Genomic DNA, 72,089 nt, shown 5'->3' with positions numbered 1-72,089 from the left:
CCGGGAGCAGAGGAGAGGGGACAGAGAGGATAATGGGATGGAAAGATGATCAAACTTGGAAGTTCATCTACTGAAGTTCTAAATTTTAAAAAAGAAATAGCTTATTCTGGAGTTAAATATGAATGACCTTGGACTGGGAACACAAATAACAGGTTGCCCAAATAACATGTTCCAACATGGCAACAACTTCATGAAGTTTACACAGTAAAAGAACAAAGAAAATCATTAATCAAGGTAGTTTAAAAGCATATGAGTGAGGCTGGAGAGATGGCTTAGAGGTTAAGACATTTGCCTGCGAAGCCTAAGGACCCAGGTCCCATGTAAGCCAGATGCACAAGGTGGCACGTGCATCTGGAGTTTGTTTGCAGTGGCTGGAAGCCCTGGGTGCCCATTCTTTCTCGCTGTCTCCCTCCCTCCCTCTCTCTCTGTCTCTAGTAAATAAATAAAAATAAGTAAGTCAGAAAAATTTTTAAAAATCATATGAGTGGCTTATAACAAAGCAGAGAAATCTCTGCTATAGGCTCAGTCCTATCTGATGACATTCTTAGCTTTTGGGTTGGTGGAGGTGAAGTTAAGGGTCTGTGAACATTCCAAATAGATTAACTGAATAGTCACAGGATGTTACGTCACACACGGAGATGGGCAAAAATAGTGCAAGGTAATGTGGCTTTCTATCTGTAACATTCCATCTCCCTATAAGCATCGAGTCCCAGTTAGTCAATCAGCCTTGGAGGTTATTTAGCACAGGTGTAGCCTCTTTCAGAGACAGTGAAGCCTCTGACAAGCTAGAAATTTCCTGAGCTCTCTGAACCCCGGTGAGGGCCACGGGGAAGGATGCAGGGGGCAGTGGCTCGGGGTCTCGGGACCACACCTTGGTCTCCCAGCATCTTCATTAGTTTGGTCCCAGAAGAAGCTAAGGACAACCAGGAGTTTGTTCCTTGTGTCTCTGAGGGCTGGCAGAAGCCCCGAGGAGTGTCAAAGAACGAAATGTGACCCAAAGGCTCCCGGTGAAGGCATGGAGCAGGGCAAGAGGCACCTCAGGGTCCTGGCCACTGTAGCACTAACCTGCAGAGAAGGCTCAGCATTCGGTGTTATGCCTGCTTCTAGTCACTACTATCCTAAAACTCCTGGAGTTTACAGAGTGATAGGAGTATTTTGTTGTTGTTGTTGTTATTCATCATAATCCCTTTAGATAACACGGTTTATGCTAATGAGCTATCATCTTAGGGTGGGTCCTAGTTACCCCTGGGATGGGGTGACCTGTGGCGAGAGGATTAGAGTTGAACTTTCGGCCCCACCCACAACCTCCAAGAAAAGGGGAGGGGACAGTGGAGATTAAGCTCTAGAAACCGCAGCTGCTGTGACACTGAACACGTACAGATAGGTCCTGGAGGGTGGCGGGCCCTGGAGGCCTGGAAGCTCTGCCCCGCCCCTATCTTGCTCCATCAGCCACTTCAGCCGCCTGCTCACAGGTGTTTCCCCGAAGGCTTGAGTCATCCTAGCGAATTCCTGGAGCCCTGGGAACTGACTTGTAGCCGGTCTGCGGGAAGGTCAGTACAACCTTCTGCTGGCTATTGGCGTCTTCAGTGGAGACAGCTGGAAAAGCCACGTGCTTTGAGACACAAAGCCCTTTAAGGGGGAAGACATGCCCATGGTGTAACTCCAAGAAGCCCATGTTACTATCACCCCAGCTTCAGAACCTCCTGGGCTCTGCCTCTGCCAGCCCCCATATCCACTTTCTTTTGTTTGTTTGTCTGTTTTTCAAGGAAGATCTCGCTCTAGTCCAGGCTGAGCTGGAATTCACTAGTCTCAGGCTGGCCTTAAACTCACAGTGAGCCTCCTACCTGTGCCTACCAAGTGCTGGAATTAAAGGTGTGTGCAGCCACACTTACCACATCCATTTTCTTTATTGCTTCCAGAGTCAGTGTGTGTGTGTGTGTGTGTGTGTGTGTGTGTTACACACACACATGTATGTAGGCCACAGGAGTGTTCTCTGATTCTCTTCTACCTTACTGCCTTGAGACAGTTTCTCAGTGAATCCAGAGCTTGTCACTTTTTGGTTAGAGTTGGTGACCATTGATCCCCAGGGACCCTCCTGTCTCAGCCGGCCTCAGTGCTGGGGTTACAGGCATGTGGGGTCAAGGCTGGCTTCTTCCATCAGTGCTGGACATCAAACTCAGGTCCTCATGCTCACACAACAAGCACTCTTCCCTGGTGAGCCATCTCTCCAACCCCCAAATCACCGTTTAAAAACTGGAAATGAATTGTGTATCTTCCACAGCTGAGGATTGTGCAACACCCCCAATCTCACTTCAGAGATAAATAAATAATGACCTAAAGCTGGCCCACTTATTCTGCTACATGCCACATGGTCATGCATCTACTGTGCCTGCAATGGAGAGGGCAAGACCATCACTCTCAGAGTCATCCCAGTGAGAGCATAGCCATACACAATATGTATAAGAACAGCCTGGCTATTTCAATAAAACTTTATTGGTTTCATGGGCCATAGTCACCAACTCTCATGTTAAAGTCTAAATTTGCTCAACTCTCATCTTGAAACACCCTTCCTCAGTTGTGTTTTTCCCATGGACAGCCCCAAATGAATGACTCGGACATATATATTTGTTGAGTTAGTAAAGAAAAGCCTAAAAATGAGAAAATAATTTGGAAAGAATTTGATTTTAGATATTTCCATAAAAGCATTCAAGTACTTGCCACTAGTGAGAAAACAGAATTTTGTTGACGTTTGTACTTAAGGATCAGTTTTGTTTCTTTCTAATTGCTTGAGTGGGAGGGAGGGGAGACACCGTTGTCTCTCCATGTTTAAAGCCTGACCCTTCCATTCCTTCTGGTAAGCTCTGGCCCAAGGCAAGGGTTGCCTTTTCCAGGCAGGCTTCACAGATACCACAGCGTTGATATTGGCCTCCACCACCTACATATCCTGCTGTTTGAGTCTCTCGCCAAACCTCAGGACGAGCTGAAACCGCTGTGCTTATTCACAGACTTCCTGCTACACTCCTTCGGTAGGCAGGTCCCCTAGGCACAGGACTCCTGTCTGTCATCTCCCCCCTGCTTCTGGCACTCAGTGCAGGACACCCTGAGGCACGTAGGAAAGCATTTGTTAGTTGATTCAATGAATGAATGAAAAGGATGCCTAACTTCAGAAAGCAAGAGCTAAAACTGCTTCAAGAATGAGACCTGATTATAAGAGAAATTCTCTGGCCGTCCTTCATCTGGCCTTAAAAGTGATTTAGGAGACTAACTAGCCTGTAGAAGTGAGTCAGCTGTAGCTAATGAAGTTAAATCAATGAAGGCAAAAGCAAGTTTGTAAACAGAAGAATTTTAACCTACTTGATTAAATAAATGGTTGTACTTATAGGGAAAAAATTTAAATAAATATTATTTATTTATTTATTTATTTGCAAGCAGAGAGGGACAGAAAAGAGACAGATAGAGAGAATGGATACTCCAGGGGCTTATAGCCACTGCAAACAGACTCCAGATGCATGTGCCACTTTGTGCATTTGGCTTAATATGGGTACGAGGGAACTGAATGTGGGTTTTTAGGTTTTGCAGGCCTTACCCACTTGCCCTTTGCACTTGCCTTAACCACTGAGCCAGCTCTCCACCCACAGATTTTTTTAAGCTCTTTTTTGTCTATTAATTTGGTCTGTTTTCCAAAACAATGTTTTTCCTTCCTACTTTTCTTTGATTTTGATAAACTTGGGGAATTTTCTCCAGAAACAAAAGTAACAATTTAAACATCTAATAATATGGAATTTATTGAAATTAACCAAATTTCCTTTATGCCTACCATGAATATGGGAATACATAGGCATGTAGAATGTTTACCCAGTGTGTGGTGACTCGTGTCAGGCTTTGAGCTGGGTCCTGAAAATGCTGTGATGGACATGTTCCTGCTCTTCCACTCCTGGGTGATAGAGGAAGAAGGCACATCACTTAAACATATGAATAAAATTTCACTCGTGGGCTGGACAGATGGCTCAGAGGCTAAAGGCACTTACCTGCCAAGCCCAAGGACTCCAGTTTGATTTCCCAGTACTCATGTAAAGCCAGATGTACTAAGAGGTACATGTATCTGGAGTTTGTTTGCAGTGGCAGGAAACCCTGGCATGTCCTTACTTACTCTTTCTGTGTCTGCCTCTTTCTCTCTCTTTCTTTCTTAAATAAATGAATAAATTAAAAAAATATTTTTTTAAAGTTTAAGCCAGAGGTGGTGGCATATTCTTTTAATCTCAGCACAGAGGTAGGATTGCCATGAGTTCGAGTCCAGCCTGGGACTACAGAGTGAATTTCAGGTCAGCCAGGGTTAGAGTGAGACTCTACCTCAAAAAAAAAACCAATTACAACAACAAAAAGGAAACAGAAAAGTATTTTTTTTTTTTTAAATGTTGGTCATTTGTTTTTAAGACAAAGTCTGTCTCACTGTGTGGCCCAGGCTGACCTCAGTCTGTGGATCTTCTTGCCTCCAACTCCTGGCTGTGTGTGGAGGTCAGAGGATAGTATTAAATGTGTTCCTTAATTGATCTTCCTTTGGGTTTTAAAAAAATATTTTATTTATTTATTTGTTTGTTTGAGAATGACAAAAAGAGGCAGAGAGAGAGGGGGGAAGAGTGAAAGAGAGAGAGAGAATGGGTGCACCAGGGCCTCCAGCCACTGCAAACGAACTCCAGATGCATGCGCCACCTTGTACATCTGGCTTACGTGAGTCTTCAGAAATTGAACCTGGATCCCTAGGCTGTGCAGACAAGTGCCTCAACTGCTAAGCCATCTCTGCAGTCTACAGGGAGCATCTTAAAAGAAATGAGAAATTGACACTCTATGAAGGGCAGGGATATCCATCACAGAGAAGGTAAAAGGTTTGGCCTGTTTCAAGACCTGAAAGAAAAGTGGTGAGACTGGATCACAGTGAATAAAGAAGGCACAGAGGCCATGATGAGCTAGCTACACAGCCAGTGTATCTTAAAGAGCTTGAACTTTATTTTTTGTCTATATTTTTGAAACAAGGTCTCCTTATGTAGCCCAGACTGGCCTCAAACTCCCTGCTTTCCAGGTGCAAAGATTATAGGTAAGCTTTACCATGAGCCTTGAATTTCAAATGCAGGGGTTTCACCAAAAGAGAGTGGTTGTGGACTGGAGAGATAGCTAACCAGAGGCACTTGCTTGCAAAGCTTGATGGCCTCAGGTTCAATTCCTCAGTACTCACATGAAGCCAGATACACAAAGTGGTACATGTGCCTGACGTTCATTTGCAGTGGCAAGAGGTCTTGGAGCACCCATTCTCTCTCTCCTTGCAAATAAATAATCCATTAAAATGCATTTTTTTAAAAATAAGAGAGCCTGGTGTGGTGGCACATGCCTTTAATCCCAGCACTTGAGAGGCAGAGGTAGGAGGATCACCATGAGTTCAAGGCCACCCTAAGACTATATAGTGAATTTCAGGTCAGCCTGAGCTAGAGTGAGAGCCTACTTAAAATAATAAAAGAGAGAGAGAGAGAGAGAGAGAGAGAGATTAAGAGAGAGAGAGAAAGGTTGGTTGCATCTAATCTATGGCGCAAGTAGCTGGCTGGGCCTTCTGTGTAGAGAATGCCGTGCGTTGGGGTGGCCCGCAGGAGTCTGCAGAAGTCTTGCGTGTGGAGGAAGACGGCCAGCTGGGCTGGTGACGCGGCAATAGGGAGAGCAGAGGCGGCAGGAGTCACAAGCGACGGTGACTGGCAGGACTTGCTGGTGCGTTCTCTGCAGCCCATGAGGATGTATGAGCATATCGGTTGTGCCTAGCTGGAAAGATAAACTACTGGAGGTATTTTAAACAGGGAATTTGACATAAGTCATCAGTCATAAAAATGTTGGAAAGGTTGGAGGAGCAAGAATGGGAAGGTGTGGCAACGCAGGGATCAGTATCTACAGGAAGTCACTGTCACCTCCATGGCTGGAGGAATAAAGGGAGGAGTGATGCTATCACGGCCCAGGAGCACTTGGCCTCTGACGCTGGGCTGCTGGAGCTGGCCACCGTGCGCGCCCTTGATACTCATGTTGGAACAGCTGAAGGCTCCTGGGAGCCTACCACTGCCCGAGCCTAATCTCCCCTCATTTTGACCAGTTTTCTACCATTGGCAGCATCATGCTGGGCCAGCTGGCAAGGAACCCTGGGCAATGCAGTTCACAGGACTTTAGTCACCTCCAACAAAGCACGTGTCAGGAAGGACACCTTGCTCAGCACACAGAGGAATTAAAGATTTGTTTTTAAATAGAAAAAAACAAGTGTAGGTCCTTACATTTTCTCCTTTAGTTCTATAAAAGTAATATGTGCTCATGAGAATAAAAGTAGAAAGAACACATGACATCAAAAACTCATTATTTACCCACAGGCACTAATAATATCTAGCTCCCTCTGTCTCTCTCTCTCTCTCATAACACAGATGCATATCTGAACAAACCCTTACCTTATATTCTGCTTTGTAACCCACTTCATTAAGTGTATACAATAAAGCATCTGATAGACATGTTACTTTGTTCCAATTATCTCCCAACATTGAGTAGTATGGTCTGCTGCATTTTCTTATTATAAATATTAAAAAGAAATTGATGCCTGAAAACAGTCTGTGACTTAAGAAAATATGATAAGAATATAATGTGTGGGCTAGCAAGGTGGCATAGAGGTTAAGGCACTTGCCTACAAAGCCTAATGACCTGAGTTTGATTCCCCAGTACCCACGTAAAACCAGATGCACAAAGTGGCGCATGCATCCGGAGTCCATCTGAAGATGCTAGAGGCCCTGATGCACTCATTCTCTCTCCTTGCAAATAAATAAATAAATAAATAAATAAATAAATAAATAAGATACTTACAAAAGAAACTGGGCATGGTGGTGGACATCTTTAATCTTAGCACTTGGGAGGCAAAGATAGGAGGATCGCCATGAGTTTGAGGCCACCCTGAGACATGGTGAATTCCAGGTCAACCTGGACTACAGTGAGACCCTACCTTGGAAAACAAAACAAAACAAAAACAAAAACAAACAAACCAACTATATATAGAAAGAGAGTATGTGAATTAAGAAAATGTATGTAAGAATATAATCATAAAACACCTATTTGATGGTCATTAGATTCACTTAGGTAGAAATAAAAGACTAATGCTTTTAAACATAATGTAGAAAGCCAGGTCTTGGCGTGTCCTATTCTCTCATAGGGATTCTTGGACCCTCCGGGCTGGAGATGCTGTGTGGAGGTGAAGAGGAACATTGACTGTGTTTACTTGCCCACACCAGATTCCTTCTCCTCAGTCGTTGGTGAGTTTTTTCCCTCCTGAATCACACTTCTCATCCAAATGCCCGTTCTCCATAGTATGTGCGAGGCCAGGACCCGGACAATGGGTCTTCCAGCGTGGATGCTGCATATGACTACCATTACGGGTGATCATGTTTCTAGAGTGTTATCTGTCAGAATGCTCTTAACAACTAACAGCCGAAAACTGTGACTTAAATTGGTTTTTAAATGAGGAAATGTTTTATCACCCATAATCAGAAGTCCCCAGGTTAAGACAGGCTCCAGGAACTGTAAGATAAGTAGCTCAAAGATGTTGCCAAGGTGCCAGTTCTTTCAGTACTCTGCTCTGCCTGGCTTTGGCTCGGCTTCCTCCTGAGACGAGGCACCAGTGACTGCCACAGCCTTGAAGGTAGTCATTCCTTTCTGTGCATTTGACAGGAAAGAAAAGGACTTTTCCCTCTAGTGTAAATTCTCTTCTATTCTCACTACCACAAGGAAACTACTATATGTTGATAATTTTATTTAGATAATAATTTACTATGCAGTACTATTTATTTGTTTAACATTTTTTGATTTTCAAGGTAGGGTGGCTACTTACTTAGCTTTTAAATATTTTTTTTTAATTTTTTTTTATTTATTTGAGAGCGACAGACACAGAGAGAAAGACAGATAGAGGGAGAGAGAGAGAATGGGCGCGCCGGGGCCTCCAGCCTCTGCAAACGAACTCCAGACGTGTGCGCCCCCTTGTGCATCTGGCTAACGTGGGACCTGGGGAACCGAGCCTCGAACCGGGGTCCTTAGGCTTCACAGGCAAGCGCTTAACCGCTAAGCCATCTCTCCAGCCCCTTACTTAGCTTTTAAGGATTAAGCCCTACCTAGGCATAATCTCAAAAATATGAATTTAGGGCCGGGCATGGTAGTGCACCCTTTTAATCCCACTGGGGAGGCAGAGGTAGGAGGATCGCCATGAGTTTGAGGCCATACTGAGACTACATGGTGAATTCCAGGTTAGCCTGGACCAGAGTGAGACTCAAAAAAAAAACAACACCCCCTCTCCAAAATAAATGAATTTATTAATCTGGGATGGGGCCCAGCTGGGGGCCATTTTTAGAAGCTCCCAAGTCATTTATGAGTTCAGAGGGCTCTGAACCTCTGCTAGTGGAGGCCACCTGCACATTGTAGACCACCAATGTTCAGTTACCATGGAAACAGTGTCCTGAATGGATGAGGACAGTGGTTCTCAAAGTGTAGTTTCAAGCCACTCCTGGGATCTTGTCCGAAATGCTGATTACAGGACTACTGAATCAGTAATCTGTAAATTTTCACAGGCTTGCCAGGGTGTCTGATGGGTCCTCAAATTTGAGACTCTCGCTCTCTGTCTCAGATCAGTGGAGCTCCTTCTCTTCATCAAGGGAACAGGGAAACACGTCAGCCAAAGCAGAGCTCTGAGACAGCGACGCCAAGGGTTACTGGGCCTTCCACTCTCTGCCTTCCCTTCCTGTTGCAGCTGACTTCTACTTACTGTGACAACCCAACCAAATGCAGCGCATAGAGCTGGAAAAATGGCTTAGCAGTTAAGGCGCTTGCCTGAGAAGCCAAAGGACCCAGGTTCAATTCCCCAGTACACATATAAGACAGATGCACATGGTGGTTCATGTGTCTGGAGTTCATTTGCTATGGCTGGAGGCCCTGGTGTGCCAATTCTCTCTCCTTGTGTCCCTTTCTCTCCCTCTCTCTTTCCCTCTCAAGTAAATAAATAAACAAATATATATTTTTTAAAAGCAGCATATAAGAGGAAAGGGTTTATTTCAAAGAGAAGCTTCCTGAAGACAGAAAAATGGATGGCACAAGCAGGAAGCTGTCACATGTCAATGGGTGGAAATATTCTTAGCATTGAACTTGGAGCTGGGCTAATAATCCTCAAGGTCTGCCCTCAGTGACATACCTCCTCCAACTAGGCTCTACCTCCCAAAGACTCTCCCAGCTGGGGATTGAGTATGAGGCTTAATCACAAACACTTGAGTCTATGGGGGACAGTTCATATTCAACTATCACATCTCACTAGGCTAGGAGAAGGTCAGCTACCTGAAGCCCACAGATTCCTCCTGGCTATGTGTGGAGGGCCTTCCAATGGTTCTACCCATCCCTAGCCACCAAAATGAGCAGATGCCAGGAAAGCAGGGATGTGCTGTGGCTCCTCATTCCTCTCCACCCTACAGCATCTGGACCAGTTGCTACAGGATCTTCAGGGCTGGAAGGACATATTTAGTAGGTGCTTCTCTGGAAATGCGGCAGACTCCTTTCAACCTCTGCACAATTTCAATAGGATCCCGAAAAACAAAGGAAAAGTCACTACACAAAAGCAAAGGAAATCTGAGCAAAATAATGACTTAGCTTAATAATAATATACCAACAATGGTTCATCAATTATGAGAAATGTACTTTACTGATGTGAAGATGTTACAGGAGGGAAAGTGGACTGTGGGGTATTTAGGAACTGCATAAATGTTCATAAACATTTCCTATAAACCTACAACTATGGTAAATAATGTTTATTCTTGGGGCTGGGGAGATAGCTCAGTGGATAAAGTGTTTTCCATGCAACTACGTGTACCTGAGCTTGGATCCCCAGGCCCACATAAAGCTGAAGCTGTAGATCTGGCATTTGTAATCTCAGCAACTGCCCAGAAGCTCACAGCCCAGGTCACTGGCAAATGCAGCAATGCATATCCACAGACCTTCTCTCACATAGGATGGAAGGCAGAAATACCCAAAGTTGTCCTCTGATCTCCACATGGGCACCACAGCATGTGTGCGTCTGCATGTACACACATGAACACGTACACAGACATACACACACATACCAAGAATGCTTATTCTTAAAAAAATATAACATGATGTAAAATTCTAATGACTAGAAACTCCTTTGGGGAATCCTTTATAAAAATTCAGCAAAAGGTTATTAAAGAGGCTCCATCCTAAAATCCGACACTGTTGTGTTCTTATGACCAATGCAGTCTTTTTAAAAAATTATTTATTTGAGAGAGAGAGAGAGAGAGAGAGAGAGAGAGGAACACCAGGGTCTCCAGCCATTGCAAAGGATCTCCAGGTGAGTACGCCACCTTGTGCATCTGGTTTCACATGGTTACTGGTGAAGCAAACCCGGGTCATTAGGCTTTGCAAGCAAGTACATTAACTGCTGAGCCATCTCTCCAGCCTCTGCAAACTGTTTTTATTCCCTTTCAACAAAAGTAAGAGACAAATTGGAAAACACTAATAGATTTTTTTTTTTCCAGGTACAGTCTCACTCTAGCACTGGCTGGCCTGGAATGCACTGTGTAGTCTCAGGATGCCTTGAACTCAGCAATCCTCCTACCTCAGCCTCGCAAGTGCTGGAGTTAAAGGTGTGTGCCACCACTCCAGGCTTAATGGATATTTTTCATGTTACACTTCTCCGAATAAGAACGTGGCAGAATGATCAGAGAGCAAAGGAGAAGGGCTGACACGTGCCTGTATGCTGAGAAGCAATTAAGGACTGACGTTGAAAGCCACTTTCTTTGCCATCCTTTTAGGCTTGGGGAAGAAGAAATGGCTTAACTTCTCCAGGAAAAAGATGCAATTGAATGCTTCCTTCTCTAAACCCAATTTATGCCATTGAGCTCAACACCATCAATTTACTTCAGCCTTGTTTCATTTGCTGCCCTGAAATGAGCTGACATCCTGTGTACTGTGGGGTGAACCCCATGCACCCTATTAGACCCAGAAGTTGCTCATTACTAGTGATTGTGCTTAACAGGCCAGTATTGTCACAAAATTTATATTTGCATCCTGGAAATCATGGCACATAATTGAGATGAAGCAAAAAAAAAAAAAAAAAAGCAAATCCTAATTTCTATGTTGAAAATTGACTCAATGTAGTTGACAAAATGATTTTGTGGTGCATTTTGCTTATGTCCCTTCTGCAACAAGTACCAGTCTTTAAAACCAACACTGCAGGTGAAAGTGTCCCAACAACAAACACCTAAAAGCAAGCTAGTTCTATGTCAAAAACATGGCTTAACATTTTCCCCCTGATCTTATGTTGGAACGTACTGCTTCCTTTCTGTTGTTATACGTTCCCACTGTAAGCTCTGACAAGTTCTTTAGCCTCATCATGTCTTATTTTTGTCACAATGGAAAATGCTAATAATATTTATTTCTTGGTGTTATAAGAATTAATTGTCATCTCTGAGGAGCTATTGGCAGTTAATAATTGCTAGGGGAAAGGAGTCACTTTCTTTCATGGTATAGCTACTGCTAAGTTGTTCATGCTTCTATAAATACCCACCCCACTCATGCTCATGTAAGGAACTCTAATTAAATCATTTTGGTTCCAAAAAAAGATATGGGAATAGAGCCAGGCAGGTGGCGCGCACCATTAATCCCAGCACTCGGGAGGCAGAGGTAGGAGGATTGCCATGAGTTCAAGGCCACTCTGAGACTCCATAGTGAATTCCAGGTCAGCCTGGGCTACAGCGAGACCCTACCTCAAAAAACCACCCCCTCCAAAAAAGACATGGGAATAGGAGGAGGGGAGTTGAGAAGGGAGGGGGTTCAGTGGAAGTAGGACTAAAGAGGATAATGGTAGGACATATATAAGCTTTCAATACATAAACTTTTATTAAAGAATTAATTGAAATCATGTTTATAAAACTTATGGCACAGTATCTGATTGAGCACTAAGCTAGCTTAAGACTACATAGTGAATTCCAGGTCAGCCTAGACTAGAGTAAGAGCCTTCCTTGAAAAACCAAACCAAAACCAACCAAATAAATAAACAAACAAAACCCTATGTTAAGTGAAAGAAGACACTGGTAACAATGACAAAAAGTCATGCATGGTGTGAGTTCACTCACAGGAAAATTCATGATGGCAGAAATCAGATCTGTGATTGCTAGGACTGGGGAGAGGTAGCAATGGAAAACAACAGCTTACTGGGCATAAGGTATTCTTTTGGGGTGGTGAATATGTTTGGACACAAGAAAGGTGGTGGTCATACACCATTCTGAATGTACTACATGCCACTGAAATTTTTACTGTGAAATGGTTGATTTTATGTTTTGTTAATTTGCTTTATTATAATCAAATGCAAAGTAGACATAAATAGGCACATGAGCGCATTCTTTTTGCAATAGTGGTGAAGCAGAAGTGTTCAGGTTTCTTCTTCTATTTATCTGAGACTGCGTAGGAAAGTTATGACTGTCCAGGCCCTCTTGGCCTTTGTTTCCTTGTCTGTAAGAAAACAAAGTTGAACCAGATGACCCATGAGGTCTGTTCCAAGCTAAAGAAATATGACACCCTTTCTCCCCTTATCATCCATGGGCTTGAAAACAACATAAACAACATCATGACTGACAGGGAAGCTGATTTTAGTTATTAATATGAAATAATATTTTGATATTTGTTATGGCTTGGCTCATAAATATCCTCCAAGGGCCCATATGCTAATGGCTTGATTGCCAGCCTGGGGCAGTGTTGGGAGGTGGGACTTAGTGGAAAGAAAATAGATATCTGGGGCATACTCTCAAATCAGACATGGGGACCCTGGCATCTCTCTCTCCTCTCCTCTCTGTCTCTCTCAGTCTTTGCTTCCCTGCTGGCATGAGGTGAACAGCTTTGCTCTGCTTCACTCTCCTCCATCATGATCTTCCTTGCCAAGGGCCCAAAGCAACAGAGCCAAGAAAGCACAGACCAAGTGCTGAAACCATGAGCCAAGATATAAGCTCATTCCTTCAAGCATTTTGTCATAGCAGTGGAAAGCTAGGTAATATAATATTCATTTTGTTTTATATTGGCCAGGCCTGGTGGCACACGCCTTTATTATTATTATTTATTTATTTATTTGAGAGCGACAGAGAGAGAGAGAAAGAGGCAGAGAGAAAGAGAGAGAATGGGCGCGCCAGGGCTTCCAGCCACTGCAAACGAACTCCAGACACGTGCGCCCCCTTGTGCATCTGGCTAACGTGGGTCCTAGGGAATCAAGCCTCGAACCTGGGTCCTTAGGCTTCACAGGCAAGCACTTAACCACTAAGCCAACTCTCCAGCCCATAATATTCATTTTTGAAATGACACAAATTAAGAGACAAATAATGAAAACAAGTGTACTTTAACACTTTGCTTGGGTTTTGCCTCAGAGCTTGTTGGGCTTGTGCGGGTCTGTGCCCTCCGCGTCATCACACGAACTTCTGCCTGTCACAGTATCTCTAGCTCTTCTGCCTCACAGTTCTGTAGCTCTGAGCTGATTGGCAGGCCCTTGATTAGTAAGTTCCTCTGCCAAGCAAGGATGGCACAAGAAGACTGGTCTTCCCAAACTGTGCACAAGGTGGAACAAGTGTCATCTAGAACAATGCAGAGCCATCAGCCATCAGAGCTTGCTGTGACTATTGTTGTGGTTAGAAGTGCACCAGCTGCCATTTTGCTTTAAAATTGTTGAACTATTATCTGAATGGTCAGTCAGGTCAATTAGTCCTGGGATTTAAAGCTGTGGGCCAATGCTCATTTGGGGAGGTGGGTACATGATTTTCTGTGTTTCCTTGATCAATACCTACTCCATCTATATTGTAGGCATCCAGTCCTTTGTAAATTCCCTTCTAATCATTCCTAGAAAAGAGTTGTAGCCATCAAGAACTGTCAGCTAGAAGACATTTGGCTGGCTACCAAGGATTATCTGTCATTCCTCCCCTTTTTGTTCTGGCCTTCCTCACAGATAGCTGCCTCATGTCTACAAGTCTCCGGAGCCACACAGCCACTTTCCACCAGGGTCCAGCTCAGGTCTCTTCACAGCAGGCTTCTTGGGCTTCCCATTGCCCACAAGTCCCTGGAGGAGCTCAGAGTGGTTCTTGCCTGTGTGGGGCTCAGGCAGCAGTGTGAGATAGGCCGTCCCCCTCTTTGGCATTCATTTCCATTTCACTCCCTGATGCAAATAAATAGCCCTTCAGTTTTCATTCATTTCCTCTTTTTGGGAGTCAATCTTTTGCCATGGCTGGCTAGAGATTAAATATCCTGTCCAAGTCCTCAGTGCTCCCTCCTGTGGTCACTCAGGTCTTGCTGAGGGCCACAGCAGTCTGATTGACACTGTCTTCCAGAGACTATCCTTGGGAGTGTTCCCAGTAATTCTTGAAAACAGACCCATCCTGCAGGCTTTCTGTAGAGGCCCAGGTGGAGGTGAAATGGCTCAGGTTCAACAGTCAGGTTCTTGGGAGCTATTTTTAGCTATCTACTAGCTGCTAGGCACTAAAGTTCCATGGGTGGCGGACATCTATCATCATGGAGCAGCTGTGGGTATTTCAAAGCTAGCTTTTTGAGCTCTAGTCAAAAAGCTTTTTCCCAAGGGGAGTACCTTCCTCTGGATGGTTATACCAAAGGTGCCAACCTGCTAGTGGCTTGGTGCTTCTCCCCTCAATATAATCAGAAGCTCCACCAAAGCCTCTTAGACCTTCCCCATGGACTACTCTAACACTCTGATGGTCATGAGTTTCTTTCCATCCGTGACAGAACTCTTTCCTCTTCCGCCCCTGTTGGCCTGAACTGCACTCCGCTTCTCCCTCTGGAGCAGAGGAGAGAGCTGTTGGGAGGAGAAAAAAAAAGTCAAAAGGCTATAGAGACTGCTGAAAATAAACAGTACCAGGAAGGCCTTTCATTTGACTTAAATGAAGAGCCTGACTGTACAATGACATAAAACTTAATAAATGAAAATGACTTTGCATGCCTCCCCCCCTTTTTTCATTCTGATCACTAGTATCCTGAAGAAAAGGACATCAGAAATCTATAAAGACATCAGCTTATCTGTGGATAATTAAAGTCTTCTAGGCAGCAGCCAGGCCTCTCTCATAGTCTCCAGCTGCTTGCCGAAAAGCCAGAGACCTGAAACACAGTATGTGTCTTTCGGGGTGCATGCCAGTGTCTACAGTTACATGAGCCTGTGGTTAATTTTGAAGGTAGGATTTCAGAACCTATCCTAGTAAGAAGCTTGAATGACAAGTGGGTGGATGAAAATATGCAGCAAGAAAAAATACAGACTACAGGCTTGGCGGGTGCCCATCCCTTTCCCCCTCCGGGAAGCACACAGGACCACCCGTGCAGGAGGGCCACAGGGAATGTTCGTTAATATGTCACTTTTAGTTAAAACTAGATTCCTTACAGTCTCTCAGCGCCTCGAACCTCCTGGCCAGAGGAAAGGGGCGTAGGGAAATGCACCAGCTAAAGTTGTAACTAGATCACTGTGTCATAAACACGTTTGCTCCCACATTTATCATTTTGCCCAAAATCCAGAGGGCGGTGAGGTAGCCCGGAAAGTGGCAGTCAACTGTTAAAAGTTCGTGCGCATTTCAGAGCTGGGATCTGAGACGGTCAAGTTTGTTACAGGCTTGTGTGCAAAACACTAGATGCAAATATTAAGCAAAAATTCCGAGTGTTCACAAGCAAGTGAGGCTGGCGCGGAGCTCGCCGGGATGCTCCGCGAGGGGACGGTGGCGGAGGACGCGCGCGGGGCGGGGGGAGGGGCCGGGCTGCCCCGGGGGCGGGCGGGGCGGGGCCCGTGACGCGTCGGCGGCCGGGGGCGTGGCCTCAGCCTCCCGCCCCCGGCCGCCGCGGCCGCCGCAGTGGTGGCTCCGCGTCTGCAAAAGGGGCCCCGGGACTCCTGGCTGGGCCAGTCCGGCGCCGGGTGGTGGAGTCCCCGCGCTGGTCCTCGCGCGCGGGTCCCGGAGGAGGAGGAGCAGGGAACACCCTTCTCCCCTGAGTTGCGAACAACTTTTCCGGCTCGGATCGCGACGGTGGCTCGGACACGGTGGCCGCCGCAGGTTGCTGAGCCCCGGGCCCCGCTGCCCGCACCTCGGCCGCGCGCCGCTCGCGTGGGGCGCACCCTGGGGGTCCCCGACCTCGGCTCGGCGGGCGACATGCCACTGGGACACATCATGAGGCTGGACCTGGAGAAGATCGCCCTGGAGTACATCGTGCCCTGCCTGCACGAGGTGGGCTTCTGCTACCTGGACAACTTCCTGGGCGAGGTGGTGGGCGACTGCGTCCTGGAGCGGGTCAAGCGGCTGCACCACGACGGGGCCCTGCGCGATGGCCAGCTGGCCGGGCCGCGCTCCGGCGTCTCCAAGCGGCACCTGCGGGGCGACCAGATCACGTGGATCGGGGGCAACGAGGAGGGCTGCGAGGCCATCCACTTCCTCCTGTCCCTCATCGACAGGCTGGTCCTGTACTGCGGGAGCCGGCTGGGCAAATACTATGTCAAGGAGAGGTCCAAGGTAGGACGCGGCTGCGGCGCTGGCGGGGAACGGGAGGCGTGCGGAGTCTGTCATAGGATGTCGCCTTCGCTGGGCTGCAGCGAACTTTTTCTTTTTTTTAAACCAAGAAGTCATTCTGGGTTTATCTTTTCCTGCTACGCTCTCTCCAGCTCCCGGGTAAAGGGGCTCAGGTGTATCCCGATGATGACCTTCGGTTGACTTTCAAAGAGTCGCTCTCTCTTGGGGATTCCCACAGAACGGCTGTGGCGTTTGGTTCTCAAAGATCCGAACGAGAGAAAGGATCGCAGAAACATGGGCTGAGACGCATGTTACTATGACCTGTCTGCCACCCCATTACTGCCCTTTCATTGTCAAGTGTGGTTTTGCTTGCATAGTTTGCCAGGGGGTGGCGGAAAGGAAGAATTTGACCCGTGGAAAGGTAAAAGTCTTTGCCTCTGAATGCTGTCCTTGACCCTGGGGCCCAGGACACTGTAAGACCATTTGCCCGCCTCAAAATTCTCTTCTTTTCGGCTGAGCCTGACACCACCACGTTCCTTTTCCTGGTCAACTCACGACAAAGTTCATGCAACAACAACCAGCCAGGTCTCAGGAGAGAGTAGCGAAGTAGCTCTGGAAAGAAACCTTGCTTTTGTTTACACAGCCAGAATGACTCCCTGGGTGGTAATTTTGGAAACATGCACAGGTGGGTTGACAGACACCTGGGACCACGTAGGTGACATGGTGTGGTTGCATGCACATTGCTTAGGTACAGTCTTGCTTCATGATCTTTCTTCCTCCAAGGGCAGTGCAGCCTGTACTCCAGGGCCTATTCTGAATGATTTCTCCTTCCTTATGTTGTGGTCTGGTCAAGAACCATCCCCCTTGGGAGGCTAAACAGTCACCTGTGTACTATTCGTTCACAGTAAGTGTAATATTTGTCAGTGTAACTTTGATCTGAGAGCCTGGCGTTGTGGTGCACGCCTTTAGTCCCAGCACTTAGGAAGACTGAGGTAGGAAGAGCACAGTGAATTCAAGGCCAGTTTGGGGCTACAGAATGAGTTCCAGGTCAGCCTGGGCTAAAGTATTGTCTCATATATCCCACCAGTGAAAGGAGCATTTCCATAAAAGGCAACTGGTAAAGACTGGAAATGTGTAGCAGTGGAGGGGTTAAGATGATTGAGGGGAGTGAGGAGTTGTAGACATCAAGCTAGGATGTGAACCATCTGAAAGCTTCTTATGAATGGGTGGATACAAGTAAACATTAGAAGAAATTTTTTTTTTCTGAATTTTACTTTGACTTGAGAACAGTTGAGGTAGGTGAACTCTGTAGAAAACTGACTACAGTATGCTTTTCTTCTGTCAGTTTGGAGGTGTACGAGAAAGTCATCTGTGGTCTGATTGGCTTTGCTTGGCATTGAATAACCTTACTGATCGACCCTTGGCGTTGCCTTGGTGTGGCTGAGGCACCTGGAAAACAAATGGCTTCTTACCAGTTTTTCTTTTTTTAAAAAATAAGTTTCTTCTGAACCCAGGGATTTTATAATCTTAGCAACAGAGTTTTCTCTGAGGGAGATTGGAATTATTGGTGGTGTCACTAACATATTTGAAAGTGAAATATTTTTTATTTAGCTTTGACTTAATAAGTGACTGTAGAGTCCCAGGCAAAAATTCAGTTCAAAGGGAAAGAAAAGCAGACTGGAAATCCAGGTAAGGAAAACAAGATCTGCAGAAAGGATCCCTTAATTCTAGGTTATCTTTTGGGTAGAATAAGTTACTTTTCAGTTCACTCTGTAAGATGATGACACAAATTGAGAGATCATTCATCATGCCCACTGGAAAGATACCTTCTTCTATTCAGATGCCAGCTTACGTTGGCTGTTCTTGGTACAAAGCTGCTCATTCTTATCCTTTAGAAAGTTCACCTTCAAGTTGAGTGGTCTGTAATCCCAGCAAGAGAAGCTGAGGTAGGAGGATCACCATGAGTTCCAGGTCAGCCTGGGCTAGAGATACCCTGCTCAAGAACTATAAAAGAGTAAGAAAAAAAAAAAATAGAAAATTCGACTGTAGATTGGAATCTTCCCTGGCTAATTAGAACCAAAAGTAAACCACGCTTCAACAATTAGTATAGCATTTTTTTAAATCTGATTTACTTTTGTCAAGAAGTCTGTTCTAAGTTCATTATCAACACATTGTAGATGCATATCCCGTTTCTGTAGGATTCATACTAGCTTCCCTTCACAAGCCAGCTATGTTTTTCCTCTCTCCATGGAGCCCATGTTTTAGTGTTGCCTCTGGAGTAGTGACACCAATATAGACTTAGTTAACAGCTGTATTCTTTCAACAAGTTTTCAGTGAAGAAAAGATTAATTTTTCAGAGAGAAAGAGAACTTGTACACAAATCTTAAACATATTCATAGCGTTTTATTAACAAAAAGTACAAACATACAAATGTTGATAGAGTGGTATGATGAGTTCCCATTACTCAGTTTCAACAGTTGCTGGTTTTATACATTTAGACTGATTTTTTTTTTTAGGTATTTGCAACTTTTAAGGGTTGTACTTACGAATGAATACAGCTTATAACTTTTTTTGTGGAGGGGGGGCTAGACTTTTAAAGGTCATTGAATAATGTGATAGTGCCTTTTATCTTATGATATGAAGCAATAGCTAAGGTATTGGGAATGGATAAGAATATATGCTAAACTTAAAACTGAGATTGTGGGAAAGTATTGGAAGAACTATTAGGTTATTTCTCTCTCTGCCAAGAAAAAAAAAAGTTTTTATTGGACAGAACTTGACGGTCTCATCTTTGTGGAGAATAATCAGGTGTTGAAGACGCTATGGGAAAAGTGGTTAAAAGTTCAGCAGTTTGGCGCCCCCTTAACCTCAAGTGAGGTCATTGCTTTCATGCTAGCAAAGGAGTTCTTATCTGTTACTCCCTTCTGAGGATTTTAGACCATATCCAAGATAAATACTGGTTATAATCTGCTCCCTTTTCTTTGGCTGCCTAGTTCTTATAAATGGCTGTTTTCCAGAGAACGTGTAAATTTATAGAACCAAATGTCCTTCTGCTTGAAGCCATTCATTGTAGACTTACCGGCTAGTAACTAATGATAATAAATAGCATTTTCTGAGTAGTTTGTTCTGTCTGGCACTCTGTTAAGTACTGGACAAATGGCATTTTGCTTAATCAGAGCCACAGTCTTAAATTAAGCTCTTAGATAAGTAATTTAAATAATTGGCTTAAAGTTTCAAAGTCAGTGGTAAGAAGCAGATTATGAAGGGGGTTAAAGGGTTAGGATTGGAGTTACTAAACCTTCTCTAGCTGTAAGTAATATCTGAGAGGTTTTGAGGGAAAGGATTGTTCTGATTATGAACATAAAATTTTTATCAGTCCAAGTCTTCCTTTTGGTTAACTGATTGCAGTGGCCGGGCGTGGTGGCACAGACCTTTAATCCCAGTACTTGGGAGGCAGAGGTAGGAGAATCACCGTGAGTTCGAGGCCACCCTGAGACTACATAGTGAATTCTCGGTCAGCCTGGGCTAGAGTGAGACCCTACCTCGAAAAGCAAAACCATAAAAGAAGACTGTAGTGAGATTTGAGAGTCTAATTTAGAGCTGACTCCATTATGTGCTGCTAACCAATACCTTTTGCTTCTACTTGTCATCCTTTCCGGTATTCAGCAAGTGCATATACCATGTTCTCTGGCTTCTGTGCAGGGATCTAGGGTCCACTTGTGAGCCAGCTTACTATCACATATACCTTTGATTTGTAGGATACTGTAATTCACCCTTGACTCTGTCTCAAGCTTAAAAAAGAAAAACAAAGCAGGCATGGTGGCACACGCCTTTAATCCCAGTACTGGGGAGGCAGAGGTAGGAGGATTGCTGTCAGTTCAAGGCCAGCCTGAGACTACATAGTGAATTCCAGGTCAGCCTGGGCTAGAGTGAAACCCTACCTTGAGAAACCAATAAAATAAATAAATAAATAATACTACTAATAAAATAAAACTTTCCGCTGGGCGTGGTGGTGCACGTCTTTAATCCCAGCACTCGGGAGGCAGAGGTAGGAGGATCACCAAGAGTTCAAGGCCACCCTGAGACTCCATAGTGAATTCCAGGTCAGCCTGGGCCAGAGACCCTACTTCAGAAAAACAAAAAATAAATAAATACATAAAAATAGATAAATAAAATAAAACATTCCAAACATTCAAACACTGAAGTGGGTCAAATATATTTGAAGAAGAAATGACATGCTGTGCAAACATTTGTTTATTTTTAAGAAAAGTTTGTGGTTTTTTTTTTTTTTTTTGGTTTTTCGAGGTCTCACTCTGGCTCAGGCTGACCTGGAATTCACTATGTAGTCTCAAGGTGGCCTCGAACTCACGGAGATCCTCCTACCTCTGCCTCCCGAGTGCTGGGATTAAAGGCGTGCGCCACCACACCCAGCACAAAAGTATTTATTAACAAGATGGATTGTTTAGGATCCTGACCAGAGCAGCTCTGGACGACAGTGGGATAGGGATTGCTCTGTGAACAAAGATCAGACCTTTCTGGAAACAGTGCAGAACACGAATGAGTGAAGAAAAGTATGTTGCAGGATGGTGGGCATGTTGCCCTGTTGCTGAGCACTAACAGTGTGGCCCACTCTTCTCATGATGTCAGGAATACCTATTACTGAGGGAGGAATCTAAGCAAAAGTGGGATTAGGATATGGGCATAGTGATGCATGCTCAGGAGGCAGAGGTAGGAGGATTGCTCTGAGTTTGAGGCCACCTTGAGACTACATAGTGAATACTGGATTAGCCTGGGCTAGAGAGAGACTCTACCTCAAAACACCAAAAAAAAAAAAAAAAAGGATAATGTACTTTGTGGACTAGGGTGTCTCTCAGGCCCACGCATAGGAAATGCCATCAGCATTCTCAGAAGGCTGAACTTGTGAGCTAGCTGGGCTTCATGTCCAGGCCAGCTGGTACATGAGTTTGTATTAGTGAGGCCTTCACTTCTGCTTCTATGCTGCTCTCTCGGTTTCTTCTCCTCTCTTCTAGCTCAGCTTTTGCTGCTGCCCAGGTCTCAACATGGTGGCCTATCCTGGCAGCTTTAGCCTTCTGGTCAAGATGGGAGAAGGCTTGAGTGGCAGCTTGGAATCGCTCCCTGTTTTCATTGCTTTGGAGAAAGTCTGATTGTCTTCACCTCTACTCAGGGACCTATGAGCCTTGGTGGGAGTGTATAGGGAGACATGTAGCATCATGTCACAAATACGTTTGCTAGAGGCCATGTTAGGGCTACTGGCTCCTCAACCACAATCTTCTAGTAAACCAGTTAGTGATTTAGTCACGAATCATCAGGTGTCTTACCCAGTTGCTCTGCAGAAGACACACATATACATCGAGGAAGAAAGGAGCACTGTGCTTAGAAAGCCACAAGAAGAAAGCCAAGAGTTGTCAGTAGTCCTTTCTAACTTGATGGCTCAGTGGTTAAGACACTTGCCTGCAGAACCTAACGACCCAAGTTTAATTCCCAGTGGCCACGTAAAGCCTGATGCACAGGTGGCATGTGCATCTGCAGTCCCATGGCAGTGGCTGGAAGCCCTGGTGTGCCCATTCTCTCTGTCTTCTATCTCTCTCTGCTTGCAAATAAATAAATAAATGAATGAATGAATGAATGAATATTTTAAAATATTTTTTTTAATATTTTATTTTTATTTATTTATTTGATAGAGAAGGAGAGACAGAGAATGGGCGCCAGGGCCTCCAGCCACTGCTGACAAATCCAGACGCGTGCGCCCCCTTGCGCTTCTGGCTAACGTGGGTCTTGGAGAATTGAACCTGGGTTCTTTGGCTTTGCAGGCAAACACCTTAACTTCTAAGCCATCCTCCAGCCCTAAAATACTTTTAAAAACCCTACTTGTACTCATTAGTCATTGTTTTTCTTTGGGCATTCTCTAATTCCTCTATTATTTGAAATTAAATGACCAATATAAATGATCAGCATTGTCCAATATGTTATTTATTTATTTATTTAAGCATTCTCACCCAGGCTGACTTGGAACTTACTCTGTAGCTCAGACTGGCCACTAACTCAGTGAAACTGGTACCTCATCCTCCTGAGTACTCAGATTAAAGGCATGAGCCACCACACCTAGCTTTATAAATTAAAAATATATATATTTATTTACTTATTTTAGAGAGAAAGAGAGAGAAAGACAGTGAGAATGGGTATACCAGGGCCTCTTGCCTCTGCAAACAACCAGATACATGTACCACTTTGTACATCTGGCTTTATGTGGGTACTGGGCAATCAAACCCTGGCAGTTTGGCTTTGCAAGCAAGTGCCTTTAACTGCTGAACCATCTCTTCAGCCTTAATTTTTTTAAATTTAATTTATTTTTATTTTTTAGAGAGCATGAGCAGACAGACAGAATTAGCACACCAGGGTCCAGCCACTGCAATCGAACTCCAGGCACTTGTACTACCTAGTGGGCATGTGCGACCTTGCACTTGCCTCACCTATTGTGCATCTGGCTTATGTGGGATCTGGAGAGTTGAACATGGGTCCTTAGGGTTCGCAGGCAAGCACCTTAATTGCTAAGCTATCTCTCCAGTACCAAATTTATTTTTTTTTACAGCTAGAGAAGAATCAACAATTCTGTGATCCCTCATTTTCATGTATGTATATCCATGTTCAAATATGTGTGGGTGCATGTGTGTGTGCAGTTCTGCCTGCACATGTGTGTGCATATGTGGAAGCCAGAGGCTGATGGCAGGTGTCTTTTTTGGATCACTCTCCACCTTATTTATTGAGGCAGGCTCTCTCACTTGAACCCAGAGCTTGCAGATACAGCCAGTCTAGCTCACCAGTGTGTTCTGGTGATCCCATCTCCTCCTTCTGGGTGCTGGGATTATGGGGAGGAGTGTGACCATACCCACCTGGAATTTATGTGGTTTTTGTGGACCTAAACTCAGGGATTCACTCTTATATGGCAGGAATTTTATCCACAGAGCCATCTCCCTCACCCTGGGAAAGTTGTTCCTGTAGGAGGGAGCACTTCCTTGGGCAGAGCAAGGGCTATGTGTTGGGTCTGAGAAAAGGGTGCTTCACAGAGAAAGCTGGGCTGGCTGGTGGTGCTCTGTGCTCAGCCTACGTGTCCCAGGATCAGGGCGGGGAGGGGGGTTTCTGCTGCATCTGCTCTTTTAAGATATTTTATTTTTATTTATTTATGCAAGCGAGAGAATGGGCGTGCTAGGATGTACAGCCACTACAAATGAACTCCAGATGCATGCACCGCCATGTGCATCTGGCTTATGTGGGTTCTGGGATTTAAACCTGGGTCCTTGGGCTTCGCAGGTAAGCACCTTAACCGCTAATCCATCTCTCCAGCCCCTGCATTTTAAAATATAGTTCAGACTGAAAATTGATAAACATCCTTAAGTGGAGTTACATCTCTTATCTCTTTTCCTGGTATTTGGATGTCAGTAATTATTTCTCTTTCTAGCCTGACTTAGCTTAGGCAAAACTGGTAAATTTTTTCTTGATTCCCAATGCTGGCTAGAAAGTCTTTAAATTTCATAAATAACAGCCAACCTTGCATCATAGGACTTCATCCTGTAACTCCTCTAATGAGGTTTAAGGCACCCCACCCCCCTGAACTCATCCTGAAAGCACCTCCAAGCAGCCCAGCCAGCCCAAGGCATGCTCCAGGTCAAAGCTCAAGGCTGCTCAGCCAGGGCCATGCTTGGTCAGTTTAGCCAGGCCTCTGCCCATGGTAAATAAGTGACATTTTGACCTGTGCCCATTGAAGCCCAAGTGAACAGATGAATGCTACAGACAGGGCCACTAGCGTCCTGTGAACTATTACAGCAGCAGACTTGGTAGTTCCTTTGGAACAGCACTCTATCCTTGCTACCACCCTGTTGTACAAACCCAGCGTCACTCTCATGTGGTGCTTGTCAAATGCTCATGTTCTGACAATAATGATAGTTCTGATGTGTTCTGCTGGGTATCTGCCAGGGGTGCCCAGTGGGTGGCTGAATCCAGAGGCACTGGAATTGTAAATACAACAGACAGATCGTTTCATGATGCCAGACTAAAGAATTCAGCTTTGGCAGATGGCCAGCAGCCATTGATTTGGCTCCGATTCAGAGCTCCATGTCTGTTTGCCAAGCAAGATTAGTGAGCTTGGTTAATTATACATAGAATTTCTACCCCTTTCTCTCAATTATTTCTATCTTAAACCAGTATGACACTGGCTTTAATTTTACATCTTCTTGCAATATTGATTGGTGGGTGACTTTCTATTTATGGTTTTGATGAGAGGGTAGTCACTTTTTGTATAATTTTCCACTCCCTGCCCAAGCCCAAGCCCAACCCCAGCCCCAGCCTTGCAGACCCCTAGGATGCCTTGTACAATAGAGCCTTTGAGGCATTTTATTGGAGTTTATTACCTTCTTACTCAATATCTCTTAGGCCCCGATCAAAAACATAGGTTCATCTGTTTGAGTGTTTGGCTCCCCCCAATCCTACACCCCCCCCCCCGGGCGGTGCTGTCTGGGAAGGTTGTGGAGGCTCTTTAGAGGGTGTGGGTCACTGGGGGTGGTCCTTGAGGTTTCATAGTCCTACCCTACTTCCTGTCATCTGTGCTTCCTGACTGCAAGCTGTGTGACCAGCTGCTATATTCTCCTTCCCACCCTTTTCTCCCCCACCATGATGGATAGAATTTCCTCAAATTGCAAGCCAAAACACCTCTTATTTAATAAATTGCTTGCTGTTAGGTATTTGATAAGAACAACAAGAAAAGTAAATAATCAATGTGTCTCTCTCATATTAAATATTTTTTCCTTAAAAAAACATGGACTAGGGCTGGAGAGATGGCTTAGCGGTTAAGCGCTTGCCTGTGAAGCCTAAGGACCCCGGTTCAAGGCTCGGTTCCCCAGGTCCCACGTTAGCCAGATGCACAAGGGGGCGCACGCATCTGGAGTTCGTTTGCAGAGGCTGGAAGCCCTGGCGCGCCCATTCTCTCTCTCCCTCTTATCTGTCTTTCTCTCTGTGTCTGTCACTCTCAAATCAATAAATAAAATTTAAAAAAAAAAAAAACATGGACTAGACTTCCGGTTAAGATGGCAGCGTAGGTACCAAGCCAAAGCAGCCTAGGGGGGAAAAAGACCAAAAACCTCAGCAAAATACACACTTTTACTAAAAAGTGAGGTGTATAGGAAATTGAAATGGCAGTGGAGAAGTAGAAGAGATCCAGAGCCTGCACAGGCCGGGAAGGGTGGCCCCGGTGGCAGCGATCCAGAAAGCTGCCAGGCTTGGCTTGAGCCGCAGGAAAAGCCAGGTGATGGGAGCTTCCACTCACACCAGAGCTTCCCACAACTCAAGACACGTGAAGGGAGAGGGGCAGTGAACAATGGAGGAGCAGATCACAAGGTAGAAGAACATGTGGAACAGCGAGAGAACTACAGCAGCTGCGGCTCCCTCCCCTCCCCCACCGCCTGAGCCCAGCTCCAGTGAACAGAGCAGTGGTCCCGGGACCCGGCCACGCCAACTTGAGCTGGCAGCAGGACCTAAGCAGGAGCAGAGTCCAGTAGCAACAGCAGTGGCTCCAGCAATGACAACAGCGGCCCCAGCAACGGTGGACCCAGTAGAGACAGCAGCAGCAGATCCAGCAGCAGCAGCTTCAGCAGCAGCAGTGGTGGCTCCAGTACCAGCAGCTACAGCAGCACCATCAGCAGCGGCAGCAGCAATGGTGGATCCAGCAGTAGAGCTTCAGAAGCAGCAGCGACAGACCCAGCAGCAGCAGCTTTAGCAACAGTGGCAACAGATCCAGCAATGGCAGCTTCAGCAGCAGCAGTAGCAATTCCATCAGCAGGGGTGCCATTCTGCAGGGCCACAGTTGCCAGGCTCGGTTGGCTCCGCAGGAAAAGCCAGTGCCCAATGCCAGAAATCAGAACAGCAGCCCGACGACCCAGGCAGCAACTTGACTGAGACCAAAAACATTCAAAAAGGTAACTGGGATTGCACCAGGGAAGGGTCTCATTTGGTCACAAGCTGACTCAACAGACCAGAAATCTTGACCTCTTTGTTGCTAGAGGATCTGGTTGTTCTAATAACTACTCTTGCATAAATACTCAGTGCTGTTTTTGATTGAATGTGTACAGTCTTTAGTTAAATTTTAGAATCTACCTGTATTTTATTCCATGCAGCCTACTTGAATATTCCATAGCAGGGAAACTCAACTCCTAGGAACACCTTTGTAGATACTCTGAGAGCCTTAAGAGCCACACCTAACACCTTAAGCTCCTACCCTGAAGATATATAACATCAAATCAATTGATATAGCTAAGAATACCAGGCTAGCTAGAATATCCAAGCATCAACTTAATCCAAGATGCAAAAATATATACATTATAACACAAGAAACACTAAAAAGCAAGACGATATAAATCCACCTAAAAGGATTAATGCATCAGAAATGACCTCCACTGAGAACGAGTTAGAGGAAATGCCTGAGAAAGATTTCAAAAGAATGATTGTAAATATGTTCAAAGAAGTCAAAGAAAAAAAATCAAAGAGGAAATCAAAGGAATCAAAGAGGAAATCAAAGAAGACACAGGACACCAATTTAATGAAATAAAGAAGGCAATACAAGACATAAATAAGGAAATAGAAATAATAAAGAAAAATTAGTCAGAATTACTAGCAATGAAGAACACAGTTAATGAAATAAAAACTGTAGAAAATCTCACCAGTAGAATGGAAGAAGGAGAGGACAGAATATCTAAGCTAGAAGACCAGGTGGCAGATCTAATACAGGCCAACAAAGAGAAAGACAAACTTATAGAAAAGTATGAGTGGGAATTTCAAGATATTTGGGAAACTATGAAAACATCAAATATAAGAATTCAGGGCATAGTAGAAGGAGAATAATTCCACTCCAAAGGCAAAGTAGGCATCTTCAACAAAATCATAGACGAAAACTTCCCCCAAATTGGGAAAGAGGTGCCAATGCAGATACAGGAAGCCTTTAGAACCCCAGCCAGACAAAACCTGGAAAGAACCTCTCCTTGCCATATTATAATCAAATTTCCAAACACACAAATCAAAGAAAAAATATTGAAAGCAGTTAGAGAGAAAAATCAAGTTACCTACAAAGGCAAGCCCATGAGGATTACAGCGGATTATTCAACACAAACATTTTCAAAGCCAGAAGGGCTTGTAGTGATGTATTCCAAGTTCTGAAAGATAACAACTGTCAACCAAGGTTACTTTATCCTGCAAAGTTATCCATTCAAATAGACGGAGAAATAAGGACATTCCATGAAAAAAGCAGGTTAAAGGAGTATTTGAAGACAAAAACCAGCTCTACAGAAAATACTTGATAGAATCATCCATGCTGAAGAAAAGGAAAAGCACACATATAAGGAACCTGGAAAAAACAAGCAATACTCAAATACTAGTTAACACAAGAGAGCGAAGGTAGAACCGGAACCACAAAAAAAAAAAAGTCTCTTTCCTTTTGCTGCTGCAGTGGCAGCCAAGAGTATGCTCAGGCTTCAGAAGAGGCTTGCCTCTAGTGTCCTCTGCTGTGGCAAAAAGAAGGTCTGATTGGATCCCAACAAGACCAACAAAATCGCCAATGCCAACTCCCATCAACAGATCCGGAAGCTGATCAAACATGGGCTGATCATCTGCAAGCCTGTAACTGTCCATTCCCCGGCTCGATGACAGAAAAACACCATGGCATGCCGGAAGGGCAGGCACATGGCATAGGTAAGCGGAAGGGTACTGCCAATGAAAGCATTTGACAAAATCCAACATCCCTTCATGATAAAAGTCCTACAGAGACTGGGAATAGAAGAAACATATCTCAATATAATAAAGGCTATTTATGACAAGCCTATAGCCAACATATTACTAAATGGGGAAAAACTGGAAGCTTTTCCACTATAATCAGGATCAAGACAAGGGTGTCCACTGTCCCCACTTTTATTTAATATAGTTTTGGAAGTCTTAGCCATAGCAATAAGGCAAGAGACACACATAAAAGGGATACAAATTGGAAAGGAAGAAATCAAGTTATCATTATTTGCAGATGACATGATTCTATACATAAAGGACCCTAAAGACTCTACTAGCAAACTGTTAGAGCTGATCAAAACCTACAGCAATGTAGCAGGATACAAAATAAATACACAGAAATCAGTAGCCTTCATATATGTTAACAACAAACACATAGAGGATGAAATCAGAGAATCACATCCGTTCACAATTGCATCAAAAAAAATAAAGTACCTTGGAATAAACCTACCAAGGAAGTAAAGAATCTACACAATGAGAACTTTAAGACACTCAGGCGAGAAATTGCAGAAGACACTAGAAAGTGGAGAAACATCCCTTGTTCCTGGATTGGAAGAATCAATATTGTGAAAATGGCAATCTTACCTAAAGCAATCTACACATTTAATGCAATCCCTATCAAAATTCCAAAGGCTTTCTTCATGGAAATAGAAAAAAAACAATCCAAAAATTCATTTGGAATCATAAAAAACCTCGAATATCTAAAATAATACTGAGCAACAAAAAAGAGGCTGGTGGTATCACCATACCTGATTTTAACCTATACTACAGAGCCATAGTAACAAAAACAGCATGGTACTGGCACAAAAACAGACATGTAGATCAGTGGAACAGAATAGAGGACCTAGATGTAAGTCCAGGTAGCTATAGCCACCTGATATTTGATAAAAGTGCCAAAAATACTCATTGGAGAAGAGACAGCCTCTTCAGCAAATGGTGTTTTGAAAACTGGATATATATCTGCAGAAAGATGAAAATAGATTCTTTTCTCTCGCCATGCACAAGAATTAAGTCCAAATGGATTAAAGACCTTAACATCAGACTGGAAACTCTGAAACTGCTAGAGGAAAAAGTAGGGGAAACCCTTCAACATATTGGTCTTGGCAAAGACTTTCTGAATACAACCCCAATTGCTCAGGCAATAGAACCACAGATTAACCACTGGGACCTAATGAAATTACAAAGATTTTGCACCGCAAAGGACACAGTGAAAAAAGCAAAGAGGCAACCTACAGAATGGGAAAAAATCTTCGCCAGCTATATATCAGATAGAGGATTAATATCTCAGATGTACAAAGAACTCAAAACATTAAATAATAAGGAATCAAACATGCCAATCAAAAAATGGGCTATGGAGCTAAATAGAGCATTCTCAAAGGAAGAAATACGAATGGCGTATAAGTGTCTAAAAAATGTTCTACGTCACTAGTCATCAGGGAAATGCAGATTAAAACTACATTGAGATTCCATCTCATTCCTGTCAGATTGGCTACCATGATGAAAACAAATGATCATAAATGTTGGCAGGGATGTGGAAAAAGAGGAACCCTTCTACACTGCTGGTGGCAATGCAATCTGGTCCAGCCATTGTGGAAATCAGTATGGGGGTTCCTAAGACAGGTAAAGATTGATCTACCATATGACCCAGCTATAGCGCTCCTAGGCATATATCCAAAGGACTCATCTCATTTCCTTAGAAGTACATGCTCAACCATGTTTATTGCTGCTCAATTTATAATAGCTGGGAAATGGAACCAGCCTAGATGTCCCTCAACAGATGAGTGGATAATGAAGATGTGGCACATTTATACAATGGAGTTCTACTCAGCTGTAAAGAAAAATGAAGTTATGAAATTTGCAGAAAAATGGATGGACCTGGAAAGTATTATACTAAGTGAGGTAACCCAGGCCCAGAAAGCCAAGTGCCACATGTTCTCTCTCATATGTGGATCCTAGCTACAGATGACTGGGCTTCTGCGTGAGAATGAAAATACTTAGTAGCAGAGGCCAGTAAGTTAAAAAGGAGACATAAAGGGTAGAGAAAGGAAGGGAGGAGGATACTTAATAGGTTGATATTGTATATATGTAATTACAATGATTGTAATGGGGAGGTAATATGATGGAGAATGGAATTTCAAATGGGAACGTGTGGGGGTGGGGAGGGAGGGAATTACCATGGGATATATTTTATAATCATGGAAAATGTTAATAAAAATTTTAAAAAAAAAGATAGAACCAAAAAATGAAAATTACAGACCAATCTCCCTCATGAACATAGATGCAAAAATTTTCAACAAAATATTGGCAAACAGAATACAAGAATATATCAAAAAGATCATTCACCCTGACCAAGTAGGCTTTATCCCAGAGATTCAGGGATGGTTCCATATATGCAAATCTATAAATGTAATACATTATATGAATGGGTTGAAGGAAAAAACCACATGATCATCTCATTAGACACAGAAAGCATTTGACAAAATCCAACATCCCTTCATGATAAAAGTCCTACAGAGACTGGGAATAGAAGGAACATATCTCAATATAATAAAGGCTATTTATGACAAGCCTACAGCCAACATATTACTAAATGGGGAAAAACTGGAAGCTTTTCCACTAAAATCAGGAACAAGACAAGGGTGTCCACTGTCCCCACTTTTATTTAATATAGTTTTGGAAGTCTTAGCCATAGCAATAAGGCAAGAGACACACATAAAAGGGATACAAATTGGAAAGGAAGAGATCAAGTTATCATTATTTGCAGATGACATGATTCTATACATAAGGGGCCCTAAAGACTCTACTAGCAAGCTGTTAGAGCTGATCAAAACCTACAGCAATGTAGCAGGATACAAAATAAATACACAGAAATCAGTAGCCTTCATATATGCTAACAACAAACACACAGAGGATGAATTCAGAGAATCACTCCCATTCACAATTGCATCAAAAAAAAAATAAATAAGTATCTTGGAATAAATCTAACTAAGGAAGTAAAGAATGTCTACAATGAGAACTTTAAAACACTCAAGCGAGAAATGCAGAAGGACACTAGAAAGTAGAGAAACATCCCTTGTTCCTGGATTGGAAGAATCAATATTGTGAAAATGGCAATCTTACCTAAAGCAATCTACACATTTAATGCAATCCCTATCAAAATTCCAAAGGCTTTCTTCATGGAAATAGAAAAAAACCATCCAAAAATTCATTTGGAATCACAAAAAATCTCGAATATCTAAAATAATACTGAGCAACAAAAAAGAGGCTGGTGGTATCACCATACCTGAATTTAACCTATACTACAGAGCCATAGTAACAAAAACAGCATGGTACTGGCACAAAAACAGACATGTAGATCAGTGGAACAGAATAGAGGACCCAGATGTAAGCCCAAGTAGCTATAGCCACCTGATATTCTATAAAAATGCCAAAAATACTCATTGGAGAAGAGACAGCCTCTTCAGCAAATGGTGTTTTGAAAACTGGATACATATCTGCAGAAGGATGAAAATAGATTCTTCTCTCTCGCCATGCACAAGAATTAAGTCCAAATGGATTAAAGACCTTAACATCAGACCGGAAACTCTGAAACTGCTAGAAGAAAAAGTAGAGGAAACCCTTCAACATATTGGTCTTGGCAAAGACTTTCTGAATACAACCCCAATTGCTCAGGCAATAAAACCACAGATTAACCACTGGGACCTAATGAAATTACAAAGATTTTGCACCACAAAGGACACAGTGAAAAAAGCAAAGAGGCAATCTACAGAATGGGAAAAAATCTTCGCCAGCTATATATCTGATAGAGGATTAATATCTAGGATATACAAAGAACTCAAAAAGTTAAATAATAAGGAATCAAACAAGCCAATCAAAAAATGGGCTTCGGAGCTAAATAGAGAGTTCTCAAAGGAAGAAATACGAATGGCATATAAGCATCTAAAAAAATGTTCTACGTCACTAGTCATCAGGGAAATGCAGATTAAAACTACATTGAGATTCCATCTCACTCCTGTCAGATTGGCTACCATCATGAAAACAAATGATCATAAATGTTGGCGTGGATGTGGAAAAAAAGGAACCCTTCTGCAATGCTGGTGGGAATGCAATCTGGTCCAGCCATTGTGGAAAACAGTGTGGAGGTTACTAAAACAGCTAGAGATTGATCTACCATATGACCCAGCTATAGCACTCCTAGGCATATATCCAAAGGACTCATCTCATTTCCTTAGAAGTACGTGCTCATCCATGTTTATTGCTGCTCAATTTATTATAATAGCTGGGAAATGGAACCAGCCTAGATGTACCTCAACTGATGAGTGGATAATGAAGATGTAGCACATTTATACAATGGAGTTCTACTCAGCTGTAAAGAAAAATGAAGTTATGAAATTTGCAGAAAAATGGATGGATCTGGAAAGTATTATACTATGTGAGGTACCCCAGGCCCAGAAAGCCAAGCACCACATGTTCTCCCTCATACGTGGATGCTAGCTACAGATGATTGGGCTTCTGCGTGAGAAGGAAATACTTAGTTGCAGAGGCCAGTAAGGTAAGAAGGAGATATAAAAGGAAGAGAAAGGAAGGGAGGAGGGCACTTAATGGGTTGGTATTATATATATGTAGGTACAGTGATTGAGATGGGGAGGTAATATGATGGAGAATGTAATTTCAAAGGGGGAAGTGTCGTTGGGGGGGAGGGAGGGATTACCATGGGATTTTTTTTTATAATTATGGAAAATGTTAATAAAAATTGTGAATAGAAAATAAAAATTTTAAAAAAGCATGGACAATAGGGCTGGAGAGATGGCTTAGCAGTTAAGACACTTGCTTGAGAAGCTTAAGGACCCAGGTTCAATTCCCTAGTACCCACATAAGCCAGATGCACAAGGTGGTACATGTGTCTGTAGTTCATTTGCAGTGGCTAGAGGCCTGGTGCACTATTATCTACCTGCCTCTTTCTTTCTCTTTCTCTCAAACAAATAAAATATTAAAAAAAAATACTGACTATTGCTATAGAGAAATAATGCTAAAATACATAGACTCAATGATAATAGTCTTGATTATTTGCCAACAGGAAGAAAAAAGGGAAACTGTGTTGCCAGCACAAAGCCAATCTGCTTTTGGTTCTAACTGGAGAACTTAAGTGGCTTTCGGGTTTTCTTTCCATTTGAGGATTTCTTGGAAGTCGTCTTCAGGCGCTCGCTCTGGAGTTCACCATAGGGACAACAGACACTGCTCCCCGCCCTGTAACTCCCATGCCCTCACCCCCATCCATCCAGACAAGCTAGTATGCAGAAGAAGCCTCATGCAACTGATGTCATTTTTCTTATTACTTTTTTTTAAAATTTTTTTTAAATTTATTTTTTATTTATTTGAGAGCGAGAGACACAGAGAAAAAGACAGATAGAGGGAGAGAGAGAGAATGGGCGCGCCAGGGCTTCCACCCTCTGCAAACAAACTCCAGACGCGTGCGCCCCCTTGTGCATCTGGCTAACGTGGGACCTGGGGAACCGAGCCTCGAACCAGGGTCCTTAGGCTTCACAGGCAAGCACTTAACCACTAAGCCATCTCTCCAGCCCTTATTACTTTTTTTTTAAATTGATGTTTTGTGGGTTAGTTTGAATGATTGGAGTGGATCAGTAAACTCTCTTTAAACACAAAATATTAGCCACTTAGGCTGTGATGTGTATGATTATTGGTCAGAATTTGCCCTGTTTTGTTTTTTTAGTTTCACTACAGAACCTCAATTTTTTGTCTTTTCCCTTTTCAACTAAAATTTCCCTTTCTCAGTAGAAATCTTTAAGAAGACAGTGAGCTGCCTTGGATGCTTATCCTCCCCGTCACCCACCATCTGTGTTCCACTAGAGTCTAGCCGAGCAAGCCCATGGGAGCGCTGCGCCACCGTATAACCCTTTGAACTTCTTGGTGAGCGAGGTGGCCTTGGCTTGACCTCAGCTGACCTTTCTACACTTACTGTCCAGCTGACAGCCTGCCTGGCTTTCCATTCCCTGAACGCTAGAAGGGGGTTCGCCAGGTGCAAAGAGCTTCTCCACTGTCTACTTTTTGCTTTTCCGAGGTCAGGTCTCACTGTAGCCCAGGCTGTCCTGGAATTCATTATGGAGTCTCAGGGTACCCTCAAAATCACGGTGATCCTCTTTTGCCTATGCCTGGCTTACTCTTTTTTTTTTTTTTAATATTATTTATTTGTGTGTTTGTGTGTGTGAGACAGAGAGAGAGAGACGGAGAGAGAGGTCTGCTGTGTGTGCACATGCATGCATATGTGCGTGCCTGTCAGTGCCTCCTGCCACTGCAAACGCACCCCAGATGCATGCACCACTTTGTGCATCTGGTTTTACATGGGTACCAGGGAATTGAACTCAGGCTACCAGGCTTTGCAAGCAAGTGCCTTCAACCACTCTGCCATCTCCCCAGCCCCTGTTTTCTCCTTTTCACAGTCCATTTTCAGAGCCTGGAAGTGCCTGCCCAGGAAATTTGTCCTTTGTTCTATGGAGTTCAATGGGTGGCACAGACTAGGTTGCCCTGGCACATTTATTTATTTGCCTGCTTACTCTGCCTTCCCCCATTACTTTAGAAGTCCTTGACTGTAGAGATTTAAAATCACAGGCTGGCTTCATTTCTTCTTCAGAAAGAATTTTGATTTTAATGGATGCCAGCATGCCAACAACAACAACAAATACTGGAAATGCGGCTGGAGAAATGGCTTAGTTAAGGCACTTGTTTGTGAATTCCCCAGGACCCACATAAGCCAGATGCACAAGGTGGTGCATGCATCTGGAGTTCATTTGCAGTGGTTAGAGGCCCTAGTGCACCATTCTCTCTATATGTCTGCCTCTTTTTCTCTCTCTCAAGTAAATAAATAAAAATAAAATATTAAACTGGAAATGGTTTGTTGCTAGGAGTTAAAGGAGTATGGACTTTGATTATGCCAGGGTGTGGAGTATTGACAAGCTAGGAGAGGTCATCCCACATTAAGGCCTTTGTTCTGGAATTTCTTTTCTTCCCTTCAGAAATTCTGTGCTTCACCCTTTGAAATACTTTGAAACACCTAGAGCCTGTCAGCTCTTACAAACAGGTCTGACTCTGAGGCATTGAACCCTAAATTTGGGTCCTAGCTCAGCCCCTGGTAAAGAGGTTTCTTGGAATCTCAGTTTCTACTTTTTTTATGGGGGAGTGAAATATTTACATATGTTAACTTAAATTTGGTCAGTATCTGTTCCTAGACCCTAGGTTGGAATTTTATACTTTATTGCCTTTTAACAGTGACATGGGTAACTCAGTTCTATATGCTCTCTCTCTGCCTCTCTAACATATGAACAGGGTTATAAGAAATCACACTAGGATTCTTCACTTCCTGCCCTCCCCTCTTCCCCAAGGTCACTGGAGCAATTGACCGATTCTTATTTACCTTTTGTCATTTAGTGTAAACTCTTGGTTTGAACATGGAATCATGGTGGCTCTCAGACATTCATGGCTAGCAGTGTCTAAGTCCCATATACGAAGTCACAGGTTTCTACAAACATGCGGAATCCAAAATACCTGAGTTTCCCCATACTTTACTCATATGTCATGGCTGTGAGCCATTGTGTGAAGCTTTGCTTTTAACAAGAAACTCAGAGTTCAGTTGATCCAATCTGAGCTTATTCATTGCTAAAGCTAACAAAGAGACCTGGAGAGAGAGCTCAGCAGTTAAGGCGCTTGCCTCCAAAGTCTAATGACCCAGGTTCCCTTCCCCAGTACCCACATAAAGCAAAATGCACAAAGTAGTGCATGCTTCTGCACTTTGTTTGCAGTGGCAGGAGGCCCTGGCACACCCATTCTCTCTCTCTTCTCACTCTAATTATAAATAAATAAATAATTTTTTAAAAAAAGAACAGGCAAGTTTAGTTTGTGAGATTTTTGGGAAAGTCCATGTGCATAACACATGCTTATAACTTTTCTATTATTTATACCGATAAACTTAATTTTCCAGAACTCTGATTGCAACTTTCTGGTGAATCAGGGGAAAACAAATGTTAGTGACCTTTATGAGAAAAAAATGAGAAATATTTAGGATGACTCTGGATAAGCATCAATTGGGAACTTGCAAGCAAAAAATTCTCTGAAAAATGAGCATCTATTATTTGCCAGCTGTGAACATCACTTAGAATCCTGTAATCTCTGGCCCTCCAAGCAACATATTTATCTTTAGAAAGTTGAAGACCTAGGTTTGGGATTCTTAGGTGGGAAAACTGCTAGACTGAGTTCAAGTGGGTGTGCAGGCTGCCATGTGCCTCCATCTACTTAAGTCTGGATGCTTTTGACTCACAATAAGTTTTTTTTTAACCTGTTTTTGGTAAAGTCAGAAGACTCGAGATTCCTTTATCACATATCTACTTTGTTTGAGACAGTCTCTGGTAGCCCAGGATAGCCTTGAACTTGGCTATGTAGCCTAGGAGACTGGCCTGGAACTCCTGACCAGTCTACCTCCACTTTATGTGCTGAAGGTGTGTGCCACTATGTGTTACTTCTTTGTTTTACCTTGGAGTGGAAGGAAAGTGAGTTCATTCCTAGCCCCTCTAGAAATAATAGCATGCATTTCAGATTACACCTTTTTCTAATATTTTGGAAGCAGTGTTTAGCGCTGGAAAGACCATGGGTTTAGAACACTGGCTTATTTACTTAGGTCTTTACTATCCAATACCTTCCTCTTTTGTCTCTTAGTCCCCACATTTGTTGTTTTAAGATAGAATCTTGCTATATAGCCTAGGCTGGCCATCCGCCCTCAGCCTCCCACAGGTGTGTGACACCACACTAGGAAGGAAGTTCTCACATTTGTAAAACGTGTGTCTAAGGAACATTTTAACTATCTGCCCATCCCCCAGTCCCAGGCACTATTATTTCTAGTTCCTTTTCCACTCAAAATAGTTGAGGCATTTCTCTCAGAAGGGCATGCTACTTTCTACCCCCATCACAGGTCTTCTGGATGTAAGCCCTCCTCTAAGCCGCCAAGTTGCTTCAAGTGAATTTTAATTAATGTAACTGTAGAAAGGTCTGCATCCCGTGAATCCTGATTAGTGTGGAAGTAGCAGAGTTCAGTTGACTCTGAAGCATGTTTTCTACCTGAGTAGGGAAAATTGATCTGCACTCTGGGATTCCTGTGCTGGGTGCTTCTTGCTTTTGTCCCAAGGGAAGTGCCCTTTACTTTTTTTCTCCTGCATTGGCCACTTTCCTGACTTTGAAACAAGTCTGGAAATTGAGCTGATGGTGTTGACCTGGCCTCATGAAGGAAGGTCCTAGGGAGAGGGACTGATGTCCTCCCATAGAATCTGGGAGGAAGAGCAGTCCAGGCCTGGGCTGGCCCTGGGCTAAGATGGAGGCTGGCGTGTGTGGAAAGGAGGGAGAAGAGAACAGGGGGAGAGGGGGAAGGAGAGAACCTTGCTGGGAAACAGATGTGATGCCCAGGCTGAGGTTGTCCCTATAGTCTCGACACAAGCCCTACACAAAACCAAGGTCCCAGCTAGGACACTGTTGCTTTGCCACAGGATCCAGAGGCATTTCCTTTGCCTATGGCTCTTGTTAATATTCCATTCTCCCACTTTTAGTTCAGTTTTTTATATCTGTGTAAAGCTTTTTTGTCTCTTTTTTTTTTTTTCCTAAGCAAGTGCCTTTAACTGGTGAACCATCTCTCCTGCCTTGTCTTAGAGAAAAGTTGGTTCTGTATTGAAAATGTATGATTTTTAAATTATGATTACTTAAACAATACACTGTAACAGCTGTTTTCATAGCACTTACAGTTGTGTTTGGTACTATAAAGTCCCCCGGGGGGGGTGGTGTATGAATACACTATATTAAGCTCCACCATTTTTTGGGTGTATGTGTGTTCATATGTGGGTGTGTCGGTGTGTGTGCATATGTGTGTATGTGAAGTCTAGAGGTCAACATTGAGGGTCTTCCTCAAGCACCTTATTTTGGGGGGGATTTAAGGGTCTCTTAATTGAACCTGGCGCTCACCTGATTCTGCTAGACTGTCTAGCTTGCCATCTCTGCCGCCCCAGTGAGCAGGCTTTACGTGGGTGCTGGGGATCCAAACTGTGGTCCTCCGAGTTGTGCAGCGTTGAGCCATCTCCCAGGCCCTCTGCCTTTTATATGTAAAGGATTTGAACATCCTCCAAAAAGGGCAGGAGCAGATTGGGTCACATCACGCCCTGGAAAGCTTTGCTGTTGAGCACAACTTGGCCATTTCTACCTCACACTCTTGCCAGACTAAGTCAGAAAGGCACATTGGCTCCATTTCCTCATCTGTAAAATGGAGGCGTGTGCTCACCCAGTGGGGTTTATGAAATGAATGTGGTGACACTCTTGACAGTATCAGGCACATAGCACCCATCTAGTGCTTGTTTAGGAAGGACGACTGCTGAATTTCCTGAGGTCTCACTAGGGGAGGGAAGGAGGGAGGGTGTGTGTGTGTGTGTGTGTGTGTGTGTGTGTGTGTGCGCGCGCGCGCGCGTGCACATGCGCGCGTGTGATTTCTTCATTTAGCAGATGCATCCTTCCACGTGCTGAAATACAACTGTAGGTTTCTCCTGTCTCCTACATGTTGCCTCAAGGCATTTGTTCCTGATATATTTTGACTGGTAACTGTAGTTTTCTATATTATCTGTTAATAAAGTCTTGTCTTAATAATTGTATTTAAGTTATCATGGATTCCACTAAGTATTAGGATTCATTTGCTTAATTCCCTGACAATCCAGCATTTCTTTATTATGTGCAGAGCCTTTAGAGGCCAGTAGATGAAGTTTTAGTCTTCCCATGAAGCTGTTTTCTCACAATAAAGGAAGTTGAATGCTGGGAGTCCCTACCCCGTGACTCATGAATTTGTTCTCTGTAGAGATGTGATAACTTCTAGTCCCCGTGATAACAGGGTTAATGACTCCCGCTGAGGACCTATGAGCACGACTGCTCCCCATTCCAGGAACCAGGAAGTTAAACAAGATGTATGGAAGTGCCAGCTAGGTGCGGGCTCTCTCGGCAAGTGGCAGCTGTTAATATTTGATGAAAGGCAGTGGAGAGGATATAGTTAACTGCCCGTCTCACTTGTGTCCTCTGGCCAGCCTGACTGACAGCTGATTTTGTCACTGCTAGAAGGAAACCCCTGCTGCATGCATTTCTCTGGTGGCCGGCGTGGTGATGGGGGAGGAGTGAGGGCTTCCCAGTGTCCCTTCCCTCCTCCGGCTGCCTGGCGGTGTGCTCGGGTGTGGGCTGGCTGCCACCCTCACGAAGCGCACGTAGCCCTGTCACTCAGTCGTCACGCAGCTGGCCAGGAGCCAGGCCTCCACGGGAAGGGCTGCCTTCCCAAACCCAAACAGCCTGTATTGATATGTCGATGTGGCTGGGCCTGTTTACTGTGCCTAATTGCAGGACTCAGGCTGAATCCCCTCCAAGCTCAGGAATTAGCCACAATTGAGAAAGGAAAGACGTTTGTCTCTTAAATTCCTTTCCTACTGAGACGTCAGTGGCTTGCTGGGGGAGGTGATTCAGTCAGAAGGCCGTGTGTGAAGTTCGGGACGTGCCCAGTCAGAATAGGACGTTGACCTTGCACTGCTAGACCTTATGGACCTGTGAGCCTGCTGTTGCTCGTGCACATTTCCCCTCAGTGTGCGTGTGCGCGTGCTTATCAAGGTGCGGGATGGGAGCCCATCTTTTTAAAGTAAGGATCTGAAGGGGGGTCTACTTGTTGAAGATTTTCACACTGTTGAGTGCTTTGTTTTATGAATGTGAAAGATTCGGCACAAAGGGGAAATCTCAGTAAGGCAAGGGGATTTATTGAAAAAAAAAAAAAAAAGAAAGGTGGGAAAGTCCCAAAGTGTCAGAGCCAACACCCCAAGAGGAGAAAGAAAGCTGGGGGAGGAGGGACTGGGAGAGGACAAGTCACACTTTCTGAGTTATAATGCCAAATCTCAGCAACCACGGGGGTGGGGTGAGGGGGTGGGGGGAGTCGTTTTGTGGATTAAGTACATTATCTCATTCTGGGAATGGGTAACTTCCTCCCACCTTCTCAGCATGCCTGTAGGCTCTTGGATTGCCAATGCCCCGCCTCTGTTGGATTAAAACTCAAGGGAGGGGACTGTAATCTATGTTTTGGGTCATTTAGAATGTCATGTCCCCACCCTGGGCCAGAGGTAAAACTCAAATCACCTTTCCTCAACAAAACCCTGGATACTTCCATCCTATGCTAATGCATTCATAGGCTCTTTAAAATCCTATGGATGAGCAAATAGTGATCTTTCCCTTTCTAATGTTACCTTCAGGTTGGGTCTATCCTTTTAATGACCTCCAAGCCTGCTATCTGCCTAGGCCCCTTTCACTATGGTACCTGCTTCCTGATAGGTCTGTATTGCTGACCCAGAACAGCTAAAATCAAAGCTTCCAGGGGCTGAAGAGAGGGCTTGGCGGTCAAAAAGTGGCCCATGCATATGGTTGCAAAATGTGGTACATGTGTGTGGTGTTCGTTTGCAGTAGCAAGAAGCCCTGGCCTGCACTCACCTGGCATGTGAGCATGCACACACACATGCACATGTATGTGCAAATAAATAAAATAAAAATTAGAAGGTTTTAGATCCTGAGCTAGAGTCAGGTTCATCTGAGGACAGACTTGGAAGTGGTGCCTAACCAGGAGATGCAGGCAGACCCACTTGACCAAAGCAACTCTGAACTAGTTAGATTGCACAATTCAGGTATTTGGGCATGCTCAGTGTTGTCCTGTGATGGGGATAAGGTTAATGTGTAGCAGTGTTCTGGGTATGTGGGTGCAGCACACGATATGATTTCCAGTGTGGATTTATGGGGGTCCCTGGTTCCTCAGGGGGCCAGGTGACTAAGGAGACAGTTTCAGAGAACAGCTTGTTTATTTGTCAGGGGACGGAGTTTTTATAAGCAGTTGAAAGACAGTGGGAAGAGGTCTTAAGGGGTTTGGTGGGTTCAAAGGTTGCTTGCCGATGCCTAGTTGGCATATAGGGACGTTCATTCCAGCACAAAGGGACGTTCATTCCAGGACATAGGGAGAGAGTCAGGTGATCTACGTAGTGGCGGGAAGAGGTATAGGGTACGGGTCACAGGGGGATGGGCTGTGTGAAAGCTGCTGGCTGAAACCATATAAGGAGTTTCCTAGGCAACTTGCCAAAGGTCACAGGGCTATGAGGGAAGCCTAAATTGCGGGGGAGGGAGTGGCCCTAATTCTGCCTGGGCTTGGGCTCTGGGGCATCCAGGCTGTTGGACCTCTCTGTAGCTGGGGCCCTAGTCGTGTATGATAGCTTAGGCCTGCTTTAACCTGGGCCCCTGTGTGTCTGACAGCTTCCCTTTGTTTTTATAATGGGGCATGTCATCATACTGAGTGAGATCTTTGTAATCTGTCATAGGTTCAGATAGAGCTAGATGGTCCATGAGGACCTGATTAGTAGCCACTCTAGCAATATTAGTTATTTGTTGTCAGAAATTTGATTAGGCAGGGGTTACAGGTAATAGGGTTCCTATGGCAAGGAGGGGTCTAAGGAGGGGGTGAAGCCAGGTAACTAAAGGGTTAGAGAAACAGGTGGTGGGGTCCTCAGGCTTGTAGCAGTCAAGCAGCTCCTTGTGGAGTTTTTTTTTTTTTTCTTTTTAAGTTTTAACATTTTGTTCAACAATATTTGACTCTTTAACAAAAAAAAAAACAAAAAAAAAAAACTAACATTCTCCCAAGACCACACATTCCCCCCATGTTCAGCAGTAATGAGGTCTAAGGCTCTATGGTTTTGAAGTACTACACCTGCGAGAGAGTTCAGTTGTTTCTGGAGAGATTCAAGACTGGTAGCAGATATTATGGCCTGATTAAGCTTGCTTTGAAAATCCTCCGTGAGGTGGTTGGTCTGGACAAGAGCAACTCCAGCAGCACTGGAGGCTCTTAGGGACAGCGTCACGCCGAGGCGGGATGACAGTCTCTCTCGGTTGGCACAGACAGAGCTGGTAGGCCGCTTCTTCTTCCCGGTAGAGATACACCTGTGGAAAATCAAGACTGAGGAACAATGAGTGGGAGAGGAAACATTTATGCATGGGGTGGTTAGCCCTTCACACCATAGGAGAGCGGGTGTCTTGACACAAATGGTCCTGGTTATGGAAATATTGAGGAGGCATTTCAGCTCTGGTTGGCTTGGAGCTGGACAGGCAGAGAGGCACACCCTGGCCAGAATCAAAGGGGAATATCAGTAAGGCGGGGTTGGGAATAGTTTGTTAGAGATGTAGGGTATTCAAGGGTGGTGTTAATAGGGATTGCAGATAGCAGGGGATGGCTAGGAGATGCACAAAAGTAGTTAGCAGCATTAGGGCCATTAGTAAAGGGGAGAAGGTTGGCTACATATTGGATATATTATGTCCATGTTATAGTGGCTTGTATTTTTTCTGTGACTTGTTTTTCCTGTGAGAGAATATGACAGTTTGCACAAAGCGTGAAGCAGGGATATACTGTCTGAAATATGAAGAGTCCCGGAAGGAGATGATGAGTGGTAGATACCAGCATGGAGTTTTCCCATCACCCCTGTCCTCCAGCGTTCATTCCAGGGGTCTTGTCTGGAGAGTGGACAGTCTCTAATTTTCCAGGAGGCATTAAAGACAGCGTCTGGATGCCTAAAGCTGTCAGTGACACAGTAATCATATCGGCATCCTCCATAATAGCCGTAGTCTTTAGGCACTCTTTGTTGGTTTGGCGATAGGCAAAGCATGCCATGCTGTCCACACAAACTACAGACTTAGGATAGACACAGAAGGTGACAGTGTCTTGGCAGCCCTTAGTAGGACACTATCCTGTGCCAATGATTTTATTGACCCCTTGATAGGTCTCTCAGGCTTCAAAGCGCCATCCTCCATGATGGGGGGAGGAGGAGGCCGATAAGAGAGATGTAAGACTGTTAAAGCCGCCAACAAATTGGCCGAGAGGTTGGCCTATGCTGGCATATATGGCTTTGGCTGTGTCCACGAGGTAGTGGACATCCCCCCAGGGGGCTCCCTTTTTTTTTGACCCAGGTGGTGCCAGAAGGGACAGTGCTTCCTCTGTTTTTTCTGTCTCTGATGTGTCAACATCAGGTGGGGCCATCTCTTTGGTCGGTGGGGTGGAATCGGACATTTGGAGCCTGGGCTGTTCCTGTGGGAAGACACAAGCAAATCCCCTTCCTGTGGCGAGGAGGGTGTCTGGTCCCTTCCTTGTTCCATCTAAGGGATCTCGCGATTGCACCAGAATGGGAGGGGCAGTCTCTGCTGTATGCCAGTGGAGGGTGATTGGGGGGAGGTGTTGGGAGTTTTTGGATATATTGTAAATGTTTAAAGGCTAAATGAAGGTTGGGTGGATAGGTATTAGGCCGTTGTTTTTTTAAGGTTTAGTGTATCCTTTCTATTATCCTTGGCCTTGTGGGTTATGTGGGATTCCTGTATGATGAGTAATCTTCTATTTCATGTAAATGGCTTTGAATGAGGAACTGACAAAAGCCAAACCATTATCAGGGTTTTTTTCTTTTTTTTTTTTTTTTTTTTTTTTGCTTTTCGAGGTAGGGACTCACTCTAGCCCAGGCTAGCCTGGAATTCACCATGGAGTCTCAAGGTGTCCTCGAACTCACGGTGATCCTTCTACCTCTGCCTCCTGAGTGCTGGGATTAAAGGTGTATGCCACCACACCCAGCCATTATCAGTTTTTTGTTTTTGTTTGTTTTTTTTTTTGATTGGGGAAACCCATGAAGGCAAAGGTAGAAAGCATATGATGTGTAACTTTTTTTACACTCTCTCCTGTTTGTGCTGTGGCCCATATACAATGGGAGTAAGTATACACTGTCACACAGACATATTTCTAATGAAGAAGTTGGGGAATATGAGTGATGTCAATATGCCAAAGGGCATTGGCCTTGAGGCCTTGGGGGTTAGTGCCCATGGTCTGAAGGGCAGATGATGTTATTAGTGAGGCACAGGACTGACATGTTTTTAGTATATGTTGGAGTTGATTTGGGGGAATCAGAGGGAAGCATGATTATAATCCCTTAAATCCATGAAATTTTTCTGCTTCCTCAAGGGTGGCCAGGAAGGTCTGTTGGGTCTCCATAGGAGGCCGCCTAGTCTGCTAATGCATTTCCCTCAGTGAGGGGGACCTGTAAGGGGCTGTGAGACCTTGTGTGTTGCACAGACAAGGGGCCCTTCTTTTGCAAATGAGGTTGGAGACTTTCATCAGCAGCGGTGAAAGAGGGTTTTCATCTAGTCAGTTATTTGAGCGAACAAGGCAGGGAGTAAGTTAAGGACATAGATGCTATCTGAAAAGAGATTAAAGGAGCCTTCTTCTAGGAGTGCCAGGTAGATGGCATACACTTCCTTATACTGTGGGGATCTGTCAGGAAGTTCCTTAAAAATGATGGTGGGAGGTTAATCCCCTGGGTGGTAGAGAATTACCACTGCTCCTCTCTTCCCCCCCACCCCTGTAAAAATGGGGAGAGGGGCCTCTGGGATTGTTTTTTTTGAAAAGAGCCATTTTAAAAGGGGTATTGGAGAATCCATTTTTCATTAGAGCAGCAGTTGTCAATTTGACCGGGGAAGCCTATTAGGCTGATTGCAAATTGGGAGTGGTTCCTGAATAGTCATTGCATATTAGCGAGGGAGAAAGTTGTTATGATAGTGTCAGGTTCTTTGCCCAAGGTTTGGAGAGCCTGATCTTGCCCGGTTTAGATCATGGCTGTGACGGCGTCAATCTCTGTTAATATGTGTGGGGCACTGCCAATGGGGGTGTGGAGCCATTCCAGGACTCCTTGGTATTGGTATAGTGCTCTCATGATGGTTGGGGAGGAGTTAAATATTATAAGCTGGATGGGCTTTGAATACCGAGCAAGTGCCATATCAGAAAATATGTTATTAATCTTAGTTAATGCCTGTTTTGCCTCTGAGCTTAGGCGGTGGGGAGAGGATGGGTCTTTATCACCTTTTAACATGTCAAATAAGGGTTGTGAATCACTGGTAGGAATAGGAAGCCATGTTTGGAGCCAATTGCGCTTCAGGGGAAAGGAGAGTGTGGGTTTAAGAGGCCTGGCAGAGATGAGAGGGAGTTCTTTCCCCAGGAAAGTCATAGGTAGGATAAGTTGGACTTTGGGGCAATTTTGAAGCCTGCATTAGTGAGGGAAGGTATTAATTGATCCCTTAGCTCGGCTGGTGAGGTGGAGGAGTCTTTCTATACTAGGATGTCATCCAGGTAATGATAGATATTCAGGCCTTGATCTAATGTGGCCCTAATGCTGTAGCAAGTGCTCGTTGGCATTATAGGACTCTCAGCCATACCTTGGGGCAGAGCCATCCACTGAAAGCATTTGGCAGGTCCTGCATTATTGATAGAGGGGACCAACAACGTGAAGCTTTGTCGATCTCAGGGGGCACAGGGGGATAGAAAATAAACAATTCTTAATATCAATAGCAAGGAGGGGAGGTGTTGGCTGTAATGGCTGACACAAGGGGCAGTCCCCTCTGAGGGGCTCCCCAAATGAGCATGGCTTTATTGATGGCCCTAAGATCTTGTAGTAACCTCCATCTTTCTCAGCCCTTTTGAATTATAAACACCGGAGTATTCCATGGGCTCCACGAGGGGCAGATGTGATTACGTTGGAATTGTTCTGATTCAAGATTTCAAGTTTCTCCTTTGGCAGAGGCCACTGTTCAGCCCAGGTTGGCTCATCAGAGAGCCATACTAGGCAGGGAGTTTTGTACTTAACAGTTCTCTATGTTTTGGGGGGTGACATCAGTGAAGGTATCTCTCTTAGTCTTCTATCTCAATGCATTCTCCCTATATATTGCTGGCAATAACTACATCTAGGGCCTCAAAGATGTCTCTCCCAAGCAGGTTAGTTGTTATATCCACCACTAGGGGTCGGATGAGACCTGTAGTTCCATCTGGGTCCTTCTACTTAAAGGCTTCTTTGGTAACATGCCTGTGAAGGACCGCCTACCCCCATTAATTGGGGCCCAGGAATTAATTCACACTGTTGGGGAACTTCAGATGACTTTAGGATTGTCTTATCTGTCCCAGTATCAATCAGACATTTGAAAATTTTTCCTCTGATTTCTAAGGCCATCCTTGGGTGGGCTCCCTCTAGGATGCTTGTTACCTATTGTATATTATAGGTTTTCCCTCTTATTGGCAGAGCTGAGGGTTGCCCCTTTTGAAGTTTAAAGGCTCTAGAGGTTTGCCACCTTTGTCATAAATAGAGTGGCAGTCTTTTTTCCAGTGATACCCTTTGTGACATCTAGGGCAAATTGCTTTTGCGGGGGCGGTGCCTATAGCGGCCTGATGTTGAGGACAATTCCACTCCAATTCCCTTCTCCACAATTGAAGCATTTGCCTCTAGGTTTTAAGGCTGTTGCGAAGGCCTGTGCCAGAGAGGCGGCCTTATATGAGGCAGTCCCGATATCCCGAGTGGCAGCCATCCATTTATCATAAAGTTCATCTTTAAGGCTTTGGCAAATTAGCCTACATTCTGTTTTATTTATTTATTTGACAGAGACAGAGGGAGAGAGAGAATGGGTATGTCAGGGCCTCCAGCCACTGCAAATGAACTACAGATGTGTGCAACCCCCTTATGCATCTGGCTAACGTGGGTCCTGGGGAATCGAGCCAAGGTCTTCTGGCTTTGCAGGCAAGCGCCTTAACTGCTAAGCCATCTCTCCAGCCCTTGGTTTCTTTTTATTTGTTGGAGGCATTCGTCTCTATAGAGGCTTCCCATTGAAGGAACACGGGACTAGGCAGTGAGAACCAGCAGATATCACGCCAGTCCTGGAGGTATTTATGGAGCCCCGTAGGCTCAGGAGGAGGGACTTTGTTCACGGCGCATGGATACCATCCTCCCTGGTGGCCTTTCTGAGCTCTTTAAGATCATTAGCTTGATAAGGGTACCAATCTAGAGGCTGAGCCCGAGTTGAACATTAACAGGAAAGACTGCTAATTCCTGATTGAATGCTTTTTTATTGTTATCTCAGGCCTCACATCACATAGTTGTGTGATTGTAAATGGGGGGTTGGCGAGTGGAGGGGGCTCCTGACCAGGGGAATTTATCATGTTGGGATTCTTTTGGCATGTGTAACATGAGTCCAGAGGGGGGCAGCCCAGATCGGTAGGCGGGTATGGTGGCAAAGGTAGATAAAGGGGAGTGGGTGTAGGGGAGTTTGAAGGTATTTTTTTCAAATTTCTTTCTTTCTTTTTTTTTTTTTTTAAGGGAACTGAGGTCCGCCACTGGCTGGTCCTCGGGACTCTCCTTATCAGAGTTATCATCTGATTTTTGAGTGGAGGTGGTCTTAGGGGGCCTAATACATTGCCTAACAGCTGATAGGATTGGGAGAAAAGTGTGAGTGGGGTTCCTTCCGGAACCTCCCATCTCCTGGCTAAGTAAGCTATGTGGGTCCAGGTTTCTGAGTCATATGGGTCCCCAGAAATCATCCAGGAGGTGATCTGGTGGGCTTCTTCCCAGAAAATGATAGCCTCTCTTTGGGAGAGCTTAATTCCCCTACCTTTCAGGTGAGCCCTTAATCCACGAATCTGTGATTCCTTTTGGTGGGAGGCAGTATTGCCCATGATAGAAAAAGAGTGGAAATGCCAAGACCAGAGGGCAATGTTCTGAGGGCTGAATAGCACCAGAGGGGATTCCCGAAAGGTCCAGACACAAAGACTGTCCACACATTTAAGAGACCAGTGACTGCCCTAGAGGCTTTTAAGAGGTGGATGCGTTACCTGTTTTTGTGTTCAAGAGAAAAAGAAAGGGTTTTGGCCAATGCTTGAGCAGGCTGTCAGGGTCCAGCAGAGGGCTAGGGGCTTTCAGTCAATGCCAAAGAGTGGCCTTGGCCAAGAGACATCAGTTGCCTGTTAGTCACATATGGTCCCTCGCAATGGAGCAAACTGAAAGTAAAGGAGGAAAGAAAGAAAACTGCCAGCCTTCAGAACGTGGAGGCACAGGCCACAGGGGGCCAGTGCCCCCCCAGACAATGATTATTGCTCTGGGGCAGCACTCACCCTCAGCGCATCTCAGAGGGTCCCTGTGAAAGGCACCAGCTGTGGGTCCCTGGTTCCTCAGAGGGTCTTTTGTGCTCCGGCTCCCCGGAGGTGTCCAGGCAACTGTGGAGCAGGGTCTTGAGTGGCCATGAGTGTGAGGGGGAAAACCACCAGGGAGACAGCTTCAGAGAACAGCTTGTTTATTTGCCAGAGGACTGAGATTTTATAAGCAGTTGAGAGAGAGAGAGAGAGAGAGAGAGAGAGAGAGAGAGCGGAAAGAAGGTCCTAAGGGGATTTGGTGGATTCAAAGGTTGCTTGCCAATGCCGCGTTGCCATATAGGGACATTGATTCCAGCACAAAGGGAGAGTCAGGTGATCTATGTAGTAGTGGGAAGGGGTATAGGGTACGGGTCGCAGGGGAATGGGTTGTGTGAAGGCTGCTGGCTGATACCATATAAGGAATTTCCTAGGCAACTGGCCAAAGGTTACAGGGCTATGAGGGAAGCCTAAGTCTTATCAGGATGTCCAGGCACCCTGGGCTGGGGGGTAGAATGGGGACAGTGGCCCTACTTCTGCTGGTCTTGGGGCTGAGATGTGTCCATGCCCTAGTCATGTCTGATAGCTTAGGTCTGCTTTAACCCGGGGCCCGGCCTGTGTCTGACAGATTTAACACAAATGAGGAAGGCAGAAGTAGTTTTCTCTATGGAAATAGAATAGTAGAAAATAGAAAACATTTTTTTAGGAGTGACTTAGGGTGTATTGAACGGATTCCTAACTCCACAGATATTTCACTGTCTGGCTTTGGCATCTTGAAAGTTTGCAAAGGGGCATGAGGAAGCTGGGCCCACCACACGCACATGTCTTCTTCCCTTTCATTTTGTTCCATTGTGGTACCTGAAGGAAGGACAGACACAGGCAGACTTGATCTGAACACACAGCATAGATAACAAGTGAGACACCATGATAGCTAATGAGAGTTTGCGTGTTTCCTTTTTCTCTACAGTACTTATGTTTCTGTAACTCGTTTCTTTATTGCAGTCCTGGTCAGAATGTATGTGTAGACAATCTCCAGCCCTTATCCTGCTTGCCCATTAGTGTTGCTTCCTTCTCAAGGGGGACCTTGATTTTTTATTTATTTTTAAAATATTTTATTTATTTGAGAGAGAGAAAGAGGCAGATGGAATGGGCATGAAAGGGCTTCTAGCCATTTCAAATGAACTCCAGACACATGTGCCACCTTGTGTATCTGGCTTTACTTGGGTACTGATGATTTGAACCTGAATCCACAGGCTTTGCAGGCAAGCACCTTAAGTGCTAAGTCATCTCTCCAGCCCACTTTCATATTTTATTGTTTTGGTTTTCAGGACAGGGTCTCACTCTAGCTCAGGCTGTCTATTTTATTTTATTTTTTAAACTTCTTCTTTTTTTTTTTTTTTTTCATTTTATTTGCAAGGAGAGAGAGAGAGAGAATGAATGAGCACACCAGGGTCTTTTAGTCACTGCATATGAACTCCAGACTCATGTGCCACTTTTTGCATTGGACTTTACATGGGCACTACGGAATCAAACTCAGCTCGTTAAGAGTTTGCAGGTAAGTGCCTTAACCACTGAACCATCTCTCCAGCTCCCTGTTTTTTGTTTTTTTTTAACTTTTTGTTCCATCTTGGACAATGGATATGACCAACTGGTGGTTAGTGTGGACTTTGGTATATCTTTAACCTTAGAGAAAGCCTTTGAGTAGCTGCCACCATCTTAAGAAGCCTTATGACTTTTGTACTGTGGAAACTTACTCATAGTAGTACCCAAGTGTCCTGAATGATCACACACACCTCAGGACAAGGAAACCATTGAAGGCTGAAGCAACAATTCCAGTTAGCTTTCTGGCCCTCTGCATTTGCATGGGATTTTTGGAATATATATCAAAAACTTTGTCTTTTCCAGGTCTCTGCCCCATCCATAGATATCCTTCCTCTGCCTTGGGAATCATATCATGGGCCCTGCCTCAGCAGGGTACCTGTACAAATGCAGAACATAGTGCACTAGGTTGGGGGAGTGGCACTGCCTGCTGTCCATGTCCAGTGAGTGAGCTAGAACACATGCAGAACACAACTCCCACCTCCAAGGAGAGCCCTCGGTTCCTCTACCCACAGACAACTGAGAGCTGTGGCAAGTTTGTCACCTGGGTGCTGGTCACCTGAAGTAAATATAAATGAGCCTGCTTTGACCTGGATGATGAATCACTGAGCTATCTTAGAAGCTTAAGCTGGTGTGTGGTGTCTTCTATTTTCTTCCCCACTCTTTCTTTACATATTCCATTCTCTGCAGCCATGCCCATGATAGAGAAGAAAAAGGCCCTAGGTCCTGATTGTTCTATAAAGTAGACCTGGTTAGATCGGGGAGGTGTGGAAGAAGCATGTAGACTGTGGGTAGCACTTATAGACATGACTGGTAATGACAGGTGGGGAAGGTGCCTACTCAGGATCCATCTCCAAGTAGCTTAATTCTTGGGAAACATCAGTGATATTCAGTAAGGCTAATATCATTCTTTAATGGCCTTAGCTAAAAAGTTGAGAATAACAGTATTTAGGAGAGTTTACACAAAATAATGATGGCTTTGATTCTCATAAATGCTAAAGATTTTCCCTCACTGCAAATGACAGTGATTCTCCTGGTGCAAACCAGGTCTTGGACTGTTTTATGGTTTATTTTCTTCATTCTCCCTAAACTCATTTTATTTATTCATTTATCTACTTATCTATTTACTTATTTATGAGAGGTGAGAGAGAATGGGCATGCCAGGGCCTCTATCCACTGCAAATGAACTCCAGATGCATGTCATACATGGGTTCTGGGGAGTTGAACGTAGGTCATTAGGCTTCGCAGGCAAGTGCCTTAACTGCTCAGTCATCACTCCAGTCCTCTAAGCCCATTTTACAGATGAGCAGCCTGAGATGCAAAGAGATTGAGCAATAGTTATCCTGTAGATAGGTTGTGTTGCATTCGTTGTATGCTGTGCACACAACCAAATCTGCAGCCTCCTGCATCACATGTTAGTTGAGTACCTACCCTAAGCTGTGGTTGGCTATACACAGGAGTTTTCTGCTTAGGGTGGAAATCCTATACTCTGTATTTTTCAGCTTTACATCTGGGCTTGGTGAGATACAATTTTTTTTCAGTCAATTCACCAGCAAGTCTAATAGAACCACCATTTTTCTTTTCTCATTTGGAAAGTAAATTTTATACATAGACCTGTCTGTTATAGTTCTGTGTCTGAATCTTTTCAAAGAATACATACACATTTCCTGCCTGAACTTGGCCTCTTATATGTTTAATACACATATCTCTGGGGTACACAGCCAGGCTCAGAACATCTGATTCATTTCTCTCATTTCCTGTAGCTGCAGAGCCATGCTGAGGCTTCTGGTGATGGGGTGTGCGTGTGCGTGTGCGTGCGCGTGTGTGCGCCGGGTGGCCCTGAGGAGCCAGTGGACAGGACATAAGGGTGTGTGCACATATCTGTACATCCAAGAACAGACTAAGGCTATCCTGCATGTGCTACTTGTCAGTGACACTAATGCTGTCAAACTTCTGTAAATTTCAAGTATTAGTCCTGTCAGGAAGTCTTAGCAAATGAAAGGCCTGTAATAAAGTCATCTTCCTGGTAAGTGTCAGCGCCATTGTTGTATGTTTGTTAAACTCAGCTCTGCTCTGCTGACAATAAGGCACCTCCGTCTACGGCCTGAATCCTTTCGCAGGCTTGATGAGGTTTAGATAGCAGCTCTGCTGAACTGATCCGTTTCCGGAGTGTGTTACTGCCTTGTGCACAAATTGGCTCAGATGTGAGGCCAGTTCCTGAGTGAGGTTTACCTCTTTGTGCAGCAAAACGTTGGGAATGTGCCCGAGCTGAGACCCATCTCCTGTGGCACTCATCCAGAATCTCAGAGGTGCGGTTGGCCCGAGCGGCTGTGCTAGCCCCCTGAGCCTGGCCGTGGCTTCCTTCCATTGTTTCCAATGTGATGTGCATAGCTTCTGGAATCAGAGAGAGGGTGAATAGTCACTCTGGCCAGAAAAATGATCTCTTCTTGTCTCTTTAGCACTCAGTTGCTTCCATTTAGGGGTTTTGAACTGATAGCAAGTCCTTTGAAATCATGCTGTTTCTCTGTGTGTATGTTCTTTAAAAAGAAATTTAATTCTAGCACTCAGGAGGCAGAGGTAAGGAGGATCACCATGAGTTCAAGGCTACCCTGAGACTACATAGTTAATTACAGGTCAGCCTGAGCTAGATTGAAACCCTACCTCGAAAACCCAAAATAAATAAATTAATAAAAATTTAATTTATTTATTTGAGAAAGATAGAGAGAGAATGAATATGGGTGCACCAGGGCTTCCTGCCACTGTAAACAAACTCCAGGTACATGTGCCACTTACTACACTGGCTTTATGTGAGTACTGGGGAATTGAACCCAGGACATCAGGCTTTGCAAGCTGAGCCATCTCCAGGTTCCCTGTGTGCTTTTTACACCAGCAGCAATTAGTAAACGATGTGTTTTTGTGATCTTGTTTTTCTCCTATATTTTAGTACAAGCCGACTTCTGAGTCAGATAAATGCTTACAATGCCCTGGAAAATGCTGTTGCTTCTCTGGGGGTTGATGCTTCTATGAAATCTTAGCTCTTTGTGGAGGCCTTTGTAACCCAAGCCCCTTCCGGAAAGAAGCTGGGCTCACGCGGTGGCAGAGTGAGCTGGGCAGCACGCATCCAGACCGCTGGCCTTTTCTTGGGAGTAGAGCTGTTTAGGAACAGAAAGCTCTAGCACTGACTGATGGGGTACTTTTTCTTTTCAGGCACACATAGTGCGGAGGCTGAGATGGTAAAGTATCAGCCAGCAATTGTTTGTGCCTGAGTGCCTTTCAGTGATGGCTCTTACAATCCTAACAGCTGCTTCCAGGCATAGGTAATACCCTACTCATTTCTAGGTGACTTCATTCACCTCTTTGTCTTCAGTGAGGCCCATCACTTCTGCCAGCTCCCAATCAGCTTTCCCCAAGCCATGTCTGCATGCTTGGTGGTATCATCGTTTGTTAGGTCTCTACTACAGTCACCTCAAAAATCCACTCTTGGGAAGAGGTTCACACTGACAATCTAACTTCAGCCCTCAGAAGGACGTTGCGTTGACAATTTCAAGGTTTATGGGCAAGCGATGGGCACTGCCAGCTGCATCAGGAAGTAAAGTGTGAGAGAGGCACTGAGTTAAGCCTTTTAAGATCACTCACTTTAAAGCCACATGACTCCTCAGCCTTACATTCTAGCATGCGGCATGTGATGTTGAACTCCATGATTTTAGGCTCTGTTGGGGGTCACTGGACAGCCACACTTAAGCTGACCCGTGAGTGCCTTAGTTTGGGGCTCTGTCCATCTGGTCATTTTACCCATGAAGCAGCCCTGCAATTTATCAGGGAATATTATGGCCTGGATCCCCACCTGTGGTAGAGGGTTGTTGATCTAGGTCGAATTTGATCATATTCTTTAGACAAAGGGCCCTGAAATCAATTAGTGAAATTGATTTATTCATTAGATTTTCAATGGACATTTTCTATATGATCACCATATCGGTAAGCAGGGAGGAAGTTTCCTGCTCTCATTTTATGTTACCAAGTCTATTATCTTCCTCAGCCATACTGAACCCATATTAAAATATTTTTTTTCTTTTTTTAAAAAATATGTTATCTATTTGTAAGCAGAGAGAGACATAGAAAGAAGAGAGAGAGAATGGGTGTGTCAGGACCCCCAGCTGCTGCAACAAACTCCAGGTTGAAGGGCCACTTTGTGCATCTAGCTTTGCATGGGTACTGGGGAATCAAAACTGGGTCCTTAGACTTTGTAGTGTCTTAATTGCTAAGCCACCTCTCCAGCCCTAAAATATTCTCTTTAATATAGCAATGTCCTGTGAAGAAAAGACTTTTTTTCTTTGCTTCCCCACCCTATGTTTGTCATAAATTTTTTCATGAAGGGACTAAAGGTATGTGTTACCCTTTAATCGTAATTTTTTTTTTAATTTATTTGAGAGCGACAGACACAGAGAGAAAGACAGATAGATGGAGAGAGAGAGAATGGGCGTGCCAGGGCTTCCAGCCTCTGCAAACGAACTCCAGACGCGTGTGCCCCCTTGTGCATCTGGCTAACGTGGGACCTGGGGAACAGAGCCTCAAACCGGGGTCCTTAGGCTTCACAGGCAAGCGCTTAACCGCTAAGCCATCTCTCCAGCCCTTAATCGTAATTTTAAGTAGGTTTTTTTTAAAAAAGGTGTTTTTTTTTTTTTTTAATTATTTGAGAGAGAATACGTACTCCAGGCCCTCCTGCTGCTGCTGCAAACAAATTCCAGACATGTGTGCCTCTTTGTGTATCTGGTTTTATGTGGGTACTAGGGAATGGAATACAGACCATCAGGCTTTGCAAGCAAGCACCTTTAATTGCCGAGCCATCTCTCCATCCCCTCAGTAGGATTTTGACATGGCTTTCTGCTTCATTCTTCCACCTGGTGGTTATAGGTAGGCCACAAAGGAAGAGAACCATGGATTCTCACCAAGTTTGATAAATACCAGGAAGAGAAAAAGCACTTACAACCACACACTAGAATATGTGTGGCTCTCACCCCCTAGGGACCTTCCTGTGATGCCTGTGCTAACAAGTTAAGGCTTGGCTTCCCACCGACCTTTCTCTCTACCTTCTCTGTCCTAAGCCTTTTGAGTAAGCCTGACTTTTTCTTCCTTTGGGATTGGATGAATGAAAGAAGGCAGGGCAGCCTGTTGGTGATGTAGATGGGTTACTTTAAAAGCCCTGGAAATACTGTAGAACGGTAGGACTATTGTTGAGCCACTTTTTCTAGACTGAGTCATAAGGCATAACCTGTCTTTTGTGCTTTCAAGCTAAAGAATAACTTAATTTTACATTATGTCCATGATGTGAATTGATGTACTATATAAATAGGTATGAAGCCAGCCAGCAGGAGACTACCTCACTTTTGTTAACCACCTCCTTGGGATTTCTCTACAGGCAATGGTGGCTTGCTATCCTGGAAATGGAACAGGCTATGTGCGCCACGTAGACAACCCCAATGGTGACGGCCGCTGCATCACTTGCATCTACTACCTGAATAAGAACTGGGATGCCAAGGTACTGTACTGTGGAGTGATGGGGGCTCATGTGGGGTTCTGTGTCAGAAAGGGTGCAGACAAAAGAGACTGAGAATTCATGCAAGAACATGTCATATCCAACCAGGAAAAGAGTTCAGGTAACTTTGGGAAGAGTTTTGGCTTTTTAATAGCCCTGCCTGTCATGGATGAATCCTTTTATATTTTTTCTTCCCCTCACCTATGGAATTAGTACTAGAATTGATGGGATAAAAAATTAGTGGTGGGCTAGAGAGATGGCTTCGTGGTTAAGGAACTGGCCTATGAAGCCTAAGGACCCAGGCTTGACTTCCCAGGTCCCAGATAAGCCAGACGCCCATGGTGACACATGCACAAGGTCGCACAAGGGCACAAGGGGGCTCATGCTCTGGAGAGAACAGTGGCTGGAGGCTCTGCCATGACGATTCCCTTTCTCTCTTTATAAAAAAAAGTAATGGCAGTGATACTAATCTGGTGGGAGAGCATGGTGACTACTAAGGTGCCAGGGTTGACGGCAGGAAGGTTATGTGAGGACTAGAGCAGATGTGACTTCCGGCACAGCATACGATGCACACTTTCCCTCCAGCAGCAACGTTCAGAGAGCGCCACAAAAGTAACTGTGTAGGGCTGGAGAGATGGCTTAGCAGTTAAGCGCTTGCCTGTGAAGCCTAAGGACCCCGGTTCGAGGCTCGGTTCCCCAGGTCCCACGTTAGCCAGATGCACAAGGGGGCGCACGCGTCTGGAGTTCGTTTGCAGAGGCTGGAAGCCCTGGCGTGCCCATTCTCTCTCTCTCCCTCTACCTGTCTTTCTTTCTGTGTCTGTTGCTCTCAAATAAAAAAAAAAAAAAAAAAAAAGTAACTGTGTAACGTGAAACCATGCCCCTCCTCTTTCTCAGGGTGATAGGTCCCTTTGGTGACTTTCTTGCTGTGGCTTGCTATGGTCTGTGACTGGCAAAGCTTTGTGGCTTCCTTTTGTGTTGTACACGGTGCAGGGCTATAGCCATGGACGTTAGGTCTGTACTTTATACCCTCTCTGAAAGTCAAGAGTGACTTAGGAATGTGGGGAGTTAGAGAACTTTGCAGGCTTATTTGGCGTTTGAACCCTCTACATCTCCACTTCCCCTTCACTGGGGCGATCTCCAGCTGCCATAAAGCAGTTTAGTTTATCTAAGGTCAGGAAAATGAAACTTTGGAAACCAGTGAGGTGGTGGTAGAAAGGCTTATCTCTTCTCCCTGCTTGGTAACATGACTGGAATACCTCCCTTAGCTCCCCTTTAAAATCATTTGGGGTGCTGTGTTGAGGAAAGTTACTAAGTCAATAATAGTAAAGGACAAAGAATGAAATTCACACATATTTGAGTTCCTGCCAGCATTAGTCATGCGCCAGCGGGAGCGCGGCAGTGCGCTGCCCGATTCCTACCCAGAGTGTGGTTTCTCTAGGACAGACTGAGTAAACGTGAAAAAGGAGAATGGTACAAAAGGTGCAAATAAGGTGACTTGAGGGTTCAGGGGAAAGGACATGTAATGTGCAAGCTAATGAGATCAGACATACATGAGAGTAGTTCAGAAGAAAGCTAAACAGTGTTACTGCAGGGGAAGTTACATATGATGATATAGGAAACTGCTGATCCTAGCCACAGCCATGTAAAATTGCTAGGGATTTTTTTTTTTTTTTCTGTTTGCCTTTTAGGTCAAAACAGTCTGATACTGATAATTCTGTGTGATGCAGCCTAAAGTTCTGTTTTGTGTCCACGGGCCTTTGTGACCTGGGGGTGGGAAGATGCTAGGATGACATGAATAAGGAGACATTGCATGCTAAGTTTGAAATAGGCTTTGATTCAGTATATGGGTTGAAGTAAAGATTTAGGGGCAAAATCCACTTGAAGTGGAGGTAGAGGTAGCATTGTTTCCAGAATACCAATAAACTACCTGTGAGCTTGGGAATCACTCATTTCTTTTTGGTCCTTAGATACATGGAGGGATCCTACGGATATTTCCAGAAGGGAAGTCATTCATAGCAGATGTGGAACCCATTTTTGACAGACTACTGTTCTTCTGGTCAGATCGCAGGAACCCACATGAAGTCCAGCCTTCCTATGCAACCAGGTACAGCCAGCTCTGTGCCTCCCTACCAGAGCTTCTATAAACCCCAGTCCCAAAACTCTGAACTCATGTCCTGTGCGTATGGGGAGGGGTGGGCAAATGTACCCCAAAGCTGATAGCAAAACAGTTTGGAAGGATAAAAATTAAAGAGAAAGTTTGAAATAACTGTTAACAGTATTCGTAATTTCCCCCTTTATCTCTTCCTTTTCTCTCTCATGTATTTTTTATGTTTATTTATTTGCTAGCAGAGGGAGGGGGCAGAGAGAGAGAATGGACACGCCAGGGCCTCTAGCCACCACAAATGAACTCCAGCCACATGCACCCTTTTGTGCGTCTGGCTCTACATGGATACTGGGAAGTCAAACCTAGGTCACTAAGCTATACAGTCAAATTTCTTAACTGCTGAGCCATCTCTTCAGCCCCTCTCTCATCTTTTTAAAAGTCTGACATGGGGCCAGGTATAGTGCATAGGCCTGTAATGCCAGCACTCAGAAAATGGCCTCAGGTGAATCAGGACTTTAAGGTCAGCCTGGGTTAAGTAAGATATGTCAAGTTGGGTTAGGAGAGAGCTGAGTTCCTAGAAAATGTTTGGCTGTCACATAACAAAAATTCTGTCTGATGAGTTTACAAACTGCCAGATTTGAGCAGAGAAAGAATCTAGAGAAAAGAAAGAGTAATTCATTCTTTTTAGACTTTTTACCTTTCTTAGCTTAAAGTAGGCCAGTGGTATCAATGGCACACACATGTTACAACAGGTCATTTTTAAAATCTCTTCTTTCTCTTCATTTTTATAAAAACACACGGATGTAAAGATTTTCAGCATCACCAAACAACTTAGGATGTTTATTTTATTTTATTTTATTTTGAGATAGCCCAGGTTGACCTGGGATTCACTATATAGTCTCAGGCTGACCTTGAACTCACAGCATCCTCCTACCTCTGCCTTCCAAGTTCTGGGATTAAAGGCATGTGCTGCCATGCCCAGTGGGACTGTTTAATTTTAATGTAGAAAGTTTTAATGAAAATCTTGCTCCCTGTCTCTACCTGTCACTTCCCTTCGTCTCCTGGTGTCGCTGTCAGCCAGGCAGTAGTGGCAAGCTGGGCAAGCGTGTGCAGGCAGTAGCAGTTGATAGCAGAGAGAGGGCCGGGCAGGACAAGCCCAGTTTGATTAAATCACATGTGTGGCCCTCCACATACCTCTGCCTGGAGCCCCAGTTACAAATCCAGCTGCATTGTCACAGGGTCTACATGAGCTGCTTTTTAAATATTTTTTTTATTATTTTTGAAAAAATAGTTATTTACTAGCAGGGGGGTGCGGGGGAGAATGTACTCACTAGGGCCTCTTGTATCAAACTCCAGATACGTGCATCACTTTGTACATCTGGCTTTATAGTGGTACTGTGCAATTGAATCTGGACTGGCATGCTTTGTGAACAAGCACCTTTAACCACTGAGAAATCTGCCCAGGCCCATGATTCTTAAATTCTTATTTTTTTTGTTTTTTGTTTTTTGTTTTTTGTTTTTCAAGGTAGGGTCTCATTCTAGCCCAGGCTGACCTGGAATTCACTATGGAGTCTCAGGGTGGACTTGAACTCTCGGCGATCCTCCTACCTCTGCCTCCTGAGTGCTGGGATTAAAGGCGTGCGCCACCACGCCTGGCTCTTAAATTCTTAAGTAAGTCCCTAGATGTTTTTCCCAAGCCTCTCTCCCTCCCTCCCTCCCTCCCCCCACTTTTCTTTTTGATTTCATATATATATATATATATATATATATATATATATATATATATATATGTATGTATATATATAATTATAAATATATGTGTGTGTGTGTATATATATACACATATATATTTATAATTTTTTTATTGACAACTTCTATACTTATAGACAACAAACCATGGTAATTCCCTCCCCTCTCAAGCTGGTTTTATTCTACCATGAAGTCTGCTTATGGTTTGTTTGATTGGGTTCAATAAATGTTCCCTGTTGTTTGTGGCACAGTTCTCTAGGTATTTTCCAGTGTCATGATGACCAACCTGTCAGGGAAAACATTAGCAAAGGGAGATTTGAAGCTCATGGATGGGGATGGGGGACCAAGTGCTATAGAAATGCTTTGGCTAATAATTATAAAGGGATGGCTAAAACAAAACAAAACAAATAACAACAACAAAAAAAAAAACCAAGCATGAGGCCTGGAGAGATGGCTTAGCAGTTAAGGGACTTGCCTATAAAGCCAGAGGACTTCAGTTCAATTCCCCAGGACCTACGTAAACCAGATGCACAAGTGGGTGCACACATCTGGAGTTCTGGAGTTCCTTTATAGTGGCTGGAGACCCTGGCATGCCCATTCCCTTTCTCTTTCCTCCACCTTTTTCTCTCTCAAGTAAGTACAATATGATAAATATATTTTAAAAATTTACATCAACACATCATTAAAAAAAACAAAACCCAAACATGAAATGGCTCCTATTATAGTCTGCCCTGTGGATAGGTCTAAGGAAACAATCAGAGAGCAGAGAGAGCTTGCAACCATATTCATCCAACCGCATCTTCGCCCCATGTCCAAAACAAGAGAAGGTGGGCCATGCATCTTAGATGATCTGTGGCTTAACCAAGCCAGTCTTTGAAGCTTCACTCACATATCCCATGCTGTTCTCTGTTCTCCCCACTAACTTGAACTTCCCTGTCCTTAGCAGGGCGAATCTCCTCTGGTCCTTTCTGTGCAGGTCACATCTCCTTATGGCGTTGTCTCTTGAGCCACCAGCTTTACAAAGAAGAAGGTCCAGTGCCAAGTCCTTTGAATTCCCAGTGTTCCGGACATGCCTGAGACTCTTTTTGTGTTTTATACATTTACATGGAACAGTAATTTCAAATTAATTAAAATAGGGATGGACTTCTAATAATACTTAACACTTTAGAGCTAAAGATGTCTTAGCAGTTGGATTCTTTAGTACCAGGTTCTATTCCCTGGTACCCACATAAGCAAGATGCACAAGGTGGTGCATGCATATGGAGTTCATTTGCAGTGGCTGGAGGCCCTGGGCACCCATTAATTCTCTCTCTCTCAAATAAATAATTAAAAGTCTTTTAAAAAAACCAAGCATTAGATTTATAAATGATGTTAATGTGAAGTTCAAATAGCAAGTTTTCTTTTTTTCTTTTTGATAATAATGTTTTCTTGTACCTGCTTGTCTTTCACAGATATGCTATGACTGTTTGGTACTTCGATGCTGAAGAAAGAGCAGAAGCTAAAAAGAAATTTAGGAATTTAACTAGTATGTATTTGATCATTTTCTGTGGCTTTAAATTTTTCTTTTCTTTTTTTTTTTTTTTTTTTTTTGAGGTAAGAGCTTCACTGTAGCCCAGCCTACCCTGAATTCCCTATGTAGTCCCAGGGTGGCCTCAGACTCACAGCAGTCCTCCTACCTCACCCTCCGAGTGCCTCTCTACTACTTCTGTGACTTTTGATCAATGTGACTTTAATTGTAAGTATTTTGTAGTGTACACGCTTTAATCTCACCTATAGTTTTATTGTATATATAATGTGGAATCAAATCCCGGCCAGTGGGCTGTGCAAGCAAGCTCCTTTAACGACTGAACAATCTTCCCAGCCCATTCATACTTAATGGTATCTGAAATCTTGACCTTCACGCTCTTAGAAAAATTAGAAAAAATGCAAAGGACATTCCCTGAGGATGTCTACTGATTGCATGACGCTTTATAATAACTAGAAGTAATTAACTTTTTATCATTATTGTTAACCAGTCACACATAATACTAAATTTTGTCCATAATTTTGGCACATTACAAAGGAAATATAATGGAACCTAGCTATGATGGCTAATTTATTAAATTGATAGAGGATAAACTTGAAAGGATTCACTTGAAAAACAAGGCTGAAGTACTATAAATTGAATATGATTTAACATCATTTCTGTCCCCTCCAACCAACATTACAAAACATTTCTCAAAATACATTGAACTAATTTGGGCACAGTGGCACATGTCTACTATCCCTTTACTTTGGTGACTGAAGGAGGAGAATTGTGTTTGAGGCCAGGCTAGCCACTATAGTGAAACTGTCTCAGATTCCCTCAGTTCCCAACTCCCCAAAAGTATCATTAAAACACTAATTCTGGCTAGGCGTGGTGGGGCATGCCTTTAATCCCAGTACTTGGGAGGTAGAGGTAGAAGAATCACTGTGAGTTCAAGGCTACACTGAGACTACATAGTGACTTCCAAGTCAGCCTGAGCTAGAGTGAGACCCTACCTCAAAAAACAAACAAAAATAAAACCACTAATTCTGCCAAGTTGGTTTATTAAAAAGTAAACTTCTGGGCCCTTGAAATGTAGAAAATGATGCATATTGTATTCCTGTCTTGAAAAGTGACAGCTCATTAGCATATTAAGTCTCAAAGATATCTTACAGGAAGGGCAGGGATGTAGTTCAGTGATGGAACACTTACCTAGCAAGTGCAAAATCCAAGGTTCAAACCCCAGCAAAACCAAAATAAATGAAAACATAAATTTAAAAAGTTTTGCTTTGAGCCAGGCATGGTGGTACACGCCTTTAATCCCAGCACTCAGGAGGCAGAGGTAGGAGGATCACCGTGAGTTCAAGGCCACCCTGAGACTACATAGTGAATTCCAGGTCAGCTTGGACTAGAGTGAGACCCTACCTTGAAAAACCAAAAAAAAAAAAAAAAAAAAAAAAAAAAAAAAAAAAAAAAGTTTTGCCTTAAAGAAATGCATTTAACACTGCCTAGTCCATGACCTGTTTGGACATTATGCCTGATAGCAAAGAAAACATTCTGCAGAGTTCTATCAGGAGGCTGAAAATGCTTCATAAATGGGGAAGTGTTTATCTGTGGCTTTTTTTTTCTTTGACATTATGACATACAATTCATCAAATTTGACTCTATTTTCTTTTCTGTCCTCTAACACAGGGAAAACTGAATCTGCCCTTTCTGAAGATTGACTGTGATCTGAAATCCGCTGGTCTCTTTCATCGTAGTGATGGTTCCTGAATTCTAAGAGTTGAGATCCAAAGATGGCCGCTAAAGTGACCATAAAGTCCCCCCTACTGCTTCCATCGTTCACATCCCTGTCATATGTGTGGTACTTCGTGTTTTCTTGCCAGGACTGCAACGACTTTCAGACACTCTCTTTGCTGGATGAACTCATTTGCTAACTCAAGAAATGCCAGCAGACATCCTTGTTGGCCAGCGGTTTAACGATAGATTTGGGAATACTGGCTCTCAGAACAAGGGCCTAGGGGCCCAGGAGTGACTTTTACTTGCACTTTATGCATACTTCCTGATTTGAAAGGAGGAGGTTTGCAAAGAAAAAAGTTGGTGACAGATGCCACAGAGAGGCATCATTGAAGCCTTAACAGCAAGAAACAGACATTTGTCATCTGAACAATTTCCAGATGTTGTTAAAGCAGGGCTGTTGGGGTTTCTGGAGAATTACTACGACCTAATGACATTATTACCTCTAGCAAGAGCTGCTGTCATATAAATGTCCCATGGGGCTGGACACTCCTTTTTCTGGTCCTCCAACCTGAACTTTCTTTCATTGCCCCATTTTGCTAAATTAATGACTTTAGGATTGAAAATGACAACACTGGTGATTTCTCTTTTCACTTCTTTCTTGCAGAAAATAATTACACAGAGGCTAAAAGTAGACATTTGTGGTTTTGATTGTTTTGCTGGACTGAGAATTTGAATTTAAATCAAAGGACAAAAATCTACCTGGTAATTTGGTGTTGGCCTCTGGTAATAGTGTGCAAAGAGCCGGCCCAAAGTTAGGCACACATATGCATGGTGATCTATTGAAGGGGAAGGTGGAGCTGGAAATGTGGGTGGTCCCCTTCTTATCAGTGTTTCTTTTTAATGAGTTCATCCTTCTCTAATAAAAGAAAAGGGTGCTGTACTTTCAAAAGGAAATATAAATAAAAATATCTCAAAGCTATTTGAGTTTTTCCACAGTGTCTGTCCCTTCCAGCCTTTCTTCAGTCATTTGACCCTTGAGAGCAACTGGTTGGTAATGTGGCCAGAATCTTGGAATTCACTAGACCTCTGGAAGGCTCTACTGCTACAGGAAGCAGATGTTCCTGCCTCAAGAACTCTGTTGAGTACCTGTTGTATAAAAGGAACCCTTCCTAGTTCCCAAGTCTACTTTCAGAACTTAAAATCCTTTTAATTTCTTGCTAAAATATCACAAATGTAATAGAGACATAAGTGTTTTCTTTTATTACGTACAGACTTGCACACTTTTCCAAGAAAGGCCTTTATTCTTCCCATTTCTGGATTTTGGAAAATTTCATTCTCACAACTGCTCTATTTTATCATAGTACTTCTCACCTTCTAATGTACCATGCAATTTCCTTATTTATAATGTTTACTGTCTCGTTTCCTCCATCTAGAGTGTAAGCACAACAGGGACAGGAGTTTGTATGTTTTCAATCAATGCAATATATTCTCAGCCCCTAAACCAGTGCCTGGCAAATAGTAAGGACTTAGTAAACACTTGTTGAATAAACTCAGTCTCCTCTGTAGTGGTTTGACTCCTTTTCTCTCTCTTTGGCAAGAAGGCCTTACCAGAACTTGATTGTACTCACTTCTACCATGTTGATTGCCTGTTTGCACTTACTCATTTGTGCAGCAGTGGGGTTTGACTCTGGAGCCTGACAAGCACTCTACCACTGAACTACATCACAGCCTCTGCTATTGCTGATAAATGCAGGTGGAAAGTTTTAGAAAGCTTTGGTCACACTATAATTTCATATCTGCTTACTTGTGAACAGGTCATTCCTAGGAGTGGTGTTTTGTGACAATTTAGTAGTAGTGGAATAAGAGTAACAGAAAGAAACTTCTGATAAGATAGCAGAAAGTTTTCCTTCAGAATATATATATATATATAATAAGAAAAGTAGATATGTGGGCTGGAGAGATGGCTTAGCAGTTAAGCGCTTGCCTGTGAAGCCTAAGGACCCCGGTTCAAGGCTCGGTTCCCCAGGTCCCACGTTAGCCAGATGCACAAGGGGGCGCACGCGTCTGGAGTTTGTTTGCAGAGGCTGGAAGCCCTGGCGCGCCCATTCTCTCTCTCTCCCTCTATCTGTCTTTCTCTCTGTCTGTCGCTCTCAAAATAAATAAATAAATAAATTTTAAAAAAAGAAAAGAAAAGTAGATATGTGTGTGCGCATGTGCATGCGTGCATGCCAGGGTGTGTAAGTGAAAGTCAGAGGACAACTTTCTAATATGAGGCAGGGTCTCTTTTTTTTTTTTTGGTTTTTCAAGGTAGGGCCTCACTCTGGCCCAGGCTGACCTAGAATTCACTATGTATTCTCAGGATGGCCTCGAACTCATGGAGATCATCCTACCTCTGCCTCCCGAGCACTGGGATTAAAGGTGTGTGCCACCACGCCAGGCTACTTTTTCTTTTTTCTTTTTTTAAAATATTTTATTTTTATTTATTTGACAGGGAGAGAGAAAGAGAGGGAATGGACATGCCAGGGCCTCCTGCCACTGCAGAGAAATTCCAGATGCATGCACCCCTTGTGCATCTGGCTAACATGGGTCCTGGGGAATTGAACCTGGGTCCTTTGGCTTTGCAAAATGCCTTAACCACTAAGCCATCCCTCCAACCTTCTCTGTTTCTTTTTTTGAGGTAGGGTGTCGCTGTAGCCCATGCTGACCTGAAATTCTCTATGTAATCTCAGGCGAGCCTCAAACTCACAGTGATCCTCTTATCTCTGGGGATTAAAGGCTTGTGCTGCCATACCAGGCACAAGGCAGGGTCACTCTTCACCACTGCATTCCAGGCAAGTTGACCCAAGAGCTTCCTGGTGTCTCCCGCCTCTGTGTATGACACTGTTTCCTCCAGGCATAATAGGATGCTATCCTGGAGTAGAGATTGCGTTGTCTGGGTAGCCTGCAGTTTAGGAGGTGAACAGTATAGTGATAGTCCTGGTAATAGAAGTGTTGACACTCCTGATGGAAGAGGAGAGGGTCACCTGTGATTCCAGCTGTTGTTCTCTCCTGTCCTGCCCTAGCTGCAAGGGATCATGGGAAATGCTAGATGATATAGGAAATAGAGGAGTAACTAGAAGGGGGACTCCATGATGCAGCATCATCGGGTCACCAAACATGATGCGGGGGTGGGGAGGAAGGGATTTTGTAGTGATGTAGCCGCTTTGGAGTCACCCATGATGTAAGTAACCCTTGTCTTGTAAGTAACCCCAATAAATTCACTGGTTCACCAAAATTGGATTTTGGTGCAATTAGGCTTTGGTCTGTCATCTGAACCCTATTTGAGGTGAATAGAAGTGTGCTCATGCTTCCCCAGATAAAAAATTTCACACAACAGCCTCCCTCCTTGCCCTAGACATGCAGAGATTATAGATGCTAAGCACTACAGCTTCAGGCTGTTACATGGACCTGGGGATCCAAACTTAGGTACCCCCACTTGCATGGCAAGGGTTTTATGCACTAAGCTATCTCCCAGCCCAAGGATTTTTATATTCTTTAAAACTGTAACTACTGTTTTCAGGATTACTCATGTCAGGAAAGTGACAGTGACAATATTCTAAAAGACTATCATGTAGCCTAAATAGGGTGCTTTGTATTTTCTATCTTTTATTCTAGTCAATATTTTGACTTGGCAAAAGATCTGACCCTGTAGGCTTTGTGTCTTCTTTCCAGACAAAGGTCCTCTAAACTAATAAGCTATACAACAAATCGATTTTCCATGCGCACTGATTTCTCATGGCTGACTTCAGTCCTGCGAGATGAAGCTGGAGCACAAAGCTTCAGTGCTCAGCGTCTCTCCCCTGCTCCTCTCCCACAGCCCACTTAGGGGAGGACTTGGTCCCACTGAAGAAACATTATTTGGCAAATGATCTGAACAATTTAATTTATATTCCTGGCAATGAAATGTTAAGAGCCTACCTCACTGTTACATCATCTGTATAGAGCAGAGTCCTTGGAATGAGATTAAATTTTGAAGCAAAATCCAATTTTATGGGAATAAAAAGTCTTACCTAAGTGCATTAAAAAAACTCTTTAGTAGAGTAGTTAATACCAATTAAATTTCAGGCTGTCTAAATCATGAATTATCCATTTAGACATGATTTTGTTTTTCTTCTTTAAATAACTTAGGTTTTTTAAAGACTAGGTCATCCTAATTTCTTTTGGCCATTTAGTCTTGAAAGTTCCTGTGTTGCTTTAGAAAGCAGTGGTGGGAAATGACACACTGGGTTAGCAGTTGTGTAAGCCAGGAGTTGCCTTGTCAGATCCTTGCCCATGTGATCAAGAATTATGGTTGTTCTGAGTGAAGCGTTTGTGTGCAGGCTTACACACGTCATGATGCATGTGTGCAGGTCCAAGGAAAGAAAACCTTGGCTGTCAGTCTGTGTCTTTCCCTCGTGTGAGGGAGGGTCTCTCATTCACTGTGGCCCAGGGCTGCCTGGCTCCCAGGCATTCAAGAGATGCTTCTCCTCTGCCTCCTGTCTCCTAGGCATGCTGGAATCACTGAATCCTGCTACGAAAATGTCCAGCTGTTACATGGGTCCTGGGCATCCAAGCTCAGGTCCTCATGCCTTGGTGGCAAGTGCTTTGTCCTTCCAGCTTCAGTGAAGTTATTTTAAATACTAATGCAAAACTGACTCAGCTTCTGTCTTGAATCTTTTATGATTTATTTACTCATGAGTGGAAGAGACAGAAAGAGAGAGCAAGCATGGTGGGCTGGAGAGATGGCTTAGTGGTAAAGGCACATGCCTGCAAAGCCTAAGGACCCATGTGCGACTCCCCAGATCCCACATAAGCCAGATGAACAAGGTGATACATGTTCAAGGTCATGCATGCACACAAGGTGACACACACATCTGAAGTTCGATTGTAGTGGCTATAGAATCTGGCACATCCATTCTTTCTCTCATTCTCTCACTTTAAAAAAAAAAAATGGAGCTGGGCATGGTGGCATACGCCTTTAATCCCAGCACTTGGGAAGCAGAGGTAGGAGAATTGCCATGAGTTCGAGGCCACCCTGAGACTCCATAGTGAATTCCATGTCAGCCTGGGCTAGAGTGAGACCCTACCTCGAAAAAAAAAAAAAAAGGAAGAGCAATAATGGGTGTTCCAGGGCCACTATAAATGAATGCCAGATGCATGTACCACATTGTACATCTGGCTTTACGTGCGTACTGGGGAATTGAACCTGGGTCCTTTGGCTTTGCTGGCAACCACTAAGCCATCTCTCCAGCCCCTGTCTTGAATCTTCTGAATGGCATGAAAAGAATACTGGTTATTGAGGCAAACCAAGTGAAAAGTAACAGTTCTTTTTAGATGAAGCTGTCTATTCTTGAACTCCATTGGGTAATAAATGCTGATTTACATTATAGATCCAGACTAGTTGATCTACCCCATTCAAACAATGACTTTTAATAAGTTGCTTCTCACTGATAGGTGGGGCCTTGAGGGACTGAATTTACCATAGGTCATCTTTACATTAGCAAGGCCAAACTCTGAGGTCAAAGAGTCATGTACAGAAGCTGATAACAATGGGCAAGTTGACTCAGTACTCAGGGAATACCTATGGGGGGGGGGGGCTGCACTACGTGCACGCTCATGTTTGTTCTTTGCAACCACTATGAGACAGCGCTTCCTCTGTCCCAGCTGAGGAAACGCACTCAGAACAGTGAGGTGGTGGTGTGTCCAAGATTACACGGGGAAGGAGCAGCACACCAGGATTTGACTCAAGACCTCCAGTTCCTCGGCACTTGTGGTCTTCAGTATCTCCTTCCTGCAGACCAGCTGCCAAACAAAAGAGCAGGAGTGAGCGGAGTGGGAAGAGGCAGAGCTTCAAATACTCTCCACTTGCTTTTCGTTTCATGATGGGTCCCTCACAAGGATGCCACGCTGAGCACCTATAATGAAGAAGCATCAGTTATTCAAGAACAACCACACAAGCAGAAAGCCCCAGCTTCATGCCTGGATTTTCTTTTTTTTTTTATGGTCTTTTTTTTTTTTTTTTTAATTTTTATTAACATTTTCCATGATTATAAAATATATCCCATGGTAATTCCCTCCCTCCCCACCCCCACACTTTCCCGTTTGAAATATGCCTGGATTTTCTTGACTGTCTCCTAAGATTGTGAAGGGACTTTGGGTTTCCATCCAACACTGGTCTCTTGGGCTGTTAATGCAGGATAGAAGCTGTTTGGGGTGTGCTCTCGCCCTTCAATTAGTGTCAAACAGCCTGGGTTATTTGGAATGGCAAACTCTGGGGTTTCCTGGATGCAGTTTGGGTGTCTCCCACCGGCGCATGGAACACTGAGGCAGAGTGCAAGCTGTCATCCTGTGCCCTGCTGTCCCATGAGCGCTGCAGGCTGGAAAAGAAACATTTCTTTTCTCAAGGTACACTGCCCACTTTAGGCTTAAGGCAAAGCTGAGATGTCAGAGTTCTGTTGCTGACAGTTCACTTGAAGAGTGACTGGAGTATTTTTATCACGTCTGACCAAGTGGAAATTTACATTTTTAATTTTTTTTATGAGAGAGTGTGTGAGAGAATTGGCACGTCAGGGCCTCCAGCCACTGCAATCGAACTACACATGTGCCATCTTGTGCGCACGTGCAACCTATGTGCTTGCCTTACCTTGTGCGTCTGGCTTACATGGGATCTGAAGAGTTGATCATAGTCCTTAGGCTTTGCAGGTAAGCACCTTAATAGCTAAGCCATCTCTTCAGCCCTATATTTTTAAAGGCACTTAAGCTATCTCTACATAATTTTTAAAATTTTTGTTTACTTATGTGATAGAGAGGCAGATAGAGAAAGAATGGGTGCATCAGGGCCTCTAACCACTGCAAACAAACTCCAGACTCATTTGCCACCTTGTGCATCTGGCTTATGTGGGTTCTGGGGAATTGAACCTGAGTCCTTTGGCTTTTCAGACAAATGCCTTAATTGCTAAGCCATCTTTCTAGCCCCAAATTTTTATTTTTTAAAGTATTTTTACTTATTTATTTGTAAAGAGAGTGAGTATGGGCACACCAGGACCTCTTGTTGCTGCAAATGAACTCCAGATGAATGTGCCACTGCATCTAGTTTTGGGGGTACTAAAGAATTGAACCAGGGCCATTAGGGCCGGCAAGCAAGCACCGTAACTGCTGGACCATCTTTCCAGCCCCTAATTGTTATTAGTTTTAGGATTTATGTTATGTGTGTGTGATGTGTGTATGCACAAATGGTTGTGCCCACATGCATGTGAGATGTCCCCTTAGGGCTGGGGTTATAGGCATGCATGGCCATATACATGGGTACTGGTGATCTTGGTTGTGCCCAAGCACTCTTACCCCATGTGCCAGACTTATAAGATAAGCTCTCACCCTAAGCCTGAGGTCCTCCTGCCTCAGCCTCTTAAGTGCTGGGGTTACAGGCATGCACCACTATACCTGGCTGTACCTAATCTTTTTAAGGTAACCTATAGAAGATTGCTATCTTAATTTCTTTAAAATACACAGCCCCTTTGCTTTGTTGAGAAATATGCAATACTATAAATGTTGAAACAAGGCTGTGTTTCTTCCTTGGACCTTGTTGATTTGATCTTTGATGAACTTGACACTCAGGTGAGTCAACTTTCTGGAAGTTGTCTCTGCATATGTTATTGAATGCCAAAATTTCTTAGGAAAATTTATCAAGGTTATTTTGTGGTTCTTTTTAAAAAGACATCAAGTTAGAGAATACTATTGTATAATATTGAAAAAACTTTGCTAACATATTTAACAGAAATTAAGTAAAATTATCTTAAAAGTTGGATAAACACTGGGTCCATTAAAAATGGAGAGGTGGCGCCTCTAAGCCCAGCACAGAGGTAGGAGGATGGCTGTGAGTTTGAGGCCACTCTGAGACTCCGTAGTGAATTCCAGGTCAGCCTGGGCTAGAGTGGTATCTTACCTCAAAAAACAACAAAAATTGAACAGGTGGTCTAGGTTTTGTACCTGTTTCTTTTGTTTTTAATTATTTATTTGTGAGAGGAGAGAGTGTGTATAGGCACACCAGGGACTCTTGCCACTGTAAACTCCAGACACATGTGCCTCTTTGTACATCTGACTTTACATGGGTACTAGGGAATCAAGCCAGGGTCAGCAGGCTCTGCAAGGAAATGCCCTTAACCGCTGAGCCATCTCACCAGCCCATCCTCACATCCTTTGTGACTGATACATGATGTTATGTGTGTCCATGAAAAGGTGTTTTGGGATTAAGGAGTAGAAGGAACTTTTATCACACGAAGGCTTCTGGGAAAATCAGGTGAGCCGGAGAGTGGGGGGGGGGGTATGTGAAAGTGCTCTGGGACATCTGTTGTGTTGGTTCTCAGGTCTCTGAGCACAGGGCACCCTCCCTAGCAAGCGCCCTTCAGGGCTGGAAACAGGTGAGGAGCAGCCGACCTCTATCGAACCTAAGGACTCACCAATTATCCAGATTTTGGATTTTTTTTTTTGGGGGGGGGTCAGGTTGTGGACCACAGGATGCTCGGAAGTGGGAATTTCCCAAGAAACTTTTCCATAGACATTTCTCCTTTTGTTTGCAAAGACAATACATAGACAATGGAGAAAGCACAGCCATTCTGGAAAAGCCTAGAGGGAGAAAAAAGTCTTCCCTCAGAAATGGCCTCTGACAGCTTCTTCCTTAGGCCCCCAGGGCTTTCTGCCTTAATTCTCTAATTCTAGGTGTCCTAGATGGCGCTGAGGCGCCAAGTCCTCCCGCCCTTGGTCATTTCCTCTCATTTTTCTGCTTATTCATCCTGTGGCCTGTGGTCTCCCTGACGTGCCATTTCTTTTCTTTTCTTTTTTTTTTTCCACCCTCCTGTGGTGAGAGATAACATTCTCAGGACTTAATTCTCATCTGATAAATTCTATTTTTAGCCAATCCCTGTAGTCTGCCCTCTGGGCTTCTTACTTTCATGGGCCCACACACTACTGTGCCTTCTGGGGTTTTCTCCAAAGGTGTGAGCAGAACCTCTAGAGACTGGATTGTTGTGCCAAGGTTTTGCCAACCCTGAGCAGCAGGGCTGGGAGTGGGGAACCTGGTATGGCTTCCTAGGATCAGGGAAGCTTTTTAGCAGGGCTATTCACTCTTACCTCCGGCTTCCTCTCTGGGCTGTCTGTAAACTTTCCTTAGTAAATTTATGCTATCTTGATGAAGGATACCCCCTTTTAAAAAAGCAAAACAGTGTGTGATTTGCGATGATCAGCATGGGAGGGAGGCAGGGTCTCCCAGCAGCAAATGCCTTGTAGCCACTAAGACGCCCACAGTGTGACCCAGCACAGGGAAATAACACGATAATGTTCAGATTTAATTTAATCCAAGTAGC

The 72,089-nt window shown here is 44.1% G+C and overlaps 1 protein-coding gene across 1 annotated transcript; it reads left to right on the top strand.

Annotated features, from left to right (window-relative positions):
* The first annotated feature begins 15,940 nt into the window (after positions 1-15,940).
* Positions 15,941-64,277, top strand: Egln3 (egl-9 family hypoxia inducible factor 3). Its single transcript, XM_004661861.2, has 5 exons — positions 15,941-16,583; positions 55,499-55,618; positions 57,583-57,719; positions 60,920-60,993; positions 62,665-64,277. The coding sequence occupies exons 1-5, from the start codon at positions 16,227-16,229 to the stop codon at positions 62,694-62,696; spliced, it is 720 nt and encodes a 239-aa protein (XP_004661918.1). The 5' UTR covers positions 15,941-16,226; the 3' UTR covers positions 62,697-64,277.
* Positions 64,278-72,089: the final 7,812 nt, after the last annotated feature.

The sequence above is a fragment of the Jaculus jaculus genome, chromosome 7, assembly GCF_020740685.1.
Source record: "Jaculus jaculus isolate mJacJac1 chromosome 7, mJacJac1.mat.Y.cur, whole genome shotgun sequence".
Classification (NCBI taxonomy): domain Eukaryota; kingdom Metazoa; phylum Chordata; class Mammalia; order Rodentia; family Dipodidae; genus Jaculus; species Jaculus jaculus.
The sequence above is the reverse complement of the archived record's forward strand: the minus strand, read 5'-3'. Positions and strand labels throughout refer to the sequence as shown.

Excerpts from the sequence above, each read along its gene's own strand:
- Egln3 (XM_004661861.2), top strand. The coding sequence starts at position 16,227 with ATGCCACTGGGACACATCATGAGGCTGGACCTGGAGAAGATCGCCCTG. Across the intron at positions 55,619-57,582 it reads ATAAGAACTGGGATGCCAAG|ATACATGGAGGGATCCTACG; the intron begins GTACTGTACTGT and ends TTTGGTCCTTAG. Across the intron at positions 57,720-60,919 it reads CAGCCTTCCTATGCAACCAG|ATATGCTATGACTGTTTGGT; the intron begins GTACAGCCAGCT and ends TGTCTTTCACAG.